This window comes from Molothrus ater, chromosome 5 (genome assembly GCF_012460135.2).
Source record: "Molothrus ater isolate BHLD 08-10-18 breed brown headed cowbird chromosome 5, BPBGC_Mater_1.1, whole genome shotgun sequence".
In the NCBI taxonomy this organism is placed as follows: Eukaryota; Metazoa; Chordata; class Aves; order Passeriformes; family Icteridae; genus Molothrus; species Molothrus ater.
This window is the reverse complement of record NC_050482.2, coordinates 31,211,651-31,283,739: the sequence shown is the minus strand read 5'-3', so window position 1 is coordinate 31,283,739 and position 72,089 is coordinate 31,211,651. Positions and strand designations below refer to the sequence as shown.

The window sequence follows — 72,089 nt, the reverse complement described above, 5'->3', positions numbered from 1 at the left end:
CCTGGGATCTCTTTTGGATGAAAAAAATTACAAATCTTGGACTTTTTATGGTGAAAAAGTCTCTTCCACAATATTCCTGAAGACTGTTGACATTAGAATAATTCAGATTTATTCCATTATAGTAGCAATAATAGAATACTTATAATAAATGGACCTAAAATTTATTACCATAAAAATAATTTAAAATATAAACTGGTTAATATATTTTTAATTGGACTACATTAACATACCCTCTGTTTCTAGAGCAACTGTAGTGGAGTGATCAAAAAGGGGAAAATACACAAATATTGAGAGTTTAACTACAACTGGTTTGCCAGATGCTCGGTAGAATGAACACAGCAGAACCCAATTAAAAATTGCTTATAAACTGACTTGATTTAGCCACAAAGTGAGCCCCAAAAGGATATTTTTACAGTCATTTATTAAAGAAAAAACAGTGGTTTACATTCACACTACATGAGCAATTGTTGTGGATGAATATGTACTGATGCTGTACATATTTCAGAGATTCATATTGGTCTACCTCTGCTCTGATTCTATGGACTGAACACCTATGTCTTTGTTAAAACTGATAGTAGGTTCAAAATGATAGGAGGTGATCATAGAGTGTCTTACTTGGAAGTGACCCACAAAGATCATTGAGTCAAACTCCTGGCCCTGCACAAGACAACCCTAATCCTTGATGACCTGACAGACAAAAATATGGAATGACTGCTCAGTCCTCTAAACTTCATTTTCTTAGAAAAATGTAGAATAAAATACCCAAAACATTACCAAAATCACAGCAGAAGTCTCAAAAAAGTATCTACCTAAAGTAAGAAATACACATTCTTTATAAGCTTTGCAATCAAACCTCAGGCTGCCTCACCCAGCGTGTGAGCGCAATGGGACGCTGCAGATATTTTAGCTGGAGCCACTAGCTGTTAAGCAAATATCTTTCTTTCAAACTATTCACTTCCCTTTTGGTTTTAAGTTACAAGGGAAAAAAGAGCTAAAAGAACAAGTTGAAGAAGAGAGGCACTGAAATTCTGCAAAGGAACCAATCAGAAAAAGGCATTACTTCATTTTCTCATATTCACACAAATGGAAATCTGAAAAGTGAAATGCTAATGGTACTTTCAAAGTGTTGAGTATCTTGGGCAATTTAAATCCTTACTGCAGAGAGAAAGGCATTTCCACAGTTATTCTCTGCCAATATCAGAAATTCCCCTTTATTAAACAAGTTCAAGTAATAGCTCAGTGTTTCCAAACTTAAAGAAAAAGTGAGCTGTTATGTTTTCCACAGAGCAAAAGAGACATATTTTCTTCTCTAGAATAAGTAATTTTACATTAAGTGAAACAACACAACCAGAAAAATGTATTAAAAATAATAATAATAATAGTAATTAAAAAAAAGTTCCATGTGGAAACCACAGCCAATACCAGAAAGAGTAAAATCCTGGAAGCATATCCCACATGGAAAATGGAATTTTTACTGCTGTATGTGACAGTTTCATATACCTCTGTAATGGCACTTCTGTTGCGTTCCTCTGGAACTAGAAAATACTTTACTCCACGATTCAAAAGCTTGATTGTATTTGGTATTCCTGACTTTTTATCAGAAAGAGTTCCTATTCTAGAAGATAATAAAATATTTGTTATAAATACATAATTTATGTAAGAATATAGTATGGACTGATCTGGAAATAATGACATTAATAAAAATGACTGGTTTGAAACAAGATAATTTCTTAATCTATCTAAGAAAATAAGAGATTTTTTTTTCAATTAAGGAGCCAACTTTTTTTCCTCAAATTCCAATTTGAAGTTATTCCTAGAGAACGAGCAAGGATAAAGAAATTCAAGAGACAGACTGACTGCAAATGTCTTGGCTAGGATGGTATGATTCCATATTGTGGAACAGAAACCAAAGATGGGAAAAAATTACCTATATTAAAAGTATGAAAGCCAGAACTCCATTATATCTTAATATCATATTAAGAACTTAGAAAGCAGCAATGCATCCAGTGATGAGGTCACTGATAGACCTGATCCGTGATTTTTTATATCTTTAGGATTTTTAGATGATTTTCAGAAAATATCATATAATTTCAGATCTTTGATGAGAGAGAAAATGTTCCAAATGTACAGGGCAGCTAGAATTGCACTTTCTGGTGCAGTAGTACACTGCATGAAAACCCAAGTTCATGTTCCCTGGAGAGGGATAAGTTACTTGGATGCATGGTCTCATCATCATTAACCATCACAAGGAAACCACCACATGCTGCAATTCACTTTACTGAGATGCTACTGCCAGGATAAGGAACAACTCTCTAGCAGTATTACTAATGTCAGAGATACACATCAAAGCATTTCTTCTGCAGACAAGCATCCTTACAGCTCTATAAAGCAGAAAATATCTGCAAAATAAAATACTTTGTTTGACTGTTAAGAGTGCTGAGAATGGATGAGTTTTCATACTCCAGAGGTAGCAATATCTCAGGAGAAAACTCCTCAGGAAGTTAGTCCCTATTATGGATAACCCATAAGATGGAGTTTTGTTTAAAAAGGCAGGACAAAGCAGCAGCTCTAGAGGATTTGGAAGCTGGCACAAAAGCTTGCATCACATGTTTGAAATAAGCTGAGGCCCATCACCAGAAGAAATGCTAAATCGGTAGCATACACAGATTTATGAAAAATTATTCATAGTCAAGCAATCAGCAGAACTAGGAGACCTGTAATATATCTTTTATTTATTAAAAGTTACAGAAATTACAAGATAGCAGCAGATTAATACTCCATTTTCTATGAAGTGCACTGAATGGAGGGCAAAACTAAGGTCATAGGCAAAGATGTTTGTATTGCTTATAAAGCCTGTCAACTGGTTGCTCTGGTTGTGTTGTGACCTAACACCACTCTGACCAGGAGTTTATTTCTTCTTTGCACTTCCCTATCATCATTTCTATTTGTGTGCACTGATTCTGGCTTACAAATTCAGGCAGAGACTCTTTTGATCTTTGAAAGATGTGTAACAAACCTGACTTGCTGAGACAACAGGCCTCCATGCCCCACGGTAGAACACAAATCAGTCAGTGTCAATAGGGAACTTAAGCACAAATTATCATCTAATAGGTGCTTTGTGAGCAAATGAAGACAGACTTGCAAGACATCCTAGATTGTCACAGCAGTTACCAAGCATACAATTAAAGACCTCAGAAAAGAAGGCGTCAAATAACAATGTTTTTGTTTCACACTAGCAGGAGCATGAGTGACAGAACAAAAAAAGCAGTAAAATATAGGGATGATAATAATCCAATGCCCATGTACTCAGGTTATCGCATCTGAGAACAGTCCTCAAGAAGTACTTTTAAGTACTTTCAATTAAGAATGTGAAACCTAAACTGCATTGGAACAAACTGCATGGGTGACACACGGCAGATTGTCCTGCAGTAGGCAAGGCAAGAAAGAAGAGTTATCAGTGACCTTGTCATATGCAGCTGTGTCATGTATATGGCAGGACCTGAGCTTAACAGAAATATCATTGGTCAGTGACACCCAGTGCTTCTGATTTTTCCACAAGATTTGCAAACAACATCAGCAGGAATCCAGAGATTACAATTAATAGAACCCAAACAATCACATAGAGAAGACTAGCACAACCATAATGATGTGAAGGGACAGGATAGATTCCTGGAACATTCATGCACTGTAAAGTCTGGCTCCAGAAGGCTTTCACAGAGAACACAAAGTAGTTACTAAAGGAACCTGTGCATACAACTCAAATCAAGGGATATGGCCTGGAACTGTTCATTAGTTACTTCCTAAGATGTGAACAGATGTTCCCTTACAACAAAGCCACTCATGAAGTACATGCTGAGCTCATACTATCTCAGTAGAGAGAAGTTATGAGCAATATGCAATGAAGACTTTATATTTCCTGAAAAAAGTATTAAGTTGTGCATTCTCCAAAACCATCATCTTGGAAACACCTCCAAACCAGACTTGGTGCTCTCTGTTAGTGCTAAGAGAGGATTTTCCCTGGGTCAGTCAATAATCCACAAGACTGCTCTGATGGTCATGTTGGAGGCAGCTAGTACTTTTCCTTCATCACTTTTCGTTCGTCATCCAAGGTGAAAACAAGTGGTATGAAAGCATCCCTTATTAAGACAGAGTAAGTTATTATATGTGTATTACAGTTTATGTTACATTGAATCAGATATATAGCAACCAAATTTGACTGACAAAACTGATAAAATCAGTGGACAGATACAGGGAGATGGCTAAGAAAGTCATTACAAGTTTCTCAAATGTTGGCTGCAGATGTTTGTCTACAAGTAACTGTATTCTTTAAGAATCTCTGAATCCTCACTAGGTGAATTAACTGCTTGCCAAATAAGGAACTATTCTTGGCATGTTGCTTCAGGCAGTGTGAAATGTGTACTAGGGATCCCCTGCAACCAAAACCCAGGCAGGATTTGGTAACAGTAGTCTCGGGATTAGGAACAATTTAAGGTACCTGCTATGGTACCTTAAGGACTGCTGCTATGGGCCCAAATCACTTTACAGTATTTGAAGACAGTGAAAACTGAGTTTTCACTAATATGCTAGAATTCTCTGCTCAAGTTATCCTTCTGTGACTGAATGGAAGCTGAATTTGCCAGGTTAATAATCTAGAAAATATATGTGGAACACTACCTTTGACTATCTTAAAGCAGAAATAAACTCTCTTTGTCTTTTTTTCTGAGAGTGATTTCATTCTATACATCACATTTAAGTACGTGCTTTCTTTTTCTTTTTCTTTTCTTATTCTTTTTTCTTTTTTTTCTTCTTCTTTTTTTTTTCTTTCCCTTTCAGTATTTTGGGAGAGAGAGGGAGGGAAGGAAGAGGAGAACATCAGTTCCCTTTCCAAGTCATTTTCCAAGTACAGATTTTACTTTTCTGTACATAAAATTTTGATCAACTTGTAGCATTCATTTTGCCTAATGCTGACAGTCCTTTCTGCTTATATAAGGGAGAAAACTGAGAATTATTGGATTTGTCTACAGACAACTATAGTCTCTCCATGACCTTATGTGTCTCCACTCTGCAGAAGCTCCTGGCTTTGGACAACACAAAGTTTTGGAGCAGGAAAGCATAAGGAGATGGAGTCCATCTGCTAGTAACAAGAGCTTCCCCTGACAAGCCTTAATATTTGCAATTGGAAATCCAAAGAAGAGTTAATGCCTACTTCAAAGCCTGAGGCACAGATAACTTCATTTTTACTCTACCTGGCCACAAACCAGAGCTGCTGGCCTTCTTATTATGTGGCAGCCAGTCAGAATTGAGTCTAAACTGGACCCTAGCTTTCCTCATTCCTGTGAAACAAAGAATCACAAAATACCTACCTATGTCTACACACAAAGCTTCTATTCCTATTGACATTTGACAACATTATTCCAAAAAAGAACTCACACATCCACAGGCAGTGTGATTCCCAGAGAGCTCCAGTATCACTGCACTGAGACCTAATTTACTATACATAGTTATGAGGTAATTAATATGCATTTATTACTTATTATTTTATTATGTGTTTATTTTGGAAAGGCAATAAACTATCTGCAAGGCTCTTTTGTAAGATGTTTTATATCTTTGACTTGTCTTGGCTTGAAAATTACCAAATTACCAATTTTGCAGGCAATGGAAGTGGATCTTGTTTGGTTTGAAAAAAAATAAGTCCTCTTGTCTCAGGTACCAAATTCCAACTGAGGAACAGCAAAGGAAGTTACTTTTCTTACTTAGTTCATTAAGAAAGCAAAAGACATGTTTTGTCCAGCTTTGACAAGTTCCTATGAAATCGGACTATAAAGCTGTAGTCCTTCCATGAATTCCACTGTGCAGTCACAAAACATGCATGGAGTAAATGGGCATCTGCCTATTCACAGTTCATAGCCCAAGCACAGGGGTTGGTTTATGATCTGTTTTCCATTTGTTTCACAGGCATTGCCCACTGTCTAATGGATAGGATATTTGGTCAAAAATCAAGGAAATAAACTAGTTAGAACTGAAGCACTGCAAGTTCCTGACTGGTACGCATTGTTGCATTTGCATTGAAGGTTTTGGTTTTTTGGTTGGTTGGTTGGTTGGTTGCGGTGGGGATTTTTGCTTTGCTCTGCTTTGCTTTATTTTTGGGGTGGGTGGTTGTGAGTTTGTTTACGGGGTTTTTTTGTATAAGCAATTCTCTTAACAAAAGTTTGGGTGCTCTTTTTATCATTACTTAAATGCAAAGCCTTGTTCCCCTGAATAAAGTCCTTTCCATTTGGAGGTAGAGTGGTAGAAATTGAAACACAATTAATATATTCCTTGGCAATTTCCCACCAGCATAACCAGAGATATGATTGTTTTTCATAATAATCTTTCCTCTCAATAACTCTTAGTAGAGTTTCCCTTTAAACCTGCCATGGCTGAGCCCGGGCAGTCCTCAAGAGCAGTTGGTTTTACTATACTTCTTTAGCTATGTAAATGAAGTTGTTTAACTATATTTTGTTGTATTCCTTAAGGAAAAAAAAAATAGAAGTTGACTGCTTTTAAAAATCCAAACAGTGACAACCATCCCATTGACTTCAAAATTTTTATGGGTCTAATTTTCTCATTCTATTTTCTTTCAATATTTTGTAGCCATAAGAAATTAATGTTTTAATGAAACAACGTGTAAAAAGTGTCTAAAGGGTTTTTCCCTCCCCTTTCTTCGTCAATAAACATCTTGAGACTTCACAATAGGTCTCTGGTTTGTTTTGTTAAAACACATCTTTATTACCTCTTTCAGCTAACATGAAAAGGTGCAAGCATTTTGCTATACTAAAAGCTTTTTGCTGTGCTGAGCTCAGAGGAATAAACAGACTTGAATGTAATAGTGATGCTCTTAAAAAGTAATTACCAAGGCGCCTTCTGGAAGGATTAGTGCATTTAATATGCTGATTAATCAGCTCCTAAATAGTGAATTTGTCAAATCAAAAGCAATTAATACCTGAAGTGTGTTTAATTGTACAAACAGATATTCTTTTCAGAAAGAAAAACGTGTTTGGTAACATCTTTACTGCCTACCTTTTCTGTCTGGTCGAACATTTAATTTAAGGGTTTTCTTATTCTGCCATCACCAGGCAATAAGCACCCCACAGATTTCAGTGCCACCCCAGGGACCGCGACACCAGGGATGGTGAGTGGCTGGCACCGCGCCCCAGGCACCCCGCGGCGCCCACCCGGGGAGTCAGAGCTAATCGGGCAGCTCTAATTACTCCCGAGCATGGGAAAGGGCTCCTGAAAGCTTCTTAGCACATCTCAGTCGAAGGCAGCCTCCAAATGAATAGCAGATAAGTACCTTATAAATGCCCAGTTAGAATTATTATTCACTGTAATATAGGAGTGCTCTGTCTCTTTCTTAAAAGCAAACATAATTTGCAAATGCTTCTTAAGCGGTTTGTCACACCCACGTCTTCACATGAACTTAATCTAAGTGTCAAGTGTCCCGTTGGGTGAAACAGATTGCAAACTTTGCCCTGTGCTGCAGCTAAAGCAGGGCACTTCTCTAGTCTGTCACTTCTACATCTACTTTTATCTGAATCTTCTTGCACTCTAAGTAGTCTCCTTTATGGCAATATAATTTTCAAAGTACACTTCACTATAAATATGGATTTAACGTGTTGTAGAAATAATCTCCAGAAAACACTGTGCTCCTGTCTTTTGTGACTTCAGATATAGGAGTAAGCTGATGGAATTAAAAGACCCGCACACTCTTAAAATTAAACAGCTCTATAATTGTTTGCAGAATGGAGGCTTACCTTACTTCTTGTCTCTATTTCTAGTATCTACAAGTTGCATTTATTATTTGCTGTCCTTTGTTATGTTTACAATCTTTACTATTTTTTTACCTATTCTTTAAGGCTGCAAATTAAAACAAAGAAGACAAGGCTTGGCATCAGAGCTGTACTTCGAAGATCCTTGTGGGTCCCTTCTAACTCAGGATATTCTAATTCTATGATCCTACAGGACATTTTTCACCAGTGTCTCTTCAAACCCTTTGTTGGTCTTAACTGAAGTTTTCAGCTGAAAATTTGATATGTGACGGATCAGTTAGGGAAAAAAAAAAAAAAAAACAAACCAAATCACCACATCAGATTTAATGATATAGTCTATTGACCACTCTTGCTTAATTTACCAGAATGGACCAAATCTATTTCCAAAATAAATCACCAAATCCATAGCTGCTGTAGGACTGTGCTAGGGTCACTGGTAGACAATATGAGATAACACTATTTACTGTGGGACAGAACAGCATCTTTCTGATGATGAGAAATCTTTTCTTTCATGTGGAGAAGTACCAGCCTTTTTAAAACCATGCAATAAAACACCCATTAGCTGCAGTGTTATCCTCCTTACTTGACGGTTTGTTTGTTTTTTTTGTTGTGTTGTTTTTTTTTCTGTATGTGTGGCAATAGCAATATTCCAAGTTTAGCATCAAAGAGACTCAAAGTTGCAGTTGTATAACAGTTGGTGCGTTTGGAAGAGTGAAGCAAAGGTTTCTCATCTGGGAACTTCTAACGCCTCAGCAAGGAGGATGTTTCTATCAACACTGCAAATCACAGAAATCCGTGGGGTGCAGCAGGATTTGCAGGTTTTCCTGCCAGGCTGTTGAGCCTGAGGCTAACAGAGACAGTCTCAGTTGAAAGCTGCACTAGCTGTGCTTGGAACCTACTGTACTTGTGACAAAAACACATGCAGTACATGAAGTTAGATACCATGTGCAGAGAAGGTTAAATTACATATAAAACGTAATTATGTGTATATATGAATTTACAGGTGCAATATGAGTGTCTGAGTATTCAAATCAAGAAACCAGGACAAAATTGTGCACTAAAGATCTGTAGCATGCATGCAAACTTTGTGGCTTTAGACAAACAAATCTTAGACAGCACTAGAAATGGAAGAACCTAAAGTACAAGCCCTGATGCATGCTGTCAGGTTTGTTTTCAACTATTTTTCAAATTTTGAGCCCCTACACATTATTTACTGGCATTATGAATGCCTGCCAGGCTTATGTAAATGAGCTTGTTTTTCTTGTACTGCGGGTTCCATGATCATTTATACCACAACTGTGCGTTACTGGAGTAAATGGAAATGCACATTGGAGATAGATCAGGTTTGAATACACAACTGCATTCTGCCAAACTGGACAGTAAGATTTTTAATTCTGTCTTTAGGATCTTATACTAGCTTTTTTTGAGCTACAGATCGATACATTCTGATCTTGCATAAAGCAAAACCAAAGGAGACAACATTTGTGACAGCAAAGCTTCAAGATCAAAGATGTCTATGAAAAAAAAACTGAATTAGTTTGAAGAGGCAGAGTGGAGTTTTTAAGTTCAAGGGGCTGTTGTGTTTCTAGACTCAGACTCGGTGCACAAAGACTGGATTTACCACATTAAATGGTACTCTTTAGGGCACAATGTATTTGACACACTCTTTTCAGAGGTAACAACCATTTAAGGTGTACCTAGGACCCCTAACGCCTTGCTACTGGTTCATATAATGGCAGCCAGCATCATTTGTGGGGCCAAATGACAAACCAAACAAATGAACAGAGGTGGGGTAAAATAACTTTAACAAAAAAATCATGATCTGGCTTCATCTAAGGCACCACAAGCAGCTGTGCTCACACTGTGCAAAGGGTGGTTAGGGCAGGTCTGAGCAGGCAATGTGCTGGATAGGAAAATCTGAAGCCATGGCTGCTTGAGAAAATTGTGTGGGGAGCCATTCATAGGGATACTTATTCTATTTGCTCTCCACTGCCTCAGCCTGTCAACTTGAAAACTTGTCTATAGGTATGGAAAGGTCCTCAGGCCACAGGCAAAAGGTTATTCAGGCACACCTGCTCCGCTGAGGCAGAAATGCTAGAGACAGCTTAGGGAAACATGCTCAGAATGCTGGCAGCTATGATGATTTTCCCCATCCACTGTATTCAGCTTTGTCACAAGTCTAACACCCAAGTCTAGTTCAGAAAGGGTCCTCACCATCCATCTTACTGGGCTTAGAGTTCTGAGTCTAAACTTCCTTCTTAAATACATGCTCGAGGACTCTTTGAGTAAATGACATTTTTCAATAGTCCAGCTCTGGAAATCAGTGTATGCTCCTAAATAAAGATGACAACAAAGGATTGTTTGCATTTGCAAAGCAGCTTCTCTGGTAGAATTATTCATTTTCTGTGAACTGCTTTCACATATTTTATAATTAATTATACACTTAATTTTATCTGTTTAAGAAAATTAGAGAATGAAGTACTTGGAAAGCAGTAGAGTAAGTTCAAGAGATTTAAAATGCAAGAGAAGTCAGGCAGCTATACCTAAAAATTTTAAACAAAATTCTACCCTTTTATATTTAGCCGTTGACATTTTTTAGACAGTCACATTTAGTTTTAACTTTTAATGCTTTCTTCTTGTTGATTTTATTTTAATATACTTTATGGTTTATTTTTTATGACATCCATTCATATATATGTGTAAAAAGAACGTTTACTTATAATTGATGATATTAATTTATATACTGAAATATACACAAGGCTAAGTTTCTTGGCTAGATATCTTTTGATCTTATTTTTAAATAGTATTAGTTTACAAATAAGATGCTAGTCCAAGGGTTTAACATTGCCCCAGGAGAATTAGTCTCTGAGGAACACATTGCTCACAGCTGCAGTGAAATATCCATCACTGAAAATTTCAGCACTTTTAATTCCATCTCAGTGACATCAGTGGGATATCTGAAATATTACTCACATGTGGTACTCAGTAAGGGCATGTATGATTTTATGAAAATTCTAGAAAAGTAATTTTGTGTTTATCATTAGCAGTTTTTTCTAACAAAAAATCAGAACAAAAAATATTACTGTTGTAACATGGTTTATTTGTGGTGGAATTTTTTTTCCATTATGATTACAAAAAGAAGTAATTTTCCCAAAGTTTAAAATAATCAGCAAACCTCTTCCTGTTTACTTTAGTTTATAGCTTCTTTCTTTTAATCCCCCCACAAAATTGGGAAATTCATACTGTAGCAGTAGCTTAGCCAACCTTATGGAGACTTTACTGATTATTTCCCAGAATAACTAGGTTGGAAGAGACTTTCAAGATCATTGAGTCCAACTCAGCCCTAACACCTCAAATAACCATGGCACTGAGTGCCACATCCAGTCTTTTTTTAAACACATAAGACACTCAAAGGATAACTCAATTATTGAGCGCCGTGCAACTCAGTGAAAGCCAAGGTTTCTTAATCACCACTGCCAGACTTGAGCCCAGCCTGACCACCCCCATGAGATACCACTGCTTTGACACTGCACGTGTGTGCCAAGGTACATAATATCCCACACTGTGGCACTGTGCCTTCTCATCCTCAGATCCTCATACCTCAGATGTGGTAGGATGATGACAGTGTTGTTAATATCTTTCTAGAAGATTGTTTTTTCTAATGCTCAGGTCAGTTCTGTCCAAGGAGAACCGTACACTAAACTATTTGTCTTGTGGCAATGCTAATGCATTGCACCCTTGCATCCTATTTATTTCCTCTCCACAAGCTGAACAGGAATAGAGAACACAAATGCAAGGACAGTCCCTGAATCAGAAATTCCTTCTCTGGAGATTACAGTACAGTTCCAGGAAAGTGTCTGAAGACTCGACATATACAACTCTGCCCTCCTAAATATTTTGTTTTATAGATTGAAGAGTGTAGAGAGGTTAGTGTAGAAAGGGTGAAATTACTGAGAGGAGATTACTAGGCTTCAAACATGTGAGGGAAAACAACAAAAGAAAAACTTCACAACTGAAAACATTATGAGAAATGCATGCTGAGTGTTAGCTTAGCTTACCCTAGCAAAAACCCACTTGATAAAGTTACTTAGGGTTGGTCAAAAGAAGTACCACGACCATTAGGAAACTGACAAACCTCAGTTTCCCAGTGTTCACTGGCAGGGGTATTTGAAAGTGACATCTCCATTTCAGAGACTTCCCAGACTGTGTTGCCTCAACGTCAGAGATGTTCAAGAGGCCACAGAAACATTTGCTTGTATAAAGTTCCCCAAAAGGAGTCATACCAGAATCCCTTGCAGTTTCTTCTGATTCCATATTAACAAGATCAAAGCAAAGAGTGTGCTGCAGACCATTGTTCACCAATCTGGCCAGCTGGTGCACAGGACTGGTGTTGGTTGCAACTCCTGTTGGGATGTTGCTGGCACCCAGCCCATTCAGATGTGCAGGCTGTGTGCTGCTGTCAGAACCAGCCTGCTCTTTGATGCTCCAGCTCGGAAAGTCAGACTTTATTGGCAAACATAGCTATTTCAAGTAACCACTTGAACAGCTGTGGTAGTGGTGCAATGTGTCTTTGGCCAACTCCTCACTGGAATAGTGCTTGCTTATTTTGTTGCGTATAATCATTGGGAAAGCAAGAGGCAGTAAACAGCAGAAGAAGGGGACCAAGTCCAGATGACACTACAGTGTGCTATGACTCACTGGTTTCCCATTGCTGGCATTGGGATAGCTGTGTGCAAAATTTCAAGTGTTACTTGCTGTACTGCAACACTGGGTATTCATTTTGTGAGAGCTGGAAGCTCTGTCCTCCTGACCTTGCTCCCAGCTTTTTGTAGCCTACTCCATTCCTCTCCTTTAATATGGACTTCCAAATGGGATATAGTACTTCATCTCAGTCCTCATCAGAACACTATTTCTTTCTCTCACATAGAAAGATCCAAGTGATATACCCCAAAATGTTTCCTATATAGTTATTGTTGACACATACTTATTTACTTTGTGATGCACTACTAATCTTCCAGGTGTCCTCGTTTTGTATTTGTACATGATACTTCACTTATGCATAGCACTTCCCCTTTGGTTTACTAAGTCTTGTAAGATTTAACCTGTTAATAAATCCTTAGTAGAACTTGTTACATCAGCAGGAAACAAAGTAAACTATTACAGGGGCATAATAAAATTTAAAATTTCAATTCATATTTGTGATAAATTTTCCTTACTATTGTTACAATTATATTTAAGGTACTGTCATGTGTTGATGCTGGCCAGATGCCAGGCACCCACCAAGGCCAGTCACTCACTCCCTTCTGTAGCTGAACAGAGGAGAAAAAATATTATATATGGGTTGAGATAAGGACCGGGAAAGAATCACTCATCAAGTACCATCATGGGCAAAACAAACTCAACTAACAACATCAGAGAAGGATCATGAGAAGTAAAATAAACCCTGAAAAATGCCTTCCCCCCACCCCTCCCTCCTTGGAGCTCTATCAGCTACTCCAGTGTCTCAAGGAGGCAGGGAATGGGGGTTATGGTCAGTTCACCTCCTGAGGTTTCTCCTGTTGCTCAGGGAGAGGAGTTATTCTCTGGCCGCACCTTGGGGTCCCTGCCATGGGCAACAGCTCTCCATGAACTTCTCCAATGTGAGTCCAACTCACGAGCAACAGCTACCCACAAACTGAAGCAATGTTTGTCCACCATATGGGCAATAGTCCTCCCAAAACTGCTGCAGCATGGGTCACTCTTCCATGGGGTGCAGTCCTTCAAGGACTGGCTGCTCCAGCATGGGAGCAGGGCTCCTCTCTCCATGGGGTCACAGCCTCCTCTTAGGCATCCACCTGCTCTAGTGTGGGGGTCCTCTATAGGCTGCAGGTGGATCTCTGCCTCCCCATGGACCTCCATGGGCTGTAGCAGCAGAGCTGCCTCACCATGGTTATCACCAAGGCCTCCAGGAATCTCAGCTCCAGCACCTGGAGCACTCTGTCTCCTTCGTGACCTTGGCGTCTGCAGAGCTGTTCTTCTCACATATTATCTCTCTGTTCTTCACTTGCCGAAATATAACTATGCCAATAATTTTTTAATCTTTCTTCTTAAATGTTAGCACCGAGGCATTATCAGCATTTCTGATTGGCCCACCCTTTGCTAGTGGCATGTCCATTTCTTGAGCCACCAGGGACTGGTTCTGCTGGACACGGAAGAAGCTTCTAGAAGCATCTCACAGAAGCTACCCTGTAGCTTCCCCACTACCAAAACCAAGCTATACAAAACCAATACAGGTCCCCATTATAGAAAGATATTTGAGAAATATGGTCCCATATTATTCTATTTAGCTTAATGTGTATACTTGAAGGCAGACACTGAGAATCATCTGAAAAAACAGGGTCTAGACTAAACTAGTCAAAAGGTTCTTTTTCTACAGAAGGAGAAAATCTCCAGAGACTGATTCACTCTAAATTACTTGATTGTCTATTTTAGAAAGGTAGTAATCACTTCCTGGATTTGTATTTTTCTACTGACTACAGAAGAAGCCAATACAAATGCTTTAGAAGAGATACCAAACTTCCAAATTGCTAAAATTACACAAGATGAGTCCCAGCTGCAGCTCGTTCTCCCCCTAGAACAATCAGACATAAAGTCTTTAAAGATTTAGGGCCTAACTCCCATTGATTTCTTGCTGTGAGATTCTTTAAGCAGTTGACTTCAAGGAGAGCTACACACCTAAAGGTAGTGAATACTTAACACTGAGACTGCAAAATACTGATATAAATCTTAAAAATTGGCCTGTGACTGTTTAAGCAGATAAAGCCTTCAAGCCCTTTTCCCTGGGGCAAAAACTTCCATCCCCACTGCAGAAAGGAACTTATGTTTGAACATCAGGTACCATAATCCCCCACCCCAAAGAAGGGCAGCAGGGAAAAGCCAAAGACATCATTGACTGGAAGAGCTACTGCTAGGTTCAACAGAGCACTCTTTCAGATTCCCTTTCCGAGCACTTCTTGGCCTTTCTTACCACAAAATGTTTACTAATTTTAAAAGATTATTTAAAAACCCTCAACAAACTAAAACAACAGGTAGAACAGACCTGGCAGGTGTTTTATTACAGTAGCACCCTCCTGAAATTACATCTACTTATTTTTATTCAAATTGAAAACATTTCAACTTGAGTGTTCCTTAATGACATAAAACTAAGTCTTTTTTTTTTTCTCTTTGAAGTTACATCATTGTAGCTGTTGATTGTTTAATTGTCCTTCCAATCAAGCACTTAACTTCCTACTTAGCCCCACACAGGACATGACTTGAAGACATTAACAATCGTCACTAATGCAGATTGCCTTAGGATGTTTTAAGTTTATTTGTAATGGAGGCAAACACTCACTGTTTGGATGAATTCTATAAAAGCTGAACATTTTCTGCCGTAGGCAAAGTTTTCGGAAAGAGTTCATATGGTTTTTCTGGTTGTAATCAGTGCATTCAAATTATGTATAATTTGGTTTTCATGGTTTCACTGTTGGATCACATAAAGTCAATTATAATTACTACCAAAAATAAATGTCTGTATGCACCTTGGAATATTCACCGTGGAGTTATGACACACTAGAAGGAGATTCACAATTACTAGGAAATTATTTAAGAATATTTTATTATTTTCCTCAAATGCAAATGAAATTGCGATGGTTAATCACAGGGTTTGAAATAAACGGTCATGAAGTCTTAGTGGTACTATAAATTAAAAGTAGTATCAATTGCAATACCAAATGGGCAGAAGTAAAGGAAGGCAGAAAAGCTCTTCATTTAGAGTAATTTCCATGAAAAATATTCCAAGATATTGGATGTGACACACAAGGAAGTGAAAAGGCTCTTCTGCATACAATATAGAGGTTTTGTGGGACTCTTCAGTAACTTCCAGACAGGTGCCTGAGGCAAAACGTTCTCTTGCCTATTGCAAGGTATGTCATGTAGGCAAGCAGCCTCCACAAAAAGCATGTCCTGCTCCACTTTTGTTTTATAAGCAGGATGGGTCTCACTGGTTCATCTCTCCCTCCAGCTGTGGTTTTAGAAAAAAAAAATTGTTAGCCTTAAGATTATTATTTTAATGGACTAAATTGGTGAATCTCCAAAAGATATAATGATCTGGAAAGCATGAACTCTTCATTTCCTTCTCTCAGATAGCCCTAAACAACTTCTTTGACAATAAAGAAAACTGAACTGTGAAAGTTTAGGAATAAACAGACAGGACATTAATTCTGCCACTGCTCATACAGGGTCATTTACTGACAGGAAAGTAAATAGATGGGCCATTGGTTTCTATCTCACTCTATCAGAAGTTAGATGTGTCAGAGTGTAAGCAATGTCGTTCTGCTTCGCTTCTGCTTTTTGCTGCTGAACCCTACCCAAATCACTTCATTTACCCATGAAAAGTAGAAAAATCTGAAAGGAATACCAGACACAGATTTGGATTACAAGGTGATCCAGGAGTACATGGGGAGACTTTTAATTCCTGAGGTGGCCTTAGTGGACAAAATCATTTAAAATTTAGTAGATGTAACTGTTCAGTCCTTTTGACCTTCTGATATTAATCCTGCAGATCTAGCTACACATAACTATATACAACTATATGTAATTGTCTGATGTAATGATTTGAGATTCCTTTGCAAAATGCATAAAAAACCTGTAATTAGATTAACTGAACTCTTACTAATGTTATGAAAGATGTTCTAATTTGAATTCAGAACAGAAAATGTATAGTACCTTATTTAGTTTTGCTAAATTTAGCAATAGATAAATTATTTTTAATAATCTGCTAAACCCAGTCAGATTTAGGGTTGACTTTTTCTGGAAGTAGATTATTTGAAAGCAGTGACTGATTTCAGGGCATTAATGATATGCAAAATAAATCATCATACTTACACAGCTTCTGGGTGTGTCTTTTGCCTGAAGTGAATACATATTTTAAACAACATATGTTTGAACTTGACTATGATTTACAATAATCAAAGACTGAAAATGATACCATTAGAATCAAGCCAAAACATCCAAAACAGTGGGCTGTATCTCACTACACAATCCTCTGTCCTCCACTACCAACTCATCCACAGGACTATGCTTGGTAGTGTTGTGGAGGAAACTAATCTTGTTTTCCCAAGAGAGAGCTTGAGATTCTAGTTTTACAAGAATTTTTCTCTCCAGCCATGCTCCCATCTCCTCAACATTATTCCCCCAGGCTGACCTGCATTCAGGCTGTCATGGAAAGGACCTGTCTTTGCATAACCACAAGGAAAGTCTCTTCCTTGTGCAGCTACATGGAAAACTGGATAAGGAAATTATTCCAACTCAGAATTAAAGAAAGTGTGTTTGTGTGTGTGTGTGGGGGGATGTTACTATTTTTAAGGGGTTTCAGACATATCAGTCCCCTAATCCTGGTGAATCCACCATTACGTTAATGCCAATGCCAAAGAATGGTCACCAGAAGTTCCTTGCTACATGTGGATATAACAGGGTAGATGAATGGGAGACCTCTTACTTTGATATAAGCTTACTTTTAAGCTTATAAGATATAGTCCAGCCAAACTTGTGAAGGAATGATGTGTATTTGCTTATGTACAGTCACAGTGCACACTCAACCTAAAACCAGTGATGAAGACACTCCTGGAACTGAGGGTCGCAAGAGCTTGCAGTGCTCATAGGAGATGCAGAACCAGTCCCTGAAACTTCTGAAGAGAGCAAATCTCTCTGTGGGAAGAAAGACTTTCTGTCATGGACTCTGAAGTACACATACATATAAGTATATATAAGCATTGTAGGATTCATAATATTGATTATTTTGAGTAAAGAAGCTGCAAAGACAAATGAACTAATTTTCTGGATTGATTTACCTTGCTTAACTTAAACCAGCTTCATATATTACTAGCACTAAATATGTATTAGGTTTTTCTAAGGACACAGTATTCCCTGACTGCATGAGTGGTTTTCAAAATTACAAAACCAGAAGTTCCTGCCCTTTTCATCTCTTTTTTCCCCCTGCTTTTGTTTCTCAGATTCTCTCTTGTTCCACCATTCACATAAGCACCATATATATTATTGACTGCTATTATAAATTAAGTCCAAAATGCTTTGTTTCTAATTTTTCTTTTCCTTGGATGTTAAAACTGACAGCTTAATGATTCTCTTGCCACCTACTAGTGAATCACCACCCTTACCAACGCTCAAGATAAGAGAAGCTCACTTTTCCCAGAGAAGTGAGGCCCTTCGCTGTGCACTCTGGGAACGATGATACAAAGCATGGTTACTTTAAATCTATTTTAATTTTGGTAGATTCTTCAATAATTACCTGGAGCAACATAAAGATCCTTCTCTTGATTTTTGATTACTTTGCAAAATTAGCAACTATAGCATATCTTACCTATATGTAAATATAACATGTTCACTTTATCTTGGTGTTACAGTGTGAAACAATTGGACAGCTAGAACAAATGCTGCAACTTGAGAAAAGAAGCTTTCCCACTGACTTCCATGGAAACAGGTACAGACTAATAATCATGGATAGCTTCAAAAATCCAAATTGGGCATTGTCCTGCTGTCTGTTTAGAACAGCCTAGTGTTTCACAGGCTTTGTTCATCACCCTAATGGTTTCCAAAGGAGGACTGGAAAAGAAACTGTAATACTGACATGCCAATGGTACCAGGACAGTTTTCATACACTTCAAATAAAAGAAAACTTTTAAAGACATACTAAGTAATTGCTATGCTATATTTTGTTCCTTTGCTGGTTTGCTTGCTTTTATATGTAGAAAAAAGTGTGTTCCTGCAGCATTTGTTTGTTTTCCCATGGTAATTTCCTTAAGAACACCAATGGTCAATGGAGCACAAGCTGACAAAACGTTGCAGAGCTCTGCACACCCTATGCATCTGAAACAGTCGTGTTGACAGTGGCATATGAATGTTTGTAGTTACTCAGGACTTGTCAATCTTGCAAACTCATTACTCCTGGCTAAAATGTAGTTTTGTTCCTTTAACAAAAATCCCTGTATCATGAGATATACATGGAAACAATAAAAACCGGGACAAAGCTTCAGCCTTACAAATCTTGATACTGGAGCTGTCAAACTTCTTGCAGCTCCAAGTTCACAGTGTCTAAGATGTCTGCCATCTTTCAGGTGCACCTATGAAGGTGGGAGGGAAAGCAGTGTTCCTGAGTAATTTGATGGCAGCTGCTCCTGCAGAGTAGGAGGGCGTGAAACCTTCAGTAATTGAATCCGTTGCAGGGTCTGCGCTTACATATGGAACTTGAACAATAGGTATTTACTTAAATTACATCGATTACCTCAGACATGTGGAATCTGTACGTCCTGCCCACTTCCCTGAACCTTTGGAGCCGGGATCCTGTGGGGAACATAATGGGCTTAATTACGGTGTCTGGACTAGCCATGTAGGACCCGGAAGGCAGGAGTTAACCTCACCTCACCTTTTACATGCTAGCGACCCCAGGCTTGGCTGGGAAGCCTGGGGCCTCTAGAGCAGCTTCTGGATTACCACGACACACGCTACCTGGTGCGATGGCAAAGGAAAACCCCATGCAAGCACGGCCATGGTGCCCATGCCTTCTCACCTCGGCCCGGGCGTGGTGGGTGACGCTCGGGGAGCACAGGGCCCGCTCCCCGCTCCCGCCCGCCCATGGAGAGGCCGAGGACGGCAGCAAAATCCCACAGCAGCGCCCGCCGTGCTGCGGCGCGGGGGACCCGGGGCTGCCACCGCCAAGGCCTGGCAGCAGCGGGGCACGATGCCGGCCCACCCTGGCCCGCCATCCCACACGGCAGCCCCGCGGGGCCCGGCCGCGGCTGTCACATGGCACGGGGAGGGGGCTGCGGCGGGGCGGGCCGTGCTTGGGGCTCCCCCGGCCGCGCGGAGGCGGGCTGAGGTGGCGGAAAGTTTGCGGAGTGGCTGGCGGCGGTGGCGGCGCTGCGGTCCCCTCCCGCTTTCTTTACTTTTTTCTACGCACCCGTCTCCCACCACCTTCCCCCCTCAGCGGTCGCTCCGGGGCATGAGCGGCAGCCGCCACCCGCGCTGAGAAGCAGGAGGTCGTGCCGCGCTCGGCTCTGTCAGTGGGGCGAACGCCAGGGACGGGAGCGCGGGCAGCGGCTCCGAGCCCGCCATGCTCCGCCGGCCCCGCTCGGCGCTCGCCGTCCTCCCGGTGCTGCTCCTGCTGCCGCTGCTGCTGGGCGGCCGCCCCGCCGTCGCCCGCTGCCCCGCGCCCTGCCGCTGCGCTGGGCACCTCGTCGCCTGCAGCCGCCTGGAGTTGAGCCGGCTGCCCGAGCGGCTGCCGCGGGGGGCGGTGCAGCTGTGAGTATCGGGGCGGCGGGCTCCGCGGCGGGCTGGGGGCACCGGTCTGCGTCCGCCCGCCTGCCCGCCATCTTCTGCCCCCGGGGCCGCGGACGGGCGGGCTTTGAGGGGAGCGCGGGTGTGGTGGCGGGAGCGGTCAGCACTGGGGCTGCGGCCGAGCTGTCAGCGGGCGCGGCGAGGTCGCCGGCGGCCGCAGCGGGACAGCGTCCCTTGGGGCGGGCTGCGGCCCCGGACGGTGGTGGCGATAAGCGCCGGGCTGAAGTGCGCCCGGGAGTGCTGCTCAGTGTCGGAGAGGGCGAGGAAAAAGTTCTGTTGACTTTCTCAGACAATGTGTAGTAATCATCACGTTAACGCTGATCGGTGTGTGGGAAAGCTCCTATCGGTTTTCTTCGTGCAGCTCTTCATTCCTGGGGAGTTTGGCGCTGGCGATGGCGCGGGCCCGCCTGGGCCGGTGACTCCCAGTAACCGAACCCAGGGCAGCGCGAACTCAAGTGCTAGCTGAGGAAAAGTTACTTTCAGTAACAAACTTCTATAGAAAAAGCATAAATTAGGTCAGCTGTCTAAAAGCTTGAAAATGGCCGAGGTACTTCTCGCATTTGTTATTAATAGCTTGTCACTGAAAGATCTTCTATATTAGTCGTATTAATTTTCTATTACATTTTCAAAGCAGATCGAGATAAGGGCTTTAAAGTAAACAGGAAGACTTTCAATTAGTTGTGGCTAATTCTGTTCAATTGCCTCGTCTGGAGGTCATGCTGCTTTACTCATGAAATGTGGATGGCTGTATTGACACCATATGGAACTGAACACAGGCATGGCTCTGGGAGTTGAATATTTCCAGGACTGGTATACGAAAGTGTGAGGGGAAAGAAACTTTTTTCTTTCTTATGTGATTGAAACATACAGATCTACTACTGCATCTGCTTTACATTCAACAGCTGGTTTTGTTCTCTATTATATTTCATTCCTCTTAGTTTTTTGAAGTGTTTCAGTATGCCCACTTAAGTTTTCTGACAAAACCTAAGGATTTTGTTTTGATATAAGGTAAGCTCTATAGTTTACTTTCTTAGTTTAGCATACATCAATGCTGTTGAAATTCAGATGTGGTAAATAAAAAGGGAAAAATCGCAGAACTTTTCATTTTTTTTGGAATTGCTTTAAAAAGCATTTTTCATTAGCAGTAATCCAAATTTGTTTTTTCCACTTATGTTCCCGAGAGACAATAAAACACATTGCAGGGCTTTTTTGTTAGCACGAGGGACATTTTTCTAATTAGAATTCCCTTGGTAGTGTAAATTGCCCTTATGTAAGTTCACATTCCTTTAAAAGTGTGAGAAAATAAGTTCCGCTTGTATAAATAAGCTTTGGTCTGTTGTAAGAAACCCTGCTGTGATTACTCATTGGACAGCTGTGTCACTTGCTTTTAAACTCACAGAGGTACATCTTTGTAGGTGTCACCAAACCATGTGGTCTGGCCGCTTTTGTGTAAATATTTCTTTTGTTTGTGACAAATGCCTTAGAAGTACCCAGCTCTTTCTTCCTTCCCCTCTTAATAAGAACAAGGAAGAGTATGGCATTGTCTTACCTCCAGCTACCCCAGTACTTGGACCTGGGATTGTGCAATTTGGTAATTAATGAGTTCGGCTTTACATACGCAAAAAAGGTTTGACTAGTTTGGATTATTGTTGCAACAAACTGCACATTACAAATTGTAAAAGACTGTTTATGAATTTTATTGCTATATGTCTGCTATGTTTTCCATGAAACTCTATATTGGGTATAGCCAAAGGCTAGTAGTTTAATTGCAGGCTTTCCAGTCCTCTTGAGAAAACAACAACTTTTTTTACCACCTTCTTAACATACACAGGCGAGACCCCCAAGCAGGAGAATGGAAGCTTTTCTGCCTCAGAATGTCTAGGCCCATGTTAGGCTTTACACCTTCCTTTGCCCATCTGTAGTCAACCATATGGAGAGCAGGTTTTTGAAACTCCTGCTGCATACTTTCGTGCCTTTTTTTGTTCACGCTCCCTGCTGAAATAAGAGTGACCTCAGAATGGACAAAGAAAGGGGAAAAAATGAACCTGACTTATGTCCCCTTCTTCTTGGTGGCAGGTGTGAGTCTACTGTGTTGTATGGAAGTGTCTTCCAAAGTGGAGTGTAAACGGGCTATAATTGCCAGCTTCACTGTGATTTTAGCTAAAAATGCCTTCTTTTATTGCCTTGCCTTCATGAGAGGTAACAGTCTGCTGAAAACTGTTAAACATTTTTAATGGCTTTGTGTGCAGATAGTTTTGAAGTTGGATTTCCGTTTAATTCCAGGATGTGTATCCTGATACTGCAAGAATGTGGGGTTGTTAGAGCTGGTGGAGGGGGAAGAGTGTTGAGCATTGGCCAGAGTCCTCCATGTGTGCAAACTCCCACTGGCACTGCTGTACCCTTTGCCAGGTTCACTCAGGAATGCTAGAACTGTCAGTGGGGCAGGAGGGAAAGTCTGAAAAATGGTTTTTACTTGTGTTTGTATTACATCTTTAGTATTTACATTTTATAAATCCTCTAGTTCTCTACCAGAATTGCCAGAAAAAAAGCTGTATGGTTTTCACAGCTGTTTTTCAATATTTTCCAGACTAAAGCTTGAACATAGCAAGCTGATTTATGAGTCACTTTGGATCAGTGTCTTAAAACAGCTACAGCCTGGCTTTTTGTTTTTCAGCTCTGCTGATTTCTGCTGAATTAGCAGCTCTATAGGCCCCAGTGGGACTGATTAAGGAACTGTTGCTGGATTTGCATTTTAAAATTTGACTTGGGGCTCAGGTTTCTGAGTTCTCTAAGGAAGAAGATGATAATTGTGACTAAGTGTTGTAAATTAAGTTAGAGTCTAAAAGTTATATCTATAAAATGTGTGAAGAAGCACTTAACCTTCTCCCTCTATGCATTAGGCTTCCTTTCACTTTTTAATCACACAAACATTGATGTTCAGAGTTATTTCAGCTAATGTTGGGACTTGTGAGTTACAAAACATGGTCACACAAACATAATGGAACAAAGAAAATAGTTTCTTTCATAGAACAGGTTCTTTGAGGGTAAAAACTATGGCATGCTTTCTCAAGTGGAGACGATTCTACTTAAATGTCCAATCACTTCTATTAGAAATGTGAGATGAAGAACAGGCATATATGCTTACTATTGCTATAAAGACTTTATAATATGTATCTGATTTCTGACTTATCAGAGTATGTTCTATCTTCCATGACTTTTGAGATTCTAGCAGCAAAAGTAATCGGAGAGGGAAGTTTCTCCCCTCTTGTAATTTGGTTTTAACATACAAGGAAAATTCAGAAATGGAAAACACATAGTACTAATGTTTGAACAATGTCAGTTCCATTTCTGTGAAGGAAAAATAGAATTAAATTTTCCAACTTTTTCTTCATACATGTTTTAAGGTATGTTGAGAAATACATTGGACTGAAATAAACTTGTAGCTTTTCAACTGGGATGATAGATTTTTATATTTAAAAAAATTGTGCCAATCCAATGCTTGTAAGTTTGAAGAACTTCTACAGGCTTAAGCTTCACTTAGATTATTAGTAAAAGGCAAATATTTTAACTCTTGGTTCACTTCCAACCACTCTGATTGAACTTAAAATGTAACTTGCAAGGCTTTTTTTACCAAATTTTCATGAAGTTTCCTATGTCAGTAGTACTGAAGTAATGTTTAATAAAAATTTATAATACGTATTTTATACAACTATTGGTAGACAGGCATATATACTGTATGAAACAGGCAATTCAGTATTGTCTGGAGGGTTGGGCATTTTTTGTTGGTTTTTTGCTTGGGGATTTTTTTTTCATCTTGTGTTTGACAACCTGGTGTAAGTAAACCAGGCATAAGGAATTTTTATGTATGTATTTTTTAAAGTAGGTGCTACTTGGAAAATGTGACTGTATCTTTAGTGTTAAAAAACAAACACCAAAAAAAGTAGTTTGAAACCTAGTGTTAGTTACGCTCACGGTTGCCTTGATAGACTCCAGATGGATGTGAGCTTAAGCTATGAGTGAAAGTGTCTGGCTCCAGTGTGGTGATCATGCACAGCAGTGGTTGTAATTGCAGGATTTTTATAGTTTAAGGACTCTGCCAGATTTTTTTTTTTTTTTAACATGTTTTAACTCCAGCAGAACAAATCTACTCACGTCTGTTACTGTCTGGTGGGTCCTTTAGGCAAACTTTCCTTAAATAAACCTTTTGCAGAGTTTTTAAGTGAAATGGAGAAATGCAGGTTTTTAGCACTAATGTTGAAAGCTCTTTGTTGAAATAATTACTGATTCCTAAGTCTTGTCTGAAGCATGAACAACAGTAACATGTTAGGCACTAACAGCCATAACTTAACTGAATTTTGGCTGTTTATTTGCATAGTTCTTATAATCCCTACAGACTAAAGCCAAATATTGAATTAAGTTTAAGGGCAAAAGCTGTCTCTACTCTGTCTTTAAGGACCAAGTTAGATTGCTGTCTAGATTTTTGTAGCAGCATATTTTTTCAGTATTTACACTTAAGAATGCAGTGTGAGAATTTCAAACGTGTGCAGCTAATGCCTTCAGATGTTAAACAAAGGGATTTTTCTCCAGTGTATGGCCTGGAGATTGTTTGCACTAGATTTTTAAGTAGTGAAAGATGCAGTCCTCTAACTTTAGTGTGGTTCACCTAATATAGGGGAGAACTCAAAATCATAATGGTGGAACTAAAATTAGTGGGCTTTTGAAAACATTGACACTGTATTGGTTTTCCATTGTTAAGAGGAAAGTCTGTAGGGGTTTAGACACCTGAAAGTCAAGGCACAGATATGTATTAGGTGTTTGAGTCCAGAGCTGAGTCTCTGAAAACATCCCCTTTGTGGCCACCTGGAGGTGGTGGAATGTGTTCCCTTCTGTAGGTGGCTCTCCCCCAGCCCTCAGCCCCTTCTTTTGTTCTGGAAAATGCCATTCACACCTGCAGCTCTGCTCTGTGCAGTCCTGGTTTGGGAAACGCAGCACATCTCTTTTCTTTCCCTGCCTGTGACTCTGAACCAGGCTCCCCTGTCACAGTTCAGCAGCTCGCTGGGCCTGCTCCAGTTGGCTGGCTCAGAGCACACCTTACAGCTGAGTACCGGTGGTACCCCTCATAATACCCATGTGTGCCTGGGATTATTTTTTATACTTAATTCCTATTATTACTGGGGGATTTTTTAATTGCCAACTGTAGGAGAGGAACAAAAGTGATGATGAAACTGTCCTGGCAACATTGAACGAGTCAGTTGGGAGAATCTAAACCAGAGTTTTACTGTCCACATGGTCTGCTAAGGAAACCTAGCCTAGGTGCCTGGCTGGGTTGCAGAATTACACCTGTGTCTGAGGATGTGGAGTCATGGATGCAGGGAAACTGGATTTCTCTGGATCTGTGGGTTTTCAGGGCTTAGTCACAGAGCAGAATGCCTAGCACAGACCCTGAATTTGGCTTTGTTTAAGCCAGCTCTGGTCTGTGTGCAGCAGAGATATGCTGTTCATCAGCTTTCTTCACTTCTGGAACTGTGGATAGAGAGCAGACATGTCCATGGCAGTCAGACCTGTGTTTGCTGTGCTCAGCACAGATGACTCTACTGAGTCATCTTACCCAGAAAGAGTGAGGAATCATGTAGTTTCTACATAAATTGAACTTGAAATGACACTTCATGCTTGTGTGGCTTGATGAGGACCCCAGGTATGGTGGATGACTCTGAAGTGCTTAATTAGCATGGGGGAAAGTATCAAAAAATTGAAAAAAGCACCCTTTACCTGATACTACAGCTGCTCACTTCTGAGGTGCGCCGATTCATTTCTTTATGTGTCTGCATTACAAACACTCACTGGAATGAATTTAAAAACTCATTAAAATAATGTCATTTTTGTTAGTTGGCTTGGATAAATGCAGTGTTTTAACTTGGAACAAATGCTCCAGATGGCTGGATTGATGCTGGTGAGGTAGTGATAATCTGTAGTAGGGGAACAGAAAAGTGCACATTTTGGTGGATGAGTGAGAAGGGGGCAGCCTTCAACAGAGCTAGTCATGGTCACAAGATGAGTTGTGGGTCTCAAGTACTTGTGCAGAGGTTTAGAGAAGTGCAGGTTTGAGTTCCTGCAGTTAGCTTTCTGTCTTTTACTTTACAGTCACTCTTATTTCTGTTATGTTTCCAGTACTTCTGAGGCTACAGCAAAAATTTCTTGGACTCTTATATGATGTCAGGTGTTTGAGAGGGTAAAGATGCATGGCACTGTAAGGAAAAGTATTTCCTGTGGTCAAGAATTGTTATATTTTTAGTACCTGGTTTGTTTCATAGCAAATGCTGCAAAGGTGTTAACAATTATTTATAAGCTGCATCAATATATACTGGGATCTTCAACATGGCACAAGCTAAGGGTTCAAGCTACTTCTTCAAGGGTAATTAAGTATTAAGTGGTATTAATATCACCAGTATACAGACATCTTAAAATGCAGAATTAGCCCTTGCTATGTCTGTTTTCTTCTGCTATTTCTTAAGATCTCTATTGAATTTGGTTATGTGGGAATGGTGTCCGGAATTTTGTGGAAGCCTGAAAATACAGTTGTGATTTATGGGTAGTCCTCATTGTGTATTTGTGGCTATGCATTGCTTTTGAGATGCGTGTGAAAAGAGTGAAGTATTATGATTAACCAAGGAATGAAACTGCAATGACTATTGTTTTTGAATTTTCCTTTGTGAAGGAACCAAGAGGTTGTTATAGCCATATTTTTTGTTGTGAGGGTATGTGGGAAAGCACTTGTTGGTTTATCTGAGTCAAAATCTTAAGATGTTTTCCATGGGTCCTATGTACATTCCAATGAACAGTTCTATATTGTTCAGAGATACTGACAATGCTCTTGACACTGCTAGCAGTGATTAAGGTATTTGCATTTGTATTTGTACATTTATAACTTGTGTAAGCAAATCAGTTACTATTCTAATTTTGCTAATAAAAAAAATCCTTTTATGTACTTGGAGACAAGTGAGAACATAATTTGGATTGAAATTGCACTACTTTACCTGATATCGTATGGCAAAACTGACAGGGTGTTTATTTTTGTAACCTCATAGGGACTTAAGTCACAACAAATTATCTTCAATCAAGACCAGTATCTTGGATCACCTTCATAGTCTTCAGGAAGTGTAAGTTAATTTGTCTTAATTAAAAACCATACCAAAACATAAACCCCAACCAAAAATACAACCTGTGTTTGTGTATGCTAATTGTATAGTTGTTTCTCTAGGGATGGTTGCTTGAACATGCTGTTCTGATCTTTTACATTAAGTGAAACTGGAATTATTTTTTAATTTTGAGGTGACACAGTTCAGCAGTTCAGCAAGTCTGATGTACATACTTCTGATTAACATTAAAGCTAACTCTCCCTTTTGTAATATTAATAGGAAGTTGAACAACAATGAACTAGAGATCATTCCAGATCTGGGACCAGTCTCAGCAAATATAACTCTTCTGTCTTTGTAAGTAAATCTTACTCTTGTCCCTGTTTAGTGGAACTAACTCTACAGGGTTCATGGAAATATGTGTATTACAGAGATTAACGTAAAATAATTGGAAATAGAGCAGCTTGTGGTTAGGAAGTCGATTATGTCATATTATTTAGTAGTTCTTTAAAATGTGTATAATTGAGCTTAATCCTTGTAGTTTTTGTGCTTCCCAAATACAAAGACTGCATTAGAATTAATTTATGTTGTAGTAGTATCCAGAAGCCTCAGTCCTGTTGTGCTAGGCACTGTATGAGCATCTGTAAATGTTACACAAACTTGTACAGTGCTGTCTTTAAAACAAGACTTATACTCCATCATTATGCATCTTGGCTGAGATCCTGATGTGTTAAATCATGGCAGAATTCCATTAATTTCACTGGACAATACAGGGAAATCCTCTTGAGATGCAGCTTCAGAACAAGTATCTAGGTCAGAAGATGTTCTGCCAATGTTGTGAACTTTTTTTTTTTGAGCCCATTTTAATGTGTGGCACTTTTTTTTTTTTCTGCAGTTAATACATAAAATTGTGACACATGATTGTGTCTATGTTCATTGCATTTCATGGAAGAAATGAGTAGGTTACTTGGTGTTCATGTGTAATACGAGTATAATGTTGTAAAAGGCATACAGAACCCATACCAAAAAAGCTGATTTCAAAGGAAATCTTATTCCTGATGTTTTAATGATAAATTAGTTGGATTTCTTTTCTGTGATTTAGTTTCAATAAACTGTTAAAGGAAGGTGTAGAAAAGTAGCTACTATCATACTGTTAGTTTTAAAAAAGACCTGATTTTCATGTGTGGGATTTGTGTTTTATCAGTGGGAATCTAAAATGTCTAAAGCTAATAATTTGTAGCCCTCTGGTCAAATCCTGTCCTTGAATACAAATTGCAAGTTACCTTTCTTGAAGAATCCTGAAGGGTTAAAACAATACAATAAACTTTGAAAGCTGTTCAGTTAATTAAATTGATCACTATTCAATTGCTTACATCTGGTGATTTATAGGGGTTTGTTTTTACTCTAGGCCTAGGTCAGCCAAGTCAGCTGGTGCAGCCGCTGTGTCTGGGCTGCTCTGTTTGAATAAGAACTAAGTGACATTTGATACTGATGTGGTTTCTTACAGATCAGAATCAGAAAAGAATGAAAGAAAAAGCAGATGGTGTCTGACAAATAACTGTTGAATTTAAGTACATATTTTATTTTGTAGTAGCTTTGGCATTACTTTTACACTGGCATAGCATTCTGTAGTTCAAGCATCTAATTGATCCAAAAATTTTTCTTTTATATATATATGTATATATATATGTATGTGTATATATATTTACCACCTTGCTAAAGTCCTTTTTACCACAAGGCTAGAAATATTAGCATAATAAAGTGATTTATATAGTCTTGCTTTTTTTTCTGAATTCTTAGCATTTCTCCTTTTCATGGAAACTCAACAATTGTTGTTTCAAGGAAGCTAAAATCCTTCTTTCGCAGCTGTGCAAAAATTTTGGTATTCCTTTGAGAGAATAAATAATTTTCAGTCACTGTTGAATTGTTTCATATCCTTATGTCCCTGGCTTGGGCCATTTACTCAGGTAGTCAAACATGGAAAAATCTTTGCTATGCACTGTATATGCTAACAATTGAAAGAAAAATAAGTATTTTCTAAAAGCTTTTATCACACTACTAATGCAGTTAAAGTTGCTCTGGTTGCGTGTTAGCTGGTTTTCATTCTAATTCTGTGTGTGGATAAGGAGATTACTGAATGTAACTGTGCTACAGCTAAGATTTAGTACCTATTCTACGACTACAGCAGAGATTCCTGGAGTTTAGTATGGCAAAAATAATTACTTTAATGTTTTATGTTAACTTACAAATTCCAATCTACAGTAGTTAATTGTTTGTTCTATATCAAAACAGATGAACATAGAACATAAAATTAAAGTTGTATTGTGTTGACCAAAAATAAATCATCTTGTCTCTTTTATACATGGCTTTTCTTTAAAACCTAGAGTAGAATCATAGAATTGTTTAAGTTGAAAAAGACCTTTAAGATCAAGTCCAACCATTAACTCAGCACTGTCAAGGCCACCACTAAACCATGTCTGTAAAAGCCACATAGCACTTCCAGAGATGGTGGCTTAATCCCTTTCCCTTTGCAGCCTGTTCCAATGCTTCACAACCTTTACCATGATAAAATTTTAGAGAGCAATAAGGTCTCTCCTGAGCCTCCTGTTCTTATTGGTTGGATATTATTTATGTAAAGATACTAAATTTAATTTCATAGAAAATAGTATAAATAAAGAGAAATAAGCATATAACTGCTTGGCATAAAAATATATATGGTATTGTGATAGCATAAACGGACAAATAATCTAATGGTACTTGGTTTTTTTAGATGTGAAAAAATACGTGCATTTGGTTTTTCTGTGGTGGATGTTGTTTGAAGGGAACTGATTTAATGTATCTTAAGTCATGTGACGAGAACACATATGGAATAATTAGAATATAAGTTTTAGAATCACTCTTTAGAGAAACATCTGATGACCTTCTCCAGGATTTTAAACTTCTATAAGAAAGGAGATTGTGAAGCCTTTCCAAAGCAAACCACTGTTTCCGTGTTGAGTCTTTGTTCTGGCTTTCAAATGATAGCAGAAAAGAGAGTGATAGTCTTCTAGCTTTGATTACATTTCTTAGGAGATGCATATAGGTTGGTTCATTACTATAAGTTGAAAACCCAGCTGTTTTTTTTCCAAGGAATGCTGTAGAAGCGATACCCTCTTTTCTTGCCAATATCTGCATTGTTGAAGAAACTCTATTACAATATTTTTTCTTTCACTTGTGAAGAATTCTCACTGAGCTGGGGAGCCTTAGAATCTTACCTATTCTGCAAGAATTTTCTTGCCCTGCAGAGGAAATTACACTGCTGGTATGTCTCCACAATAGTGCAGGTATCCCCACACAGCCATGTATGTCTGAATTCTTTGAAGGATATAAACAAGCATGGGTGGATTATCATGTTAGTCCAGTTTCCATTTCTGGAGCTACCTCATTTCTAGCTATCTAGTTGATATTTTATCTAAATGAGATATTTACATACTAATGAATTATTCAGGATAAACATACCCAGAGCAGGAGATGATCCCAGTCTGTCTGTAACATGAAACAGCAATGCTAACGTTTGTTTTTACCCATGCCAGTTGAGGATTGAGCATCTTGGGAATTCAGTATCAGGCAGGCACACCCCCTCACCACCACCACCCTGGGAGATGTGTCAGTGTGAAGGAGTGAGTATACAAGGATATTCAGGCACACTCTCGTTACGTGGCTGGAAATGTGTCTATGATTTTATTAATGTGATGATTCTATTCTTGTTAGAGCTTGTGAGCTCCTGGGAATCTGGATACTACTGTGACCTATGTGGGTGGTAGTTTGGGGTATATCTAGTCAGGGGGCGTAGGTCAGGTCTCTGAAAATGAAATTGCAGGGTGTTCTTTTTGCACAGCCACCAAGCCCTTTCATATACCTTCTATAAGAGAAGGCATGAAGAGAGCAGTATATGAAGGCAGGGAAGTTTGGGTATTTGCCAGAGATTGTCAGCACAATAGCTCTGGCCAGGAGCTCTGGTCCCCCACGTGCTGGCAACATAAGCTCTTGAGGAGAGTATTGGATTTAACAGCTGCTTACGACAGGTATATAATGTGCAGACAGTACACCTGGTAGTGTATTTATCTGTCCCTCAAAGTAAAATATGTTAGAAGTTTTCTAGTTTGCATTCCTGAAGTAAATGTAAAAACAGTTAAATTAATGGAGAATTGCTTCAAATTTTTGTAGTAGAGAATTATTCATTTATTGGAGAAAAAACAGTTTACTTTTTACTGTTCCAAGATAGGTGGATTGCTTTTGTATCAGGTACAGAAATGGGCACTAATGCCCTCATTCCAGGAGAACAAGTGAAAGTTCTGAGTATTGTTTCCATTCCCATGACATTGCTTATCCAAGATGTACCACTTCTATCCTTTTTATCCTAAAAATCTGCCTGAACCAGTGATCTTGTCACATGAGAAGAAAACTAAATACTGCCTTTCAGGTCTATTGCAGTTGTAGTTATGGACCTAGGGTAAAAATCCAGAAACAGATTGAAACCAAATGGTGTAGCTACAATAGCCTTGTCTAGAAGTCTTGTTTGGTGTTTTACCTACCAGCTACTGTTTGCATAGGGGTTTTACTAAAAAATTGTTCTGAAAATGTTGACTACTACTGATGTTACTAGTACTTTGTAAGGAAGAGACTGATTTGCAAATTCAGCAATGTTAGGTAAGATTTTGTTTAAGGATATACAGTTTAAATAGGAAACTCATGCTACTTTTACTTGCAGAATTAAAAAAAAAAACGTAGTTGTATACACTGTCCAACATCATCAGTACACTGTATCCTTCAGTACTGTGAAGTATGGAAGGTAGCAGTGACTATGAAGAGACACAAAAGATTGGAGTATTGAAGTATCCTGTCTCTCCAACTAGAATTTATTGTTCTTATCAAAACATGTGTGTAGAACTAGTATTAAAGCCGCCACGTTTCTTACTACCCACATCCAGGATACGTTCCATAGTAATGCACTTGTAGTCAGTAGGAACTAGAAGAGCTGTGCATGCCCAAGTCTTTTGTGCATATAGTGAAATTCTAACATTAGACTAGTTTTCAAGAATGGAGTGTTTTAAATAGCCATGTAATTTTACATTTTATTGAATAGGATCCTTTATTTAAAGGCACTAGAGCATATGGCGTAGGTGATTCAAATTGTTACATTGTAAGGACTGATCATGTTAGTCTAGAACACAAACAAATACTTGGTTGTAGTAAAGTCAGAGAAGAGCATGTGGAAGTTAAAGGGTGCATGAATGATTCACAGTTCAGGAATGTTTTTCAAGTCTTACAGTAATGTGTGTTTTATATTAGGTTCCTGCTTCACTACTCTTTTAGAATGTGAAATCTTCTCTTTATGAGAGACATAACGAAAATGTGACATGGTAGAGATTTTTCTATGCTGTACTGGGGGAATCCTCCAACTCTAGCTGTACAGGAAGCCTTTAAGGCAGGGACTGTGCGCTTTTGAGTTCTGAGATAGTTAAAAGTGCTGCCAAAACTGAGGCAGTTTTTTTGAAATGTGGCCATGTGTTTGTTAGACGATGAACAGAATCCACAAGCCACTTCTCTGGAGGTTTTGTACAGCCTTTAGTTTGTAAATGTCTTTCTGTCAATATGTGCTGAATTTAAATTTACTGGCTTTGAAGATGTGTCTTGTCCTGGATGTTTAAAATGGTAAATGAACAAAAAGTACTAAAAAAAAGCTCAGGAGATAAAACAGGACAAAAGAACTGTAAAGTAGCCAGTCCTAGGTGACTGCACAGGTCACTAGTTTTTATAGTAAGAAAAACTATTGCAGCTTTAAATTTAGCTTTCTAATCAGCCACTACAAAATTAGCCTGATGACTTATCTTACTTTATGCACAAACATAGTTACTGAAGAAAAGTGGCAATTAATCCCTTCTACTATTGTAGAAGGGATTTTTTAATTTTTTTTTAATTTTTTTTAGTATTGTGTGTCTCTTTCTGTTTAAAATGTGGAAAAGTGCATTTATGTATGTGATTTGATAATGCACATCCCAGATCAGGCTTCAGATAGTCATATTAAGAAATAAAATGCAGCTGATTGAAGCAAACACTCAAAGTAAATCATGCATTTGTCCCATCTGACAGTTTAGAAATAAGAGTGATAGTTTGCACTTTGTGGTAGTAACTTAAACCCCTGTGAAAGGCCTTCAGTAAAGACAGAAGGATAGGTATGAGAAGTTTGCCTCTGTGTCATCTCACAGTGGACTGAGAGTGAAAGCTGTGCGTTAAATCCAGATAGGCAGTTAGAAAGCTGCAGTCACAAGAAAGATGTTTAGATGAAACTCCTGAAAATGAAAGCTTACATTCACTAGGACCCTTTCCCCTCTATGCTTGCCAGAGAAAGTGGTATTGTTTGTTTATAAAGCTAGCATACTAAACTGGAGTCTGGATCCCAGTATGAAGAAAACATTGGTCAAATATTTTACATCCTTGTCATCTCTTCAGCTACCACTTTATTATGGGAAGGATTAAGATTTGGATGCTGCCTGGAAGAGTTTGTTTTGAAGAAGGATTGAAAGAAGGGATAGAGGAATGCAGGACTGGGCTTCAGCCATAAGGCTCCTTGGAGAATGTCCCAAAACTGAATGGTGGTAAACCATGTGTGACTTGGTCTGAAGTTGTGAGCAAAAAGCTAGAGCGAGGAACTTACTGGAATTAGTTCTTGCAGTCTTTGACATTTGGTGTGGAGACTTAAGAGGAAGTAAATGAAAGAATTTGAAAAGAAACCTGACTTACTCAGGCTTACAGACATGGAAAGTGGATTTTTATGACAGCAATTTAGGCTGAATGATGGGAAAGAGAAGTAGTACATAGAAACCCATAGTTTGTTGTAGCAAAAATTGTGTGAGTGAGAGCCTAGATTAATGCTTTTGCAATGAGAATGGAAAAGAATGCAAATTTTATGAGCTATTTGCAGTGGATAAATCTGTCATGATTTTCTGATCAGAGTGGTACAGGAAAAGGTAAATTAAAAAGAATCGTAATGGACTACAAAAATAGAGTACACTGTTCTGATATGACAGAATGGAAGAGCAGCAGGAATTTTACAGAGGAGGAGGGCATATGATATGGAAAATGAGAGAAGTGAGAATGACATTGAGAGGTCAGGCATAAGTTTGGATTTAATTTAGAGAATTGGTGGTGGTGATTGCAATAGAGCAGTGAAATCACTTGTGCCTTGTGTGAAAGAAAAGTGGATGGGAGAACATTGCTCACCTTGAATGATTGAAGTTAGGGGTACATCTAGAGGGGTGTGCAGTCTAATCTGCCTAGACTTCAGTCTGCACCCTCTAAAAGGGAGGGTTGCTCTGTAATGATAAAAAATAGGTATTTTACTTAGGAGCTCTATACATTAGATTAGAAAGATGATGTATAATACTCTAGGGAACGATACTGATTTAATCTAGATCATATTTAAGGTTTTCAAGATTTTAGCTTTAACTAACTGTCACACAGCTCACCAAGTGTGCAGTGGGCTATTCCTGTTGTCAGCTTTTGCCAAAATAGCTATGCTTGAATTGCTTTTGTTTACAGTTGTTAAAATAAAGGGATGAACTTACACATTCACTTGCGTATCACATGCTAGGTAACTTGTGATTATTTCGGAAAAGCCAGAAAACTAAATTGGAAACAGACATCAGAGTATTAAGAAGAGAGTTTGGAAGAAAAACTTAATTAGTTGCATATTGGTACTATGACTGGAATCAGAAGAGAATTGTTATGGAAGTGTCATGTGTTTGAAAGTTTGGATTTGTCTCTTCTTTTTGATGAGGAAAACGTATCTGATCACTGTTTCAGTCTGCATCTTTTCCCCTTTCCCAGTTTATGTTTGATTTGGGAACCAATAAACCTTTGGTTTCAAGTTTTGGACAGAGTATCAGTATCCTGCAGAGTTCTGAGTTTTCATTTTCTGTTATGCCTGTGTAATATAAAAACACGAAATAGAAAAACAGAGTCTTTCTGACATCTGGCTTGAAAGAGGAATGAGAGGCATGGATCATGAAATGAAGGAGACCTTCAAAAGAAGGATCAACTGCTTGCCACAAGGAAGGCAAGAAGCTCATGTGTGAGGGAGGTATCAGACTTGTAAACCTACCAGTAGAACTGGAAGTGAGCCAGAATCTAGGCTCTATTTCTGCTGATTGTGTCTTGGAGAAAAACAGTTTCACTTGCAATACTTCTATGACTAACACTTACAAATGTTAAAGAAAAAAACAACAAAACAAACAACCCAGACTTTCTTAATTCAGTCCAGTTGGGTGTTTTAATTGTGAGAAGAGCATGTAGTCCCATTCATATCAGAGGCTCCTTTTTTGTAAGGGTAGTGTTCAGCTTAAAATTTCAGTATTTTAAATAATGTAATTGTACATTACAATGTTGCCCAGTATTCAAATGAGTAGAAATTGAAGAAAAAAGAACATTTTTGCTCTTCCTGAAGTAGTAGTTACTGAGGCTCTTCTAATAAGTTCCTTAAAGTTGTCCAGTCTTAACCTAAAAGCCACAAGGTATGTGTCTTCCAGCACTTCCAATTACAGTCTTGATTCTTTGTATTTAATATAATTTTTTTTCCTTTTGCTTCAGTTTTCTTCCACACAGTGTGTTTACATCATTGCTCCAAAGGAGTTTGGGAGGGGAGGAGGGGCACTGCAAGAAAGAATATGCCAGCTATATGAATGTGATGTCAGCTAGTGAATGATGGGAAGAGCAGGTGAAAAACCCAGAAGAATTTAAAAGGAGGCTGTGAGTTGTAGAGGTACTGTGTTAGTCCAGTTATACACATATGTTAAGACAGTTACTTTACATCTAACAGTTATTCAGAACAGGCTGCATGGACTCTTCTCCAAAGTTGTCTTTGTTGTTCTTGTTCTTTACTAGCTTGCTTCACCTCCAGGCTCCTACACATAATCTTTGCCAGGATAGTAGGGTGAGATCCAACAAAGTTTTCAAAACACTGCAGATCAGGATACAGCTGGAAGAAAAAGTTATACTGGAAGTGCAGGAGTATTTTTTTGTGCTGAGATTTCAAAGAGAAACAAAAGACAAGACTAAAGGTCCTAATCTGTTCCTGCCTTGGATTTTCCATGTTACAGTTTGCATGATGAGTTACAACTCATCAGGACCATGAAGCTTAGGTGGATATTTTTCTTAGGTAGAAAACGTTTCCTACTGACAATCAAGAGACAGTATGACTGTCTCATATCTTCAAAAACTGGGGGGTGGAGGGGTTGTGGATGTTTCAGGATTTAGGAGCTTTTATATCTGAAAGGCATTAACTGGATGCTCAACAAAATGAATACAGAAGTTTCTGACCTGCTTTGTATTTCCCCGGAATAAGGAAAGTAAAAGTCATTATGTCAGATACATGGCAGCCGGTTATATAGGATGAATCTTAAGACCAGGATTAAGAGGGCTGTTACAGGATTTCTGACCTATTGGTACACTTAAAGTCATGAATGTTGAGAAGGAGAGCTAAGGTTTCTCATACCCATAATGAAAAACTGGTATTCTCTCTTAAGCTGGTACTTACACTTTTACTTACGTACATGTAATTAAATCAGTCTATATGCACTCCTGGTCAATGTTTTGTGGGGTTTTTTGCTGCACGTCAGGATATAGGCACTCAAATTGCAAAAGGCCCATTCAAATTCAAGTAGATATTTTTGGTGGGTTTATCTGCATTCCTTGGTGCTCCTGCTGCTTTAGCTGTAACAGGAGAAGTTGTAAGGAAGCTACAGCATGTTGCTGGTCCTTCCACATGAAGAAATTGTTATCAAATTACTGCAGGTTTGTTTCTGGGTGAGCTTGATGTGCTGGCTTTTCTTGTTGCAGGGAATCTCTCTTTCTCTCATCTTGCCTTGAAGGTCTGTGAAATTAAACCAATGGAGTGTATGCAGCTCCTTTTATCTGAACACAGCAATAGTACCATTCACAGGAAAGATTTTCTTCTGGCTTTTTTTACCCCCACCCTCTTCTCAGTGGAAAAACTTTTATGTCATTGTGTCCACATTCATGCTCTTTGATTCTGTCTTGACCGTTGTGTTTTCAAACATGTCCTCCCTGACTAATTTTGGTGATGGTTTGGCAGTTACGAGGGGGGTGACACACTGTTCTTTTCAATTTGCTTAAGTGATAATTATGAAAAAAAATCAAATTAGAGTTAAACTGTCTCATTTTAAATAAAGTTGGGTCTTAAAGTAGAACTATTTGGATATCTTCAGTGCTGAATAATCTTCCAGGTGTGAATTATTATATTTACATTCTTTTGAAGAGAAACTGGACTAGGGTGTTGGAGCAATCGGGTTCAGCTATTTTGCAACTGAGTAACTTCTACAAATATGATTAAGCAGGAAGGTGCAGTGAGGGCTGGTTTGATTTTGATTGTGAGATGGACTAGGACTACGATGTATACTGCAGTTTCAGTGAGCAAAAGAAGTTGCTTGTCACTCCTCAATATGGCCTTACCATCTCAAAAAAAGAAAAATGTTCCTGAAGCAAACAAACTGCAGGTTTTTTGTTTGGTTTTGTTGTAACTTGGTCTGTGTCAGGTAATTTGCCCATTGGTTTAAGTGCTACACTGAAGATGGTGTGAGAGTTTTATTCGGTTCCATTAGGTCCAACTAAAGTTTGTAATACAGGGGCTATTATCCTGCCAGTTGTGAGGAATTTCTGTTTTATGGAGCAATGCTGACACAAAGACAGTACTGTGCAAGCCGTCTTATAACTGAACACTTTCACACTGCAATTTAGGAGGCGGGCAGTTCAGGAAATTGCTGGCTTCTGCTGGAGCACACTTTTACTGCAAGGAAAATTTTATTCGTCACTCACGTAATTGGCAGTTTTAATACCTTGTTAGTAATTACCTTGTAAACAAACTAATGCATAAAGGCAAGGCTCTATGACCTGTTAGGTTATCTAACTCACATTCTTATTTGGCCAGTGGAACTGACACAGGGTGGTGGTGTTTGTTGTTGTTTTTTATTAAAGTAATTTGTTTCCATTTATTATAAATACTTTCAGCTAAGAGTTAAAAAATGCAGTGTACCTATACCAGACAGCCTAAAGAATGAAACATGATACAAGCTCAGCATTGGAGGGGCTGCAGGATCACTTACCCATTCCCATATGTGGTCAGAAGGCTCATTAATCTCACTTCTTGTTCAGTTTGTGAGTTAGGACTTTTTTGTCTTGCGCAGTAGTTCCCCCACACCCCTTGAATACATGAGAGTTGTCCATGCTGTCCTAATGTGTGGCTTACTATTTGATCCAGAGCAAGTACTTCCATTAAAGGGAAACACTTTCCAGAATTAATGTTCTTGTTGATAGTTTTATTAAAATTGCTTTTGCCTGCAATCTCTAGGATCTGGGAAAAAGCTCCTAAGTCTTGGTAATTATCGAACAAGGTATAGAGTGTACCGCAGCTAGAATGAGTTGAACTTACAAGGTAACAAGAATTATTTCAGGTTACATTTTTTTATTTGGTTGGAATCTGCTTTCACCTATGTAGTGGTAGTCCTGAACAATAATGCTGCTGATGTGTGGTGTATGATTCTGTACATCATGCAGCTGAGGTGGAAAAACTGGTAGGTTGCTGGGTATGAACATGAAATAGGGTCACTGGAAAAAGTTCATGTGTGAAAGTGAAAGAAGGGGTGTTCCTCAGAACAGACTACAATACCCACATCTTCAGATTGTTGCATACTTTTTGTTCTGGAGTTGGGTGTGATGCTGCGCTGAAATCTGACCAGACATGAAGTCCAAAACTCCTGTAATGACCTCTAATATGCAGAATTTTTGTTCTTTCCTAACTCATTAGAAAAATCTGTAGATTGGAATACTAGGTCTAATTCCACAATTACAGAATGTTTTTCAAGGGGCTGTGTTGTCATCCATCCTTTATAATCTAGCTCTGTGTTTTTTTCTGGAAATTCAGATGGACTTCTGTGCCAAGGAAGTTTTCAAAAAACGCCAAGCACTGTGTTTAGCTACTATGATATGAATTTGCTTAAAATAGAAAACAGCTCTAACTTTATTTCATTACAATGCTGTGGCATAAAGTTTCATGCAAGTGCCAGATATTTCTACTGTTCAGAAATAGGTGATTATAGTGTTTTGCATCTCTTTAAAAGCCATGAATTGCAGTAATTTGATTATATTGCATTTTTTTCATCGTTTCCTGGAATTATATTTTAAGAAATATTAATGAAAATCTATTTAGGCTATTCCAATTTGTGATTTTGGATTAATATTATGCATAGAGAACATACCCTACTGTTTTTCTGTAATTCAAAATTATTTTCAAGTAGAGGAATTACGAACTAATATTTGCCAGGGTTGTGTAGTTAAGGTGCGTTTACTCTGGAAATGACATTTTGCCTACTGCCCTTAAACTTCAGGACCAGTAACAAGATTGCCAACATTTTGTCTGAACATCTGAAGCCATTTCAGAGTCTAGAAACTTTGGACTTGAGCAACAACAACATATCAGAGCTAAAAATGTCATCATTTCCATCGTTACAACTCAAGTATCTGTAAGTATTTTTTTTTTCTTTCAGGTTACTTTCAAATATCTTGTTGGATAATTTAGATGGCAGCTGTTTATTAAGTATTAAATCTTCTTTTAATTGGAATGACATTAATATTCCTACCTGTCTAGTTTAACATAAGCTACTAACTTGAATATATGAGTTGTTACAATGAGATGTTTTAATTCATTTAAAAAAGCTAAGGCCATTGTCTTGAGAAGAAACAAATAGATGTGTCTCTTGAGAGAAATAATTCTATGATAAAATGAATTTAAGTTCCCCATGGATAGTCTAGTTTGTATTTATATGGAGTTGGATAGACTTGTGAATGCACTTCAGTTCTTATTCAGGAATATTAGAATGCAAGATATACTGACTAATGAAAAAGTAACGGGATTGCCACATGTTATCTTCTTCCATTATCACACTCTGGCAGAGTAGACTAAAATAGTGGTGGTGAAATACGATTTGACTATAGAAAAAGCCGTCAAGAGCTCTAATTAATATGAAAAAATGCATTTATAAATGAGTAAGCACCCCAAGAGCTTTGTGTTTCACTATTTGGTGTTAAGAATTTATTAAATAACGGTACATTTAACCTTCTAGACATTGTTTCAACAGGTATATTAACAGTAACCGAATAACCTCTATGGAGCCTGGTACCTTTGACAATTTGTCTACCACACTTCAAGTATTGAAACTGAACAGGAACAAAATTTCAGCAATTCCTCAAAAGATGTTTAAACTGTCCCATCTGCAGCACCTGTAAGTGTAACCTACAATTGACTAATTGTTTTCAGGTTTTCCAAAGCACTGGCAGTGCTTGAACTTTAGCCTTTAATTTAACCAGAGGCAGAGTGAGACAGACAGAGAAAACATATTACTGCAACCCTTACTAACTGCAGCGTTGTACTGAACAAAACTGGTCTTATATGTTGGTGAGATGTGAACAGTCTTTGTGTTTAAAATTGTGTTTGCCTATTAAAAGTAAAAAAAAAAAAAGACTGGAAAAGGGGTAGGAGCAATATTTCTGTAAAAAAGCATCAGGAAAATACTAAGTAAAGTAAACTTATATAGTTCACTGCAGCAGTCATTTACTTTGTACTTTCGCTGTGGAATGAAGGAAATTCATTTGCTTTCAAATGGCATGACAATAAGCAATATGCATGTATAAATAGACCTTCAGCTTTACTGACACAGTGCTGTCCATAAATGTTTTACCAAATAAATAATAAATTTACATGAAAGAGACTGTTGGAAAACTTAGAAAGTGCAGAAAATGGACAAAAGACTGGGTTGCACTTTGTCAAATCCTGGATAATTACTTTCCATATCAGATAGTCAGGAGTGAAAAATTACGAAGTCTCTAAGGTTAGCCTTGAAAGTGATAGGTTATAAGAACACTGAAATATTACGGTGCTTGACACTTCTGGAAAGAGAGACTGTGTTTCTTCTGTATACGAGTGCTGGAACAGTTTTAGTCAGGCCTCAGTAGAAGTCCTGCAAAGCTCAGGATTTGTTAATGATTTTGGTAGACTTTCTGATCTTCAGATTCACCTTAACTTTGGGATGTTGGTTATATCCTTGCCTAAAAATGTTCCCTTTGTTCATAGTCATTATGCTGACTGAGTTATGTTAGGTAGCTTATCTGCAAGGAAGGGCAAAAATTTGAGTTATCACCTGAAAGTATTCAAAGAAGAATGAGGAAGAACTAAGGCCTGTTCTTACTGAATGTTCTTCACTTTTTATTCATATTTAAACACAGGATAAGAAGTAGGGCTCTCCCTCAGGTCTGTTATGAAGTAGATTTTGTGTCAGACTGCTGTAGAGACAAGCTGAATTCTTACAGGGTTGTGACTCTGAAAAATAATGATGGTAATAATGTGGCGAGAGGATTATTTAGACCTTTACTTTGCATGGGGAAATGAGTTTTGAAAGGAGATTCTTCCTAGTTTGGTAAACCTAAGACTTTCTTGAAGGGGCAGATGATCACTCCTTTTATTACCTTTTGGTAGTATTGTCTAATCCTGTCACTGCATCTTGCCCTTCAGCTAGTTACACCGTACATCTCCCTCACAGGATACACATTGCTCCTAGTTTCTGACCTGCACAGGGTGAGTGTAGTGGCAGAAGAGTGAGTGCCAAGACCCCTTGAGAAAAAGGGAAGGCACTATGTGTACCTGGTTGTGGAGAAGGGAGAGATGTAATGAGTGCTTGACTACAGATACAGAAATAGATCACCAAGGATGTTCAATTTTGTCTTGTTATCACAACTAAAATTTAACTTTTTTTTACTCTTTATTGACTGCAATTACAAACCAGCCGTAACATCTCTACTGCTGGATAAACACTGCTCTCAATTTGAATTTGGGAACAGGATTAACCATGACATTCTAGGTCTACAGGGATTCTTTATGTCTGAAAATCAGGGAACTGCCTAGTACTTGTTCTCAGTATCAGAAAGGCAGAACAGTATTAACATGGTTGAACATAATGTGTTACAATAAAATATTTGATTTTTAGTACTTCTTGTCTTTGTTTCATGTGCAGGAAAAGTGTTTAAATAAAGTTGGTTCCAGAGAGGGAAGAAAGGTTGTTGGCATGTAGGTAAAATTACTGTGCTGTAACTGTAAATTCTATTGATGCAGGGAGCTGAATCGCAACAAAATAAAAAAAATAGATGGGCTCACTTTCCAAGGACTTCCTGCTTTGAAATCATTAAAACTGCAGAGAAATGGGGTTACAAGGCTTATGGATGGTGCTTTCTGGGGTTTGACCAACATGGAAGTCTTGTAAGTATCAAAATTTTGCTGATAGGTTCTGCTGATAACATACTAAGTAGATTTGCACAAAATTAATAGAATTGTGTGATAAAATTTAAAGATGTTTATGAATTGAATTGTTTTGGTGTGGTCTGAAAAGGAGCAAGCAGTCAGTAGTGAATGTGTAGAGCAGCACATTTTAAATGCATGGATACAACTCAAGATTTATATAGAGGCTCCAGCTATCTAGCCAGTGTTGTGAGGTCAGAGGTGGACCTGTGGCATAGCATGCATGCTGCTGAGTTTCTAAACCTTATGTCTTTTTCTGTTTGTGGGTGTTTGTAGGCAGCTGGACCATAACAACTTAACAGAGGTAACCAAAGGCTGGCTTTATGGCTTACTGATGCTGCAACAACTCCATCTCAGCCAAAATGCCATCAGCAGGATCAGTCCTGATGCCTGGGAATTTTGCCAAAAACTCAGTGAACTGTGAGTATCTTTATTCTCTTCCAGTTTCAAAAGCCAGGTACATGGCAGAACATGAGCTTCTTAGCACTGATCTGTGAATTTTTCATAGCAAAGTTTCCAAGATGACTACAACTTTGCTGTATAAGACAATTATATCTTGTTGAAAGAATTTGGAAGTTAACTGAGATTGTTCCATTTTCTGTAGAGGTTGTACTAAAGCCGTAACACAGTAATTTTCAAATGAGAGAAATTAATTCTGCAGTAATTTGTGAATTGTTCAAAACAATGCAAAATGCTTTGTGGTCAGAAGTGGTGTAGTGGGTTCTGTGATAATCATCAGGGGAAAACTGGTGCTTCCCCCCTGAAAATTCATGTGGGTTGAACTAAGTTAAATAAGCACTGCAGCATGAACATTAAAATGCTTTTTTCCCCCCCTTAAATTTGCAGAGATTTGACATTCAATCAATTAGCAAGGTTAGATGATTCAAGCTTCATTGGTTTAAGCGTGCTGGTTGGACTGTACATTGGAAACAACAAAGTAAATTACATTGCTGATTGTGCCTTCAAGGGACTTTCCAGTCTACAGATTTTGTAAGTTGACAAACTCAATTTGTAAGGTCAAAACCTTAAGAAAAATCCTGTGTTTATAGGTTATTTCTTTTCTTTATGAAAGAGACAAGAACATTTTGTTAACTTCCCCTGATCAGTGTATGATTTTCTTACAGTAAGATTTCTTTCCAGAATAGGTGAGAAAGGGAGGAGTTCCTCTTTTGTTAAGGCTGTACACAATGGATGGTGGTAACAGGGATACAGACTTCCAGTAGCATTGCTGTGGGAGAGGCATATCTCTTGAAGGCAGCAAGCAGAGCACTGCTGCCCACAGTTTTAGGGATCTGGATCATAGTTGTGTCTTAACTGAATCATTTTCTCTCACACCAGAAATAAGACAAAAATCATTGTCATGACTGGACAATTGCTTTAAGTATCAGAGTGTGTTTTTGCAATAGCATTTCTTAAAGGAAGGGAAAGAACTAATCTAAATACATTCGTCTTCATTAAAACCTTCCCATTGCATACCACTGACCCATCTGTCAGGCAGATGAGCAAAACAATTGCCTTTGCCTCTAGGCTTTATTTTCAGGAGTTTGCTCACATACTCACACTTAGGGCATCTAGGAAAGATGCAAATTAGAGGAGTGTACACCATGTTTTTTAAGAATATAGAGAGTTGGAAATCATAAAGAAAGGAACTTAGAGAATTGTGAGCTGTTTAGGTATTAAGTATTAGGCAATTTCTCCTAGATTCTTCTTTCTCCTCCTGCTCAACCCTCTAGATTGTTTGCAGACACACTATTCTGTACACAAATCTGTAATCTCTTTATGCTTCATAGATAATTAAGCAAGTGTTTTGGGATGTTAAAATGACTCTCTGGGTGTTAATATTAAGGACTTCAAACAACATGAGGGTGTTCTGTTTCAAAGGGACAACAGTTGGTCCTTTCCCTTCCTGCAGTGCATGTTTTCTTAAAATAGTCCTGTATGTGAATACCTTTGGAGGGCTATGTGGTTTGGTTTGCTCACAGTTCTAAAAATTATTGAGTCTGTGATCTTTTTAATTATCAGTGGGAAAAACACTAATAGTCTTCCAAGTCTCTCAGTAAAAATTGAAGTGATAAAGTTAATCAGGAAAAGCTTTGTTTAACCCACAAAAACCAACTGAACAAAAATCCAACCAATCCAACAGAAAGCTATTTTAGATTTTTTTAAGTAATACTTGCTGTTGAAGAAGTATGTGCCTTGTTCTTTTTAATAGCTTTTGTGATTTGATTTCCCCTCCCCTCTTTAAACAGGGATCTGAAAAACAATGAAATATCATGGACTATTGAAGATATGAATGGTGCTTTCTCTGGCCTAGATAAACTTAAGAAGCTGTGAGTATTGCTACAGTATTTGTATCTCATCATGCCTTAAAAAAAGAGCTTATTATGTATCTTTCAAAGGACAAGCCCAACACTTAAGGATATTAAATTTTCCATAGCAGTGGTGATTTTTTTTTCTCTCTTAACACTTTGTTCTCTATAACATCTTCCTTTTCAATAAAAGAAATTCAAGATTCTCCAAGTCAAACTAATCTGAAATGCTTGAAGTATTGTTAATATTTATGGACATATTTATCAAAGAATGAGGTTTTTCCATACTAAAAAATAATAAGTGTATCATATGATAAAAGGCATAGTGGCAGGCTTAGTCTTCAGTAAGGTAAAGTAGCATCCAGTGGAAGTGGCTCCATTACATTGAAATTTTCAAATGCATATTAAGGAAATTAAAAAATGTTTATAGTTCTACATTTAGAATAATCCATATCACTTAACTGCATACCTTAAATGTCTTCTAAAATCATTGTAAAAACAATCTAGCTATTTATTCAAGGGGAATAAATAAGTATCTTTTAGATGTGATACATTTTGCTGCATTGGAAATGGGTGAGTGGTGAATACTAGTCAGAGTTGAAAAATAAATGCCAAAAATGCAATTATTCAGCTCAAAAATACTCCCATTTAATTGCATTTCTTTTGCATCATGTGCTTAAATTTTTCAGGATACTCCAAGGAAACAGGATTAGATCCATTACAAAGAAAGCATTTTCTGGTTTGGATGCACTTGAACACTTGTAAGTAGTAGACATTCACATTTAACCCAAAATGGGAAAAAAATGAATTTTGATACTAGCTGAATTTAAAGGAGAAGTAACAAGCTTTATTTATAACTTGGGATGAAAGTCATAAATATTTGATTATTTGATTAACCTTACCATGGTTGCTACTGTGATCTTCAGAAGATTTTTCAGTTTTGAAGTTATACTGAGTGTGAATTTTGGAATTAATGCAGAAATTCTTACATATTAAACATGCCATGAAACTTCTTATTTGCATCTCTTTTTATTTTGAGCTTAAGCACCCTTTGTATATCACTAAAACAGCAAATTATTGCTTAAGTCTTAAATCCATTCAGTTTAATAAATCTGTTATTTTCTTCTAATCGTATTTTTCTTTTTTCTTCCTAGAGATCTAAGTAACAATGCAATTATGTCAGTTCAAGGAAATGCATTTTCACAAATGAAGAAACTCAAAGAATTGTAAGTTTCTATCAAAAGACATAATCTCTATTACGTATATAGATATTATCTATACATATAAATGTATAAATAAAAGCTTTGTAAGACATCACCTGGTGCAGTGATAAACCCCTGCTGTAATCTCTCTGAAATAACATAAAAAGTTTATGCCAGTGTTTTGGGGTTTTTTTTTCTGTTTTTATATGATCGATGTATTTAAGTGAGAGAGTGTAGGATAGGTGGCTACATTAAATTTCTGCTACATTTGTTGTCTCTAAAATCCTTATTTTAAATTAGGTGATCTCTAACAGGTTTTAGATAAGGGAGACTTTAATGTAATGTGCTCTAAGACCAGCAGTGCTGGACCAGTGAAATGCAGTGCTGAAATTCTTTTGTAAAGACCTGGTTGTCACTGCTTGTAATTGGCTCCTTCTCTCCTGTAGTAGCAGAGAGACAGATCTTCAGAGAAGTCGTGAAGTGGTCACTGCGAAAAATGTATTTTAGTGAGGATGAGTTTTTGTCCTCTCACCCTTTTTTTCTGTTGATCAATGCAGAGCAGCACTGGCTCACAGGCTGGGTGCAGAGGGTTATACTGAAAGGGGTGACATCAAATTGGCAACCTGTCACTGGTGGGGTTCAGCAGGGCTCCATCATCAGCCCTGTGCTCTTCATCAATGACTCCGACTTAGGACTCAAAGGGATACTGAGCAAGTTCACAAACAATACAAAACTGGGAGGAGCTGTTGACTCCCTCGAAGGCAGGGGGGCCCTGCAGAGTGACCTCAACAAATGAGAGGGCTGGGCAATCAGCAGCTGTATGAAGTCCAGCAAGAGAAAGTGCTGGATTCTTTACCTGGGGTAGGGCAGCCCTGGGTGTATGGACAGACCAGGGAATGAGAGGCTGGAAAGCAGAGCTGTGGAAAGGGACCTGGTGTCCTGGTTGATGGCAAGTTGGATATGACTCACCAGTGCCCTGGCAGCCAGGAGGGCCACCCATGTCCTTGGGGGGCATTGGGCACAGCATCACCAGCTGGGCAAGGGAGGGATTTGGGATTTGAGCTGAGCAATATTGCCGTCTTTCTCTTGCAATATGTGTGTTTAACCTAGAGCCTTAGTTTTGTTATGAGTGTGCTCATACAGATCTGTATTACAAACAAACAGGCTTTGTTTTTAATTGCTTTTTCTTAGGCACTTCAACACATCAAGTCTCTTGTGTGACTGCCAGTTGAAATGGCTACCACAGTGGATGTCAGAGAACAACTTCCAGAGCTTTGTAAATGCTAGTTGTGCCCATCCTCAGCTGCTAAAAGGGAGAAGTATTTTTGCTGTCAGCCTGGATGGGTTTGTCTGTGGTGAGTGTAGCCTCTATTTCTCATTCCATAAAACAAATATTGCTGGGTGCTTGCAATTTTTTTTGGTGGTTCCTTGATATATTGTGATTTCTATAACAAAATTGAAAGGATGTGATACTTAGTAATATTTTTTTCTGTTTCCAAACTGTGATGTAGATGCTTAAAGCTTGAGGCTTTGTACAAGAGAGTGAGTGATGATATTTTGACTTTTATACCAAGTACAGCTTGCTTACATAGAACATATCATATTCTATGCATGCAAGTGAAAGCTCAGTACTTTGTGAGGGTAAATGTATGTGCCTCTAGATTTAAAAGATATTGTTTTAATCACTATTGTTTTTAAGTGAGACATACTTTGGCGAAATTAAGATGTAGTTTTTGGGTTTGGTTATTTGTAAATTTTTTTTCATATTCCATTATTCTTGAAGTTATTCCAGGGCTGATAAAATTTCAAGGTAAAAAAGCTATATTTGCCTCAGCTCTGATGTTTTTTATGTGTGCTTGTGGTGTGCTTTAAAAATTATTTGGAGTATTTAAATTACTGTCTTTTAAACTATGTTTAAAAAATACCTGATGACCACAGTTACGATACTGGTATTTTTTATTTCAGTTTGCCAGAGAGTAAATGCTAGCAAAATATTTTTACTTTAGGACCTGAGAATTTGAGGTGATAGCATCTGCTTTAAAAATGAAATTATTCTATGTGTGTTTAGTAGCATTCATGAACACCTGTGTTATGTTCTCTATTTAAAGCAAAGTGAAGCTAAGCATTCAGGGTAAGGACATGTTTGATTACTCTGATATATAAAGTAGGAACTTTGAAAATATCAGGAAAGTTAAAAGCCAACTAACTGCATTTCATGTATTTTTGTTGAATAAGTTTTATTTTTCTTACTAAAGAAAATTCAAACATTATATTCTTTGGAGACAAAAAGATAAGTGCCTTCTCAACAATTTTGTCTCATAGCAAATATAACTGGTTAATTTTTACTGTTGATACCCTTTTTCAGTGGGAAAGCAAGTCCAGAATATAAAGTAGTGTACCAAAATGTTGGTTTTTCCTTTCCTGTTAGCAGACACATATTTAATAAATAATCAGCAGATTCTCGCTACTGCCGAGAAGCAGAGGTTGACATAACGCAGGGAATTATTGGGGGAATTGTGATCTTTCTTTGGGCTGCTGAATGCTATTTTAAAGTATTTAGTTTTAAACCATTTAAGATGTGTTAGCAAAAAGAAATGTACTGAATCAGTTTTGCGCTTGGTACTTAACACAATTGCCATGCAGAAGTAACTAAAAATCCTAATAAAATCATTGAGTGTTTCAGTTATATCTATAAAGTCTGTTATCACTAGACGTTCTGGTATACCCACCTTGCCTTACAAGTTTACAAGGGCTGCTTTTGCTTTTATAGAATTTTTAAGTGGAGTGTGTTGACTCCTGTCTGAAATTAAAAGGTGTGTATATATGTGGATGTCTTTGTAATACATTCCTTCAAATATGCTCTTGGATTATTCTGTTCTGACAAAACATAATGCTAATCTTATCCTAGTGTGTTCTGTATTCTGTACTGTATGCTTATTTGAGTGACCTTTGTATCACCCCTTCCTGTCAGATAATTAAGATTGAAGTATGTTCTGATGTCCTTTCACAAGGCTAATTTAAGTACTTAGAGTGTTTTACTTAGTTATTGCCATGCAAAGTCGGTGTATGTAATAACTCAATTTGCAAATGGTAAGACATGGGTATGAAGCATGAAAAGCAAATAGCCTGGGATGTTCTTAAAGTCCATGCTTAGAGTCCCAGATCCACGTTGCCCTGTCACTGGAGCACAGCATCATACCTGCAGGAGTTTTGCAGATGGTTCAAGGTTAGGCTGTCTGCACGTCTCATTTTCATTTGTAACAGAGTGGAGGTTCTTCAAGGAAGTAGCACTTGACCCCATAGTTGTTCCCAGTCATTTGAGATGTAATAAGACAAACATGCTAGGAGACAGCAGGATCTGCAGGGAGGAATTTTTGGGGCACAGGGCTTTCCCTGCAGTTCCTTTGTCCAGAGATTGGACACATCTTGAAAGTTGGGAATATACTAAGGCTTTTGATTTTGGGAGACCAGGCATTTACTTGTCTACTCCTTTTGCAGATGCAGTGTACACACAATTGAATAAATAATTCAGAAGGCAGCTAATTCTGTAAACTCGTAACATGGCACTTCAAAGGTAACATTCCTATAGTAAAGGGACCTCCAGGAATTCTTGAAATTCTTGTGTTCTGCCCTGCTTAAGGGACCTTCCATCCCCTTTGGCCCAAACAGACGCACATCACTGGAACACTGACTTTTGTACATGATTTTTTTTGTGGGTTTGGGTGAAATGCTCAACTGTAACTTGCCGTTTCTGATGGCAGAAGAACTATGCATTCAATAAAGAAAAACTCCCAGCAGCCTGAGGTGTTGTAAAGATGAGAGGTAGGCTTCATGATTGATGTTCAGAGTAGTTCTTATGGATGTCAGGGAGTAGTTCTTATATCTTTAGTGCTGTTATTGAAGAAGCTATGCACACAGTCTGCTTTTAAATGTGCTCTCTCTTCAATAAGTGATGGCTTGGCACAATAAACTCATAAATATGGCATCTTTAAATGCCCTAAGGCTAACAAAATTTAAAACAAAAGCACTGTGGATCCATTTAATAAATACTTATCTGACTCTTCTCTCAAACCTATAAAACAAGGCTTACTAACTCTCTGGGAAGAGTCCTCAGGCATCACATATATTATTTTTCTTTTCCTCTGTGCAGATGATTTTCCTAAACCACAGATCACTGTCCAGCCAGAAACCCAGTCAGCAATTAAAGGCTCCAATTTGAGTTTTGTGTGTTCAGCAGCCAGCAGCAGTGATTCCCCAATGACTTTTGCATGGAAGAAAGACAACGAATTACTGCAAGACGCTGAAATGGAGAATTACGCACACCTCCGGGCCCAGGGTGGAGAAGTGATGGAGTACACCACCATCCTTCGACTGCGCAATGTGGAATTCAGTAATGAAGGGAAATACCAGTGTGTTATTTCAAATCATTTCGGTTCATCCTACTCTGTCAAAGCCAAACTTACAGTAAACAGTAAGTAGTGTTTTGCTTGTGGACTTTGAATGATTTTAATCAAGATAAGGATTCATAGATTTTTCATTCTTGTCATCTGCATCTTTTAGAAGATCCATAATACGAGATTATTTCTTGAAAATTTATCCATTTCCAAGGTCACTATAAAATTTTACCTCTGGTCCCAGTGTACTGAAGCATAGTATAGGAAAAAACAACATACCTAATTCATAGTAAATCTGGCAAAATCAATGTTACAAGATGGAAAAATGTTAACTTTTTCTCGCAGGAGGTAAGTGTAGGCTCTGTTTCAAGATGCTATGGAAAGGTCACATAGGAGGCTGTTAGCAAAAATGAGATTTTGATCTAGGTGGTCTCACATACTTCACAGTTCCCTCCCTTTCTGCTGGCTACTGATCAATTTAGACTGTATGTTTCTCTAGTGTTTTTAGGCCCATGAGGGGTGTTCAAGGAAAGGCTGTACAAAAGAGAAGTATGTTTCATGTATTGATTTTGGTATCACCAACTTTTCTTTAGTGCTGCCTTCATTTACAAAAATCCCCATGGACTTGACCATTCGAGCTGGGGCAATGGCACGTTTGGAATGTGCTGCAGTTGGGCATCCTATCCCACAGATTGCTTGGCAGAAAGATGGTGGAACAGATTTTCCTGCAGCACGCAAGAGGCGCATGCATGTCATGCCTGAAGATGATGTATTCTTTATTGTTGATGTAAAGATCGAGGACACAGGTGTTTACAGCTGTACAGCTCAAAACACTGCTGGAAGCATTTCAGCTAACGCAACATTAACAGTACTAGGTAAGATATTGGCAAACCTTAACAGCACAATCAATAATATGAGTCAAAATAATAAAAGTTAGTTATGTTTCTCAGTGTATACGCGTCTGGTACACATGGGATGGAGGGAAGAAGGGGCTTCTGTTTTCATTTAGAGACTGTAGATTTGTTTAACTTTTGATTTCTTGACATTTTGTTAATCGTTTTTATTGTAGTTCTTTGCATCTTAAGCATGTATGATTTAGCATTTTTACCTTGTAAGGTAATCAAGCATGTAAATCGGACCAATTGACAATTAAATTGTAGGCTTTAGGTACAAATTCTTGAGTTTCTTCTTAGAATGAGAGTAAGCTTTATTAGGCCTTACTGATGCATTTAATTCAGCTTTTCCTCTTGAGCTGTGAAGGAAAGGGACACTTCTTACTCTTGCGAGGTCATTTAGAATATAAGGCTTGTGCTTTCTTTTCAGAAACACCATCATTTTTGCGGCCTTTGCTGGATCGAACTGTAACAAAAGGTGAAACTGCAGTCATGCAGTGCATTGCTGGTGGTAGCCCTCCACCCCGACTGAACTGGACTAAGGATGACAGCCCTCTCATGGTAACAGAAAGACACTTCTTTGCTGCAGGCAATCAGTTACTAATTATTGTGGATACAGATGTAGAAGATGCCGGGAAATACACTTGTGAAATGTCTAATACACTTGGAACGGAACGAGGCAACATCCGACTTAATGTAATTCCTACTCCCACCTGTGACTCTCCTCAAAACGTTGCCCCATCACTTGATGATGATGGATGGGCCACAGTTGGCATTGTGATCATAGCTGTGGTTTGCTGTGTGGTGGGCACTTCCTTGGTGTGGGTGGTCATCATCTACCACACCAGAAGGAGAAATGAAGATTGCAGCATCACAAACACAGGTGCGTAAACTGAAGGTTTACCTTGGAAAGGAAAACAAATGTTTGTGGTTGCCTTACAGTGACTTTATTGTAGGAACGTTTGTGTGCTTTGACTCAGAGGCAGAAAGGTGAATTATTTGTTGCTTTCAGTGCTTTGCTGACAAGTTTAAAAATGTTTCTACAAACTCAAGTGTGTTGATGGCTTTTGTATGTGTTTTGCTCCCCCACAGATGAAACAAATTTGCCTGCTGACATTCCAAGTTACCTGTCATCCCAGGGGACACTGGCTGAAAGGCAGGATGGATATGGCTCATCTGAAAATGGCAGTCACCATCAGTTCCTCTCATCTTCTGCAGGAGGGTATTTCCTGCAGCAGAGGGACAGTAATGGTAGGTAGAAAATGCTAAACAGATTTTTCATGTGACTTGAGGAGCTGCAGTTTGGCTATTGTCTTTCTAACTAATAGAAAGAAAGAACAGTAAAGAAGCATCTTTACACAATTTAATAGAGGACATGAAAATTATTGCTTGTGATTTTTCAACACGATAATAACTTGGTTCTGTTCATCCAGATGACGTTGTGGTATTTATTTAAATCAGGAAGTTTTTCTCTAGTCTCAAGGGTAAATTTAAACTGATGAGGACATGTGTAAAACAAGAGCGTCAAAAAGAAATTACCCATGGCATGTCTTCTCTCTTACAGCTTGAAAAGGGTGGTTTTAGAGGTGTAAAGCATGTGTGGTAATACCAGTGGAACTTTAGTATAACTCTTTAAACTTGCTGGTTAAAAAAAATCATTACAGTCAGAGTCAATAAAAAATTTAAGGTTGACTGTAAGTTAAAAGCTGCAGTACTTGACATTTATACATGTGGGCCCAAAGAATCCCGTATATACTTGCACTAGGGAGGAAAATGCACCTTTCTGGGAAAGGGCTTGGGGTTGAGACACAATCAGGAGCTGGGACATGTGGGAATGGAGTGATGGTGAGATAATTTTGCAGTTGTTGGGTAGTGAGAGGAACAGCCTCTTTGTGGATCAAGGACCAGAGACTATGTCCAAAGCTTTCAGGAGCCATTGAACTAAAAATCTTTATAGCTGTTTAGGCAGCCAGTGATTCCCTCAGATTCTTTCAACCAGGACTTTGACATTGACATTCTGCTTTTGAAAGAGGCTGTAAGACAGATAATGAATTTGTCTAGTGTGCTTTGGAAGAAGGAGGTCCCTGGTTCTGATCCCTGTAATTGGTTTGGTTTTGTTTTGTTATTCAGGGATTGTACAGTGAAGTGACACATTCTCTGTCAAGCTAATTAATTGAACAGTTGCTGGAGTTAGGATTCTCATCCAAAAGTTAGGTTAAACCTAAGCAAACTCTAAACTACACTATGAAATGTAGTTGAACACGTGGGGTTCTTAAAACTTACTCAAGAAACTCTAAGCTGGAGATTGAGAAAAGACTGTGTGGTGACACATCAATTTTATTTTTAAGGCATTTGCCATCTAGATAACAGCAGTGAGACAGACTTGGAGGGTGTTGCAGATCCATTCCTTTGCCACTATCTGGGGACTTCAGGGACTTTGTATTTAAAAGGCAGCGCTTGCAGTTCTGACGCATTTGAAGCATACAGTACAAGTAAGTTCGTGGGGAGAGGTTTTAGTCCTAACTCAGTCTTTCTTAAGATGAATCTATATAAAATGAATTTTTCATTTCCTTTAGGTTGCAGCCCTGACCAGAGAACAGCAGGCTTGGGCCCTTATGAGTCTGGATATTTAAAGAAAAAGGAATGCTGTCAATACTCACCTCCACAGGAAGATCCCTTTGACCAATGTGTTGGCATTATTGGAACACAGGCTACAAGTAGCAGATTGATGAACTCTATTTATACTCAAAATGAAGGAATGGGACTGAAAAGCAGAAGTCCTAATTCAGACACATTTGATTTAAACAGAAGTTTGGAACCCTCATCTATTATGAGTAAAAGCACTTTCATGGGTATGTTCTAGCTATTGTTTTTTATTTGAGCTGCCATTGTCTTTGCTGTCTTGTTTCCTACCTACAACACCAAGCAAAACTGATTTCTCACCTTTTTCTTTCCCAAATGTTTGAATGTTTGATGCTGAGGAACAGAAAAGTGACTATAGTAAAGCGGTGTAATGAGGATATTTAGATTACCAGATCTTAATAGCTTACACTTCTGTAAAAATCTCATCAGTGATGCGATTCTTATCTTCTGTCTTAATATTGCTGGCAGATTTCTGTAAACGTTAGCATACATAGCTTAAATACACCTTAAGAAACTTTAGGCATACCAGAAGTTTTGCCTGACAGGCAAAAATGTGTAAGGAGGGCTCAGTGCAGGTGGGGAGAATTGAACTTGTATGCATATATCTTGTATAACACTGTCAGCCAGAACTATTTACCCTTCAAAATAAGGCACGATGTAAAAATACCCTCCTTTATCCATCCTTTGTCATTTTCTCATGATGTGCATGATAAAAGAATTCCCGAAGTTTAGTTTTGGGTTTACAATTTTAATCCAGATTGCAGGGAGAGGTGAGGGAAGGAGAAAAGCATTCCTTTATCCTTGAAGCTCATTAAATTTTGGATGTTGGTTTGGTTGCTTGGTTTAAAATGCATACAAAACCACATATTGCTTTCGTCTTTGTGATATCTTAGTGTCAAAACCAGCCCTAGTACCATGGATTGTCTCCTGGCTGGTGTGTCAGCACTGGCTGATCAAGATCTGGGTTTGCCTGGCTCTGAAGGGGACCTGGGGGAATGTGCATCACTGGGCTCTTTGTTCTCAGGGGGTGGGGAGGGAGGCACAAGCTCTGAAGTTTTCCCCCTTCAAAAGCCAGATGTTTGAACTGTAAAACGTTGCAGATGCCAGGACATCTGGCAGAGACCCTGGGACTGCACACGGCCAGCCTCCTGGCTGCCTGCCGCTACTGCTGCGGTGGGACCATGCAGATAGGGCTTTAGTACGTCTCCTGCAGAAAGCAGTCCAACTGTGTGTTCGTATATCCAGCAGTTACTGTCACCCCAAGGGTGCATAGGCCTCAGTCTGCCCTAAAAATCTCTGCAGAGTTACTTCTTTGATCAGTTCTCTGAGCGTACCACCCCACTTATGTTGCATTGTTGTTGCCTTAGATGCTTCATAATCATTAGCACTCTTCCTTCAAAGAGCCTACGGCTAGATCTTGGACATGGTAGCTGTGGAAGAAGTTGTGATCGATTTCTTGTCTTTAGTTGTGAATTTGCTTCTTCAACATGGTCGTCAAATTCAAGCCCCATTTTGCCTGTGCAATCATAGTGAAGTCAACAGCTGGCATTAGCATCACAGTTGATGCAGAAGCCAGAAAGTTTGTAGCATGTATTTTTGTTTTTAAGACAGTTCATTTGTAGCTTTGGTGCTGTGAGGAGCACCCTTTCATACTGCATTAGGTCTAAACTGCTCTACAAATCATTGATGGAAATAGGGGTTTTGTCCAATTCCTTTTTTAGTAACTTCTCAGTTCGGAGTTTTACTTGAAACCTTTAGTTCTAACAAAAGCAGAAGTGTTGCATTTTGGGTTCAAAATTTATTTTAAAATGTAGTGTTCAATTGTTAATAAAAACTTGAGTTCTTCAAAGTCAGCCTGTGACACACTGTCCTCTGAAAATAAGTCCTTACAGACACTTTGACTTAGGATGGGTATGTCTTTACTCGCTGAAAAAAAGAAGGCCCTTCTTGTAGAGGTGTTGATACTAACAGCTTCCCAGTGATGGAGAATGACACACACTGATTGTTTACTGGCTAGTAAATACAGATAATTATTAATTATAGTTGAACTGGAATGTGTAATTCTCTTTGGGTTGCTACTGTTCTCTTTGCCCACAACTGACTGGATGATCAGTGGCGAATGCAGCATGTGGCTATCTCCATCTTTATTATTAATGGGAGATGCTAGCCAGAAGAAGATGGTGTTAGCATTCAGATTGCACTGTGGGACAATATTGTATAACCTGACAGGGGTTGTGGGGTTACATTTTTTTAAATTCCTAGTTTATTTTTTTCTGAACTGCATGGCAGATTGCATGTGCCATTCATTTATTGAAGAACAAAACAGGGAGTGACTTTTGCATTAGAAAGTGTCTTATGATGTGTTTGCAGGTTGATCCCTGTTCCTATCTCCCCCCTCACCACCCTCCCCAAAGAAAAATGGATAAGGAAGTAGTCATGAAAACAAAAGAAATGAAGTTGTAGGTGGCTATGCAACTACTTGGAAATGTTTTTAATGTCTCTTGTGGCAGAATCTTGCCTTATGCTTGTTATCACATGGATGTTTTCTTTAAAATGGTGGAAGAGCATTTAAGTAAAATCTCACTTTGGTGAGTTTCCTGTCAACCTTGCATTTCAATGTCACTACGTCAATTTCTGTCAGTCTTGCATTTCAATGTCACTTAAGTACACTAGGGTGAGACACAAATCTTTTTGCATCAATATTTCTGTGCTCACTCTTTTACTGTCTTTCAGGAACATTTGGAAAGCCTTTATGGAGGCCTCAGCTGGACTCTCTTTCAAGCTGTAGACAGCCAGCAAATTGCCAACCAAAAACCTCCCATAATAATCATCATGTCTCACTGGACTTTGATGCAGAGGCAGATGAAGAGGGAAAGGAAAGGACAGTTTCTAGAGGAGAAAATAGCTTTTATACTTGCAAACAGTCCTTTGAAAACTTTAGGACTTCTACTTTCCAATCCTGTGATTCGGATACGTAGCTCCTTTTGGAATTAATGATTTGTGGAACCAAAGAAATAATTTGACATACTACTACCTCAGTATGGAACTTTATTTAAAAAGGGAATAAGGAGAAGAAGGGAAGAAAGAAACCCCATGATGCTCTGAAATCAGAAGAAAAAAAAATATTTTTTTTTCCAATAAAGCATAATTTCCAAGATGCTCTACATTGGTTATACAGGGAAAAATCCTTATAAAAATACTATATTTGTAATTATTTTATAGCCTTTTTTAATGCAAATAATATGTTTTGTAAATTAATGGTGTAAATAATACAGTGTATGTATTTCTATGTCAGACTTCATTTTCTTGAAATGAGTAGTAAGCATTCTAATTTTGTACTGTTACTTGTACCTTTTTACAAATGGAAACTACATGCTGTTTGCAGGTACCATGCATCTTATTTGCACATTACTTTAATAAAATATGCTGCCATGTGGCCTCTGGCCCACATTAGTATATGAAGAATGAAAAGTGTGAATTACGTTTGTAGACAGTGTTGCAAATGTAGGTGCTTTCTGATGCGTGTTTGCGCCTTCATTTGACTTAAACTTGTACCTTTAGATTTACTGTATAAAAAGATGTTCCTCTTAATAGAGTGGGTGTGGTCCTACCACAGCTACTGGTAAGGTGGGTTGCAGCTATATGAACCAAAACAAGGCTGTAAATCCTTCAGTTTGTGAATTCCCCCTGTCAGATGTGCTCACACATGCTCTAAGTTTTCATGTCTGTGAGGCTGTAGTACCAGCAGTTTCCCTGTGCCTTTGTTAGTGTGCCTGCATCTGGTGTAGGGATATACACAGTAGATGCATAAATTAATATTGAGCTATTTAGTAAAAGAAAAAAAAAAGGCACTGGATATCTGCCTGGTAACCTAGCTTTTCTCTGAGTGGCTTAGTGTCAAGTGTTTGCCAAATACAGTACATGCCTGAGTCTTTGCCTTCCCATACCCTTTCTCCCTCTTTTTTCCTTCTGCAGCCACTCCCTGCTCGACATGAGGAGGTAATCCAAGAACACGATAATTTTTTTTTTGTTTAATTCATGCTTCTGTTCCTTACTTGGCTGCCCTTCTCTGGTTACAGATGAGATCTGTGCTTTATTTAATTGCTCAGTCAAGTTGAGCAATTGTAGACTCTTGCTGGATTATATTTGTAGTAATGAACCCAGTATCTTTACCGATCCAAGACGGAGAGAGAATTGCAGATTGCTTACTATAAAACAGTAGTTAAACCTGAGTGAAAACAGTCTTTATTTTGTGTTTCCATGTACAGATGCTTATTGTTTAAAAAAGCTGTGAATCGTGTTGTCATCACTGCACTAAAACAGCAAGACTTCAAAATGGTTAATTCTACAGGACATTGGCTTTTTAAATGTGCCTGCTTTGAAGGTGCAAATTTACATGGTTGCCAAATAGCTTCTTTTAAACTAAATTAAATGCAGCTGTTAGAGTAGCCCATCACAGACATCAGGGCTAAAGTGGGAGCAAAGATTTTGTTGCCTGGTGTAGCTGAACTAAGGGCTTTTAGTTGTCTGCAGCCAGAAACCTGGTACCCAGATTGCAATGCAATTTCCCTTTAATTTGGGCAGCAGTATTAGAGACAGGAAGTTAATCCATCCTTAGTCACTGGTGGTCTAAGCGTACAGAATGGATTTTGCATGCTTTAGTTGATCATATTGCCAGATTTTTTGACTTATTGTTAATTTGTCTTCATTGCTGCCAGATGTGCTGATGTGGTGAAAGACATTGGTATGGGTATTTGATTATAATTAAGTGCATTTGAAAGAGATTAATTTTTCCTCAGTTAAGCACAAACCTGTAGGTCAGTAGGGCAAGAAATCTGACATTTGATTCGCTCAATATCTCTCCTTTTTCTTTCCCAAACCCCACTCCCTAGTGGCCCTGTTTTTAGGGAGAGGAGAGCTGGGGCCTGTGATAGCTCCTGTTTATAACCAGACATTGCTTTCTGACATACTAAAAAATACCCAAGTTAAAAACAGCAACTCCAGATTTAGTGTTTATCCTTAAGAACTCCATGTTAAAGGTCCATCATGAAAAACAAGCTTTAAATTCTGTAGTGGGTGAAGGTTGAGAACAGTGGCAATGTCATTCCTTTTTCATCTCCTTTGCAAAGATACTAATCTTCCAAAGGCTTGGATATCTGTACCTAAATAAATGTTCAGGGTCATTTAAAGTGTTTTTTATCAAGTTGCATTTAGCAATCTAGATACAGGAATTACTTAAAATTTTATTTGATGCTTTAAATGCCCAGAAATGGAAATGAAAGCTCCCAAGTCTTTTCTGCTAGCTTGAGTTTTTATGTTTTATACATGGATTGTGCTGAAATGTACAGTGGGTATCTGTAAAGTGCAAGATATACTGTAAAGTTTCAATATTGTAGTAGTTCTTTTCAAACCAATGATGTTACCAAACACCTATTTTAAAGGCTTGGAAGTTTGCTTATTTGGGGTTTTTTTTTTTTGGTTTTTTTTTTCTCCCCTCTAAGATGCAGATGTTAGTGAGCTGGTAGTTGGGTATTTACTCAGCTGAAACTAAATCGTAAGTTGATGTGATGGGGAAATAAATTGCAGCCAACCCTGCGTAAAGCTTACACTGCATCTCAAGAGTTAGAGTGAGAAACAAGTGTTGTGTTGCTGAATGACAAAACAGACATTTTTCAGTTTTATGATCAGGAGCAGCTGGAATCTTTCTGTGGGCTCACTTAAAACTTGTAGAATGTTCTTTAAGGGCAGTAGCCACTTAATGCTTTACACAACAAAATGTTTTGCCTGTTGAATTCACACAAGCAGTTGCTGAGGTATAGTTTCTGCAAGCCTTGAATAGTTTAGATAAATAGAGTTAATCAGTTACCACAATTTCTCTGGCACAAGCATTTCCTAAATGAGTAACCTAAATGGTGTCGGAGATGACACTAGGGATACTTGCATACTGAAGGGTGTTACAACACAACCTTATCGAGTACAGCTGTAATTCAGCAGCAAATGCTTTAATTTAGAATTTGTAACTTTAGGGGATCTTGAAAAATGGCAAAGAGTTAGATGCAAAGCTTTCTCCAACTGACAGCTCATTAGTGTCACCAAACATTTCTTATTTCAGTCTTGGGGAGCTCTTGAACACTTAAGCCTTATTCCTTGAGCTGCTTCAAGGAAGCTTAAAACTAAGACTTAGCTTTGCACTGCAAACATTTGTGTTCTGCCAGCCTTACAAATTAGGACTATAATTAGCCATTCTGTTTCTTCTTGAATACAAACAAAAGGATAAATTCTATTAGCTACCTGCAAGATTTCTTCTTGGGGATATGACACCTCTCAGAGAACTATACTTTCTCAGTGGAGTCTTGTTTTTTGCTCACTTTGTGTATTGCTTTGTTATAGAGAATATGTCGACTAGTTGGATGTTAGTTTACAAGTCTTGTGAAATTATTTCATTAAAAGAACAGAGAGGGGAATCTCAGCCTGTTTAGTGAAGGGAAAAAACAAACATGTAGAACAAGATGTAGTTTGTGTACATACCATTTTACTTTGATTAAGAACTTTCCAGATGCCTTCTGTTTTTATATTTCAGGGAACTGTTAGAGGAAGAAATAAAATCTACAATGTTTTGGCTCACTAATGTGTGGCAAACAGTCCTTTTCCTGGTTGTTGTGCTTAATTTTTAAGGGGTCAGTTATTCTCCTGAAATAAATATATGCACACCTGATCTCTTACCAAAAGGCACAGGTGGCCTTTCCTGTTTCCCATGCTGCTCTTTTTCTCATAGCTCAATACTGCTCCCATGTCCTCAGGGGGACCCTCTTTGCTAACCTGTGCTCCTCAGTTTCAAGTTTCTCTGCTTGCCCTTCCACTGTGGTGAGAGGCTGGGACAAATGGACTCAGTTTAGAGAGCACAGTGCAATTGCAGGCAGTAAGCAGCAGTTGTGTGCTGGAAGAGAGGAGGGGGAGGTGTTGGAGAGAGACAGGCTAGCCACAGCTTTAGGAAGAACTTGGTATGAGTGCACAGAAAATGCATAATTCAGGAGACAGGGATTAAATATTTATAGGACAATGTTATAAGCATAATAAAGAGCATTTTTGTACTTTACAAGCTTTACAATGCTTTTTGTGTATTTAATTCCACTCACCCTCTATGCTTTCAAGTGCCAAAAGCAGCAGTGCACAAAAGAGGACATCATCTGGAGATTTACCTCTTACTGCATCTGAAATCTCCTTTTCTGGTAGACAAGAAACAAGATCCATTTGTTTTTCTGTGTTTGGGTTCAAGACTGAATATTGCTGGTGCAGTACATAGTTTCCCAGAGTCATGTGGCCTGTGGGGTCCACTGTGTCAGAATGTGTGATCACTCTGACTCAAGAATGCCATGGGACAGCAGGACCTGAGTGAAGTTGGTAGCAGTACTAAATTCACTGCCTGTAAAACAAATTTAGGTCTTGTTACTTCAGAAAATTTTTTCCCACACAGCACAGAGCAGAACCATAAATTACTCTAGACTAGGGATTACTGAATAGCACTTCTGCATGATCCCTGGACCTCAGCCATCAGCAAGGGCACTGCTGTTACTGCTGTTCAGTTCGGCTGTTGACCGTGGGCTGTTGACCAGCAATTTCAGTGCAGGAGTTTGCAGTCTGAGTACCTGTATGTATTCTGTTCTGAAATTAACGGTGGCCAGTTTTAGGTGGCCATTTCGAATATGGCATTGGAAATTAAGATCTAACTTACCTGACAGAGGTAGTAAGATTCTCTGGATATAAAACAGGCTTTGGGATTTTGTAGGCCTCTACTTTGAAAGGTTGGTATGCAACATTGTCCAAAGACACACTCATTTGCCATAGCATTATGGGACCTACTTTCAGCACTTTCTTTGTAGGTGTGCATGGACAAGCTATGATTTATGATTTGGATCTGCTGCTGGATTTTCAAAATTCAAGTATTGATTATAGAGACATGTGAAATAACATCTTTTTGGACAGTGAGGCTTCAGATTCTTTTATCAAAATGATGCAAAGCTGAATCAGTTCCTATCCAGTTAAAGAAGTGACCTTCGGTAGTATTCCTGGTGTTCAGCTTACTTATTTTAGAAATCACTGAAGAAATACTGTGTCATGGTTTGACACTGGCACAATACCAGTGCCTCCATGAGAATACTCTCTCCCTGCTTTCTGCTGTGAGATGTGACCAGAATAAGCAAAGCGGGCTCCCACTTAGAAATAAAGAAGAATTTATTACCTAAACTACAAGGGAAAGGAAAAAAAAAAAACACACAAGGAAAATGAAAACTTCACAAATACATCTCCTCCTCCTCCCCACCAAATTCCCAATACAATACATCCCCCAAATCATCGACTCTCGGTCAGGCACCACCCTTCAGAATACTCAATCCTCAGTTCATCAAGAGGAGAAGGAGTCCTTGTGCCAATGGTGACCTCGTCCTTTCATGTCCAGTGCTCTCACCACTGAACACGGACCAGAGCTGCTTCTAGGGTTGACTTTTAAGGATGCTTTGTCCCACGCCAAAAAGGCACAGTCTCACCTTTGGGACATCTGTCCCCCCCATATTTTTCACCCCCTGGGGCCGAGGGGTACCCACACCGAACCCTCTTGGTCCCTGAGGCACTGCCTCCCCCTAGAATGCAGTCTCTGTATCACAAGGAACATGGTTCTGTCCATGGCTATACAAAAGGAGTCCAGCATAAGCTACTCCATCATCTCTTCCACCTGAGTTCTTCTCTATTTCTCTCGTGGCCCATTTCCTCTCATCTCTATCTCTCTTCTCATTCAGCTCCAGGAGGATTAGCATTTTATAGCTCTGTCTGTCCAGAACTCCCACGGCTGCCCTGCTGGGCACCTTCTCGCACCCCCCCCCTTCTCCCTCTCGGCCGGCCACTATTCAATTTCAAGGTGGCACCAGCACAGGCACAGGCTCTCTCTCTGTCTCTCCTGGGGTGGGCGGTGGCTGCCCGATGCCTCTCAGTGCTCCTCCACCCTTCCATCCTGCAGGGGCCTTCCCCTCCCTTCTGTCCAGGCCCGGCCTACCTCACCCGGCCGCATGGCTGCCCCTGCCCCGCCCAGCCCTCAGCCGGGCAGGGGAGCTCTGAACCTTTCCCTGACCGGAACCCAAGAGAGCCTCCCAGGGGAGAGCCCTGCTTTAACCCCGTGTGCTCAGAGGCAGACCCAATGTCCCAATGGCCACATTAGGTGCCAATATTAAAATCTGAGCACCCATTGGCCTGACCACAGCATCCCAGAAAACATATTTCCTGTCAAACCACCACATACTGTCATGGAGGAATAGGCATTGATGTCCTTTGTTTGCTTGCAACAAATGTTTGCAAAATGCTTGCATTTTGTTTTGCTGTGACATGGAGAATTCGGGGCTCCATTCAGCCTCTGTTCATCAACAAATGGTGGACTGCTTTCATCCTGATTTTAATAGATGTGCCAGCACAGACATACCTAGTTCTGTGTTGGGCTGGCATGCTACATGTTAGGGGAGTAGTCAGAGCTACTGTAAGGCAGAGCTGCAGAGATACCATAAAAGGAATTCAGGAGAGGAGGGCAATAGTTCCCCTCTATGAAGGGGTTTTGAATAGTTCGCTTGTTCCAAGGAAGTAACTTGTGCAGGTTTTAACATTTACTCCTCATAATTCTATAAGCTTATCAAGGAGTTAAAGCTGCCAGTTTATTAGCCCTTGAATGGGGAAGATGTGCATTTTCTGCGGGACAAAGTACAATGGAGTTTTTGGAACTGCTTTTCAATTTCTTTGTGATTCTAGACTCTTAGAAGTAAGCAGAAGGACTTAGTCCTTCCTTTGGCATGAGGAGATCCCTCATGATGTGCCTTACTACATGCAGAAGAATTTTGCAGTCTGTTGAATAACCAGAGAGCTCACACAAAAAATATTTGATTCACTGGTACCACATAATAATTTTTAACACATCTCCAAGTGAGTCTTTTGTTCTGTGTTTTTTAATCGCTGTGGCTGACTAGCACAGCAATGAAGAAGCTGCTGTTTGAGTAAGCATATATAATTAAGTCAACTCATACCTGAAACTAGCCACTCTCCTGGCTTAAAATAAACTGTATTTGTACTGCTACCTGCTGTGGGTCTGCACACCAGCAGCATTAAGAAAGCATCAGTGCTACAGCAGCCAGCTGCCCGTAGCCTGGCCTCTGCCACAGAGTGGTCGGATTCTTTATTAGTGTAAAGTTCTTTCTCTATTAACCTTCCCTCAGGAAAGGGGAAACATGGCCTCCATTGTAATTAGCTTACACAGCCTTCCATGTAAGCTGAAGAATGGAAAGTGTCAGGGGTGCTTGCAGCAGCCTTGTGGGTATTTGCTGTTAGCAGGGAAAAGTTAATCTGCTCTCAGATTTTGGCAAGGGCACAAAAACCCATGTGTAAAAATGTTCTTAGAATGAATTAAATTTCACATAAATGTGACCACACAGTAGGTAAAGTAGTAAAATGGTGGTGATGATGGAAAATATGACTAATCAGAAAGCTGCATTAACTTAATGAATAAAATTATCCGTTAACATAAACTGAGGTAGTTAAGTGCCTTATTTTAAAAATGTGGTTGTTTATTGTTCTGTAGCTTATAACAACTGTGTTATTTCAACTGGCAGCACACTTTAGCAGTTTGGTCTGAAACAGCATTTACATTCAAAGTATGGGGGTTTTCTTAAAAAGAAAAAAAGATAAATCAAAAAGCAACTCTGTGACACTGAGTCACTGAACTTGTTTTACTAAGGGGTTTAAATCGGAACATGAAAAAAGTGTGAAAAAATATAAATGTTTCTGATTTTTCACTTTGAAATGACTTGTCTCAAAATTATTTTCATTTTTGTTTTTGAATTCTCCCTTTGCCATTCAGAACTGGAATATAAAGTGCAGACCCCCTTGGGTTATCAGGGCAACACAGACCAGGCACACAGCTGGAGTGTGCAGATCTGTTGCTTGTTCTTTCCCTGCTGCACATCCCTCTTCCCAAATCCATTTGATCTGAGTTTGGCAGGTCCTTGTGGATTGATTCTCCTTCCTGCCAGAGCATGTTTCTCTCCTTGATTTTTTTCTTGAAAGTACTGACTCAACTAGTTTCTACAATCATAAAGAGTCAGGCTTGATATTTTTCTGTGTGATTACAAATGTTCTGCTCCCTGTGCACTTTGAGAGCTGTAGAAGGCTGGTCCCAAGGTGGATTCTGAGCAAGCCCCAAGTGGTTTCTCAGCATGGCTGTGTGTGCTGTTTTCAGGGAAGCCACAGTGGCAGCCTTGTTCTCCACTGCTCCTACCCTGGGGATGCCTTTATCCAGCAAATCTCAAACAGCACCTCAGATTCAGGAGCTGTGCAAGCAATGCTCGAATCATCTCTTCCGTTAAACTGAAATGCAAATAAAAGGCTGCATTAGATAGTTATCTCTCAGACAGGGCAGCTGAGGGAACACCTTTGAGTCTGTAATGTCTGGGCACTGATCAGGTGCAGAGGCTGAGGAGAGGGATCTAGGAAAGGCATTCCTACCTCTTACCTCCAACCAAAGCTTTCCAGACGTTCAGTAGTGTTGGACCTCTTTTCTCCTCACAAAACATTCCTAAATGGAAAAGTAGGTATTTGCTCTTATTTGCTCTTATAGTTCACAGCAATTACAAAGTAACTATTTTATAAGTTTGGTGGGATTTTTTCTTTTTTTTTTTTTTTTTTTTAATGAGGTCTTTCACAAAGGAGTTTTAAGCTTATGTGGGCTTCCTGCTCAAGATTCATGTATTTGTCAGGAAAGAAAAAAAAAAGGTCTCCTTTTTTGAGGGCCAGGTGTTTTATATGGCTAAGTTAAGACGTGCCTGAAAAGGCTGTGGTTATTTTCCTGTCTGAAAAGTTCTGCATTTATTTGGGTTTTTTCCCTTCCTTTTTGTAGCATTGAGTACATAACCTTTCCAACGTGCTGTTTATTTCTGTGTTTTCTGTTTGTGAATCCCCTATGACCATTAATTTCTTTGGAATGCTGGAATTGAAAGTGGAAATTAGTTTCCTTCTCTCCTCAAATATTCTTACAGGTGTTGCTGTAAATCAATTGCAGGGCTGACATAGCATTTGGCTGCCTGACAAATGTGCCATAATAATGCAGCTCAGTAAAACATGGAATTTCTGAGGTAGTTCTTGTAACTTTTTCGAAGTAATCGTAAATTCTCATCCATGTCAGCACAGGTGGAAAGATAGTCACAAATAATATGTGCACGTGTGTGCATAGAGGGTGGGGTGTAGAGATTCTTGAGAGAAGGGTGGGGTGTATTCTTTCTTGAGAGTCCTCTAGGTGGTTCACCACTTCCATATTTAATTCAGCTACTTGAAGCAAATTAGAAGCAGGGATGGGAATGTGTTGTCCCAAGACCTTTTGCTTTCCTGTTTCCTTGTGTGATCAGTTCCAAGAGGTGAGATGTTTGGATGCTTTTATTTTTTCACAGCTAATCCTACTGAATGGTCCATGTAGACAAGGCAGCCCCCATTCAGCCTTCCTGGCTGTGCCAATCATTCTGCCTCCCTGGTGAGAACTTGCTTTTCATCTGAACACGTGCTGAGCCTGGCTATCCTTTCCCCAAAAATGAGAATTTTCTGTTTCCTTTGAATAAGACTACTCAGGAGTTGTTGCACAATAGCTGAGGGCAAAACATTTGGAAGAATCTTAGAATTTGATGAGCTGCTTCTGTTGAACTACTTGTGAGGAAGCTAGGCAGAAATTCTGGGAACACTGATTTTAGAAATATTGCCTCTTCTTACAATGAATGATAAGAAGTATATTTGCTTAAAAACTAAATAATAATCTCACCTTAGAAACTTCTTTCTTAGCTATTATTTCAGTCATCACTACAGAAACATGATTTAGAACAGAATTCCAGATTACACTGTGTAATAATATTTGTAGAGCATGGAAATGGTGACGAACATCAAACTGCACACAAAGCTAGTGTTAAAAGAATATTTATTCTCATAGCTAGAGACTTTAAAATCGTGTTTTTAAAGGTAAAAATGAGTATTTGGCCTTATCAAAGTCTTCATGAACTGTCTAGCTGCTTGGAAACAAGCAATTTTCTAAATCTGGTAATGTAGTAGGTATAAGGTGTTCTCACTTCTTATATTTTAAATACAGTCCGGCACTAAATGCAACACAATTTTCAACAGAAAAGGAGTATTAGAATTCAAATTTGTGGAATAGATCAGATAGCATACTTGGAAGACTAACCAGTAAGTATTCTATTTTTTTTTCTGGTTTATGATTATTAGTGTTTATACTAGCATTTCCCAAAAAAGCGCATGTTTAAACCTAGGTGCTCTCATTCATCAAAGTATTTGATTTTATGAAAATTTATAATTCTATTCTCAACAGACTTCAAAATCAGCCTACTTTAAAAAATTATTATTGCCCTGCATGTTGCAAATTAGGATACTTCTAGATCCCATATAATTTAAAACCAGTTGATTTGAAAGGTGACCCAAAATAATGTAATTTCCCTAAGTGATAAAGTGGTGACTCCTTGTTACTGCTTCCTGATCCTTTTTTTGTGTCAAAAGCCACAAAAGACACATCTTATGATGAAAAGCCACACAAGACTGGCTCCCACTTGGTAACACTCCTGCCTTGGACCTCAAGCTTTCACAGAGAAGGCAAGGGCTAAAATAAGGATGTGGTGTTGTGAGGTAGCTTGTATGATTTAATCCACAGTTTAAGGTGGAAAGACTCAATAGATGTGGAGGGAAGGAAATGCAGGAAAAGAGAGAGAGAGGAGAACTGTGGGGTGGAGATATATAAGGAGTAGACCATAGAGATATGCATGGACTGGGAGGAATAGGGATGATCAACCACCTAAAAACTCTGAGGAAGTCCAAACAAACCAGCAGAAATGGTCTGACTGGCTCATCCCTGCAGCCATGTCTGTAGGCTGATAGTTGTGTTGGGAGGAAGGAGAAGAGAAAATTGAAGAGTTGCCACAAAGAGGATCTGCTCTTCACAGTATGAGCTATTCTGAACAAATTTAAATGTCTGTCCTGCCACAGATCATTACAAAAATACTTTCACTGCCTTGTATTAGCACCACTCAAGCCACACACCTGAAAGATAATTCTCATCTTCAGGTGCACCATGGAAAGCCCTTTCTGTACAGCCTTCAAAAGGAAGCTTTTCTCACACAAACAGATACAGGTGGTAGTTAGGGCTTGGGTTCCTCCTGATTCCTTTTAGCTGATGGAAGGCTGTGCCTGTAGCCTCTGGTAGCTGTCTTGGTTTCCTTTGAGCTCAGGGGATATGTGATAAGCATCTCAGGAGACATTTCTCCCCATGTCTTGGAAACCCATCTGAGAGGGAGCTGCACTGCTGTTCAAGGCTGCCCACAATTCCGCTGACAACCTCAGAAAACAGATCTAATTAAAAGCTTAACTTCTGGTCAGATAGGGATAGGTTAGTAAATCTTGTGCTATAACAATCTTTTTACTCACTAGAAATAGAAAAAAGAGTACAGTTCAACTGACTTCAGAAAGCCCCAAACGATTTTATAGAACCTGCAAACAAAAAAACTCCAGATATTTAATTGTAATTTGTTGCATCTGATGATGAAGCTAAGCTCATTACCATGATACCCTTTTCTGCTGATTTTAAATGCTTATAATAGTAATGGAGTTGGGTCTATTTTGACAAGACTATGACAAGCAAATTACTGCAGAAAGTTTTCCTTTGTAGAAGCCATCTGTGTTTCCTCCTTCAACCCACTTAGAAAGGTGTGCTAAAATTGACTTTCTCACAAATGTAGGAGCCTCCTTCTGATTTTCAGCCCAAATTTATCCAGGACAGATATTTGCTCTTTGGAATAACAGCTTTCTGTTGCTGAAAGTGGATGGAACAGTATCCAATATGTAGATTCCAATGTTTTCATAAAGACCAAAAATATTCCTTCTCTGCCTTCCTGGTCTAGAGAAGCCACATTTCTGTACTTCCCTTTGAATATCTTGTGTCTTTTCCTTAACATTTTGGGCATCTCTTTCCTCTAAACTTATAAATCAAATAAAGAATCACTGTAAATCAACAATGGCAATCATCTGAAAAATTAGCTTTTCTCAAAACTTTGAGTTAAATGCTGACTAATGTAGCTCCAGGAAGAAAGAAATCAATTTCTGTTGAGCAGAATCACAAAAAGGTTCTGACTTCTTCTAAAATGGGATGAGTTACACAGGGTGTAAGTTGGCCTTGTTTGATGGCAATGGCTAACATTCATATTTAAATTAGGATTTTATTAGTGTTCTAGCAGTTAAGAATAGGATGACTGAGGGGGCTGGTTACAGTGATAGGGAACACTGGGTTTGGATCTTTCTATTAAAATTATCCAATCTCTCAATAATGCAGGAAGCAATTAATTGTCCTTTGGAACTATTGGAAATAAAACAATTTGGGCAAAATTCAAAATGTGCTACTTCTCAAAAACATGAATTTTACTGAAAAGCAAGAACATATTCTGACACTTTAGCTTGTCTGATCTCCATTCTAATCGCACTGAAGATTAGTTGTTTAAAGCACTTGAATAATTTTAACTACACTGTACCAATTTATCATTCTAGGTTTAAACCTGAAATTAAATATACAGAAGGCAGCAAAAGAAAAAAAGCAAAGTCTTAGCTTACTTGAGCAAGTAACTAACTAAGCAAACAAAGTCATATTCAGACTGCGCACATGTTCAACATTGTTGCAGCTCCCTCCAAAACTTAGTGGTTTTGGTTTTTTTGCTGATCTGTTTTGCTTTCAACTGAGATGCACCATGAAAGAAATATGGCCTTTTCTCTGAGTTTATAATTACTTGACTTATAAGCTTCCTGTGGGAATGGCTACCATGCTGCTATGCTTAGGCATTTATGAAATGTCTCTGGTTCTGTCTGTGTCCTGACATGGGGCAAAGGCCAAGCAGGAAAAGCAGGTTATTCTTTAAAAGGGTCATTCCTTTGGGAAGCAGAGGGAGCCTCACAGCTGCATGCAGAGCATTCCCCAGTTCCAACTTATATCACCCCTCAAGACTAGCTTTGGGCACCAAATGCTTCTTTTTGTTTTCTGTGATTCTACACACTCCTCATGATTTCACAAATCAGGCAGCTGACTTTGTTCTGCAGCTGCAGGATGAATCTGCATTAGCTCAAAATGTGCTTACTTCTAACTTTGGCTTTGGTTTGACTTTTGTGTATTTGCTAAAGGCTTTAAGTGTACCATACTCACCCATGCTCGGCAGAGACTGGCTGAGCCCATGGCCTGGACAGCCCTTTGGAAGTGCCTGTGTTTCTCCAATGACAGGAAAATGTACTTGTGGCAGAGCCTTGGGAAACTTCTTGGTTAGCAAGAATCACTCCTGAGCTTTTGCTTTGTGTTGTTCTTCTCACACATGATGGAGAGCGTACTTCATCACTAACACCCATTCAGAAATGCATTTGTGTATGAGGTTCTAACAGCTAGGATTTCATTATTAAGCTGGGTTGAACTGTAAAGTCTTTGTTTAAGCACACAATTGTGAAAACAGGCACAATTTTTATCACACATTCCCCAAAGACCTAATGTATTCAGTCCTATTCTGAATCCTGAGAGGTGAGGCTGTAGAACATGAAGCAGTATCGTATTTAATTTACTGTTTTAGTATGAAATGATCCACCAGGTAAATATTTATTTTGTATGTTTGAATGGGAGAATTATATTTTGCTGCTGTAAAACTCTTATAACTTTATAGTACCAGCAAGATAAATAAATAAAAGATATTGTGTTTCTTAAGATACAGAATAAAAAAAGAGATTAACAATTTTTTTCCAACAAAAATATTGTTCCATATTGATACAATCATGAAAAAAAATGTTGACCTTGCGAAACAGCTGTAGACTGAAACAAAGTCATTTTATTTTGTTTTCTTTTTTTCTAAGTTTGAATCTTTCAATTTTAGTTTCCTCTAGAGAAATTTCAAAGGAGTTCCAAAGCAGTATCCTCAAGTTTTCAGAAATATCTAAATGTCTTTACCAGTTTGCTTGATGAACCAGAAATATCTGATATTATGATACATCAAAAGCCTGTCTTCCCTATATCAGAAATATTCACTCTGTATCCATAAACATGCACAGCAAAATGAGATTTCCTGATTGGGGCCCGGCAGAAAGATGGGAATATCTTTATTGTCTTAACATCTCAGTTTCCCTCTTCAGGCCCTATCTTTTTTTTTTTTTGAGTGAATCAGCCAGATCCTTCTGTAATTAAATTAATATGTGCTTCTGGGGACAATTGTGTTTTAGTCTGTTCCCAGTGGTCAGCTGGGGAAGGAGGAGCAGTGGTGCCCCTGCAGAGCCTACTCACATGCCTTCAAATTAGGGCTTCCAAAACATTTTATAGGCTAAAGCACAGTCCTTACAACATTGCAGGGGATTATATGTTGAAAAAAAAAAGGGGAAGGGAAGGAAAGGAAGGAAAGGAAGGAAGATTCTCCAGAAATAATGATTTTGCAGAGGTGCCAAATGGAGCCTGGAGGTGACCCAGGCTTTTTGGAAGAGTCCAGGGCTTTGTAGCAGAATTTGTCCTAAGCAGTGTGCACACAAGCCACACTGTGTCATTTGATCTAGAGCCATCTGGTCCCTTGAGGGGATGGCTCTGATGTCTCTGTGATGCAAAACAAGTACTGGCATCTTGAAAGTGCATTTTAGGTCTTTGTATGAATTCCCAACATGATCCCCTTTAGGAGCCATAACATCAGTCTCTATGTGCAGACAAGGAAGAAAGAAGAATACCTTTAAGAATACCTATCAGTTTGGGTTTATTTGGGGGTGTTTGTGTGTGTTTCCACTTATTCAAGGGGCCTCTGAAGAAAGTATATGATTACATGCTATTTTTAATAAAGCTGTGGTTATGAACTTTGTTTCCATATTGAAG

General features: G+C 38.8%; 1 protein-coding gene across 1 annotated transcript; it reads left to right on the top strand.

The window, feature by feature from the left end:
- The first annotated feature begins 19,898 nt into the window (after positions 1-19,898).
- On the top strand, positions 19,899-57,968 carry LRIG3 (leucine rich repeats and immunoglobulin like domains 3). The gene is made up of 19 exons (XM_036401812.2): positions 19,899-20,141; positions 27,263-27,334; positions 27,593-27,667; positions 39,751-39,885; positions 40,501-40,644; positions 42,528-42,671; positions 42,987-43,130; positions 43,557-43,700; positions 44,960-45,040; positions 45,709-45,780; positions 46,174-46,245; positions 47,413-47,576; positions 50,372-50,692; positions 51,209-51,490; positions 51,939-52,391; positions 52,601-52,759; positions 53,857-54,000; positions 54,085-54,360; positions 56,885-57,968. Exons 1-19 carry the CDS (start codon positions 19,954-19,956, stop codon positions 57,127-57,129), a joined length of 3,315 nt encoding a protein of 1,104 aa, XP_036257705.1. The 5' UTR covers positions 19,899-19,953; the 3' UTR covers positions 57,130-57,968.
- The last annotated feature ends 14,121 nt before the right edge of the window (positions 57,969-72,089 follow it).

Bases quoted from the DNA above. Each gene is read 5' to 3' on its own strand.
- LRIG3 (XM_036401812.2), top strand. From the start codon at position 19,954: ATGCTCCGCCGGCCCCGCTCGGCGCTCGCCGTCCTCCCGGTGCTGCTC. The intron at 45,041-45,708 runs GTGAGTATTGCT...TAAATTTTTCAG, and splicing joins CTAGATAAACTTAAGAAGCT to GATACTCCAAGGAAACAGGA. The intron at 51,491-51,938 runs GTAAGATATTGG...CTTTCTTTTCAG, and splicing joins CGCAACATTAACAGTACTAG to AAACACCATCATTTTTGCGG.